The following is a 72,089-nucleotide window of genomic DNA, read 5'->3' as shown; positions in this document are numbered from 1 at the left end:
GTACGAGCTGCAGGTGGAACTCAATAGGTCAGGCAGCATCTAAGGAGGGACAAGGATAGCCGAGACCTTTCATATGTTCTGTCATCTTGATTAGTACGGGGGAATCGTGGTAGAGTTGGAGGTAAGGGAGAATCTGAGCTTTTTGTCCTGGGCCTCCTCCATGGCCAGAGTGAGTCCCACCGCAAATTGGAGGAGCAGCACATATTTTGCTTGGGTTGTTTACACCTCAGCGGTATGAACTTTGACCTCCAATTTCAGGTAGTCCTTGTTTTCTCCATCCTTCCCCTCCCCTTCCCAGCCCTCCCACAGCCTACTGTCTCCGCCTCTTCCTTTCTTCTTCCCGCCCCCCCCCCACCCCCACATCAGTCTGAAGAAGGGTCTCGACCTGAAACGTCACCTATTCCTTCGCTCCATAGACGCTGCCTCACCCACTGAATTTCTCCAGCATTTTTGTCTACTCCTGATTAGTAGGTCAGAGGTTATGGGGAGAAGGCAGGAAGGAAAGATCGTTCAGCCTTGATTGAATGGCGGAGTAGATTTGATGGGCTGAATGACCTAATTCTACTCCTATCACTTATGATCTTATGACCTTATGATCTACTTACACGAGGCATACTTTTGTTATTCACTGGCCACCTGGGTCTCTTTTCCCTTGAGATAAGAAGGCTGAGGAAACATAGAATCATAGAAGTGAACAGCACAGAAACAGGCCCTTTGAGCAAATCTTGCCCACACTGACCACACTGCTTACTACATCTACACTAAGTCAAGTCATGTCAAGAGAGTGTAATGTCATGTGTCCCAGATAGGACAATGACATTCTTGCGTTACTAAGCCCTAATATATGGCTTTAAAATTGTTTAAAAATGTCTGAAGAAGTGTCCTGTCCTGAAATGTAATTTGTCTCCCTCCCTCCACATATGCTGCCTGACCCATTGAGTTCCTCCTGCATAAGGTCATAAGTGATAGGAGCAGAATTAGGCCATTCTGCCCATCAAGTCTACACCATTCAATCGTGGCAGATCTATCTCTCCCTCTTAAACCCCATTCTCCTGCTTTCTCCCCATAACCCCTGACAACCATACTAATCAAGAATCTATCTATCTCAAAACCCTTCTCGACCCGAAACATCACCCATTCCTTCTATCCAGAGATGCTGCCTTTCCCGCTGAGTTACTCCAGCATTTTATGTGTATCTTCGGTTTAAACCAGTTCCTTCCTTCAATATTCTTTCCGCTGGGTTGTAAGCAGCCCAAGTGAAATATGAGGTGCTGTTTCTAAAATTTGCGCTGGGCCTCATTCTAACAGTGGGACTCACTATCACTCTAACAGCGGGCTTCGCTCTCACTCTAACAGTGGGCCTCACTCTAACACTGGGCCTCACTCTCACTCTAACAGTGGGCCTCACTCTAACAGTGGGCCTCACTCTCACACTAACACTGGGCCTCACTCTCACTCTAACAGTGGGCCTCACTCTAACAGTGGGCCTCACTCTCACTCTAACAGTGGGCCTCTCTCTCATTCTAACAGTAGGCCTCGCTCTCACTCTAACAGTGGGCCTCTCTCTCATTCTAACAGTGGGCCTCACTCTCACTCTAACAGTGGGCCTCACTCTAACATTGGGCTTCACTCTCCCTCTAACACTGGGCCTCACTCTCACTCTAACAGTGGGCCTCACTCTAACAGTGGGCCTCTCTCTCATTCTAACAGTAGGCCTCACTCTCACTCTAACAGTGGGCCTCACTAACAGTGGGCCTCTCTCTCATTCTAACAGTAGGCCTCACTCTAACAGTGCGCCTCACTCTCACTCTAACAGTGGGCCTCACTCTAACAGTGGGCCTCACTCTCACTGTAACAGTGGGCCTCACTCTAACACTGGGCCTCACTCTCACTCTAACACTGGGCCTCACTCTCACTCTAACACTAGGCCGCACTCTCACTCTAACAGTGGGCCTCACTCTAACACTGGGCTTCACGCTCACTCTAACACTAGGCCTCACTCTCACTCTAACACTGGGCCTCACTCTCACTCTAACACTGGGCCTCACTCTCACTCTAACAGTGGGCCTCACTCTAACAGTGGGCCTCACTCACTCTAACAGTGGGCCTCACTCTAACAGTGGGCCTCACTCACTCTAACAGTGGGCCTCACTCTAACAGTGGGCCTCACTCTCACTCTAACACTAGGCCTCACTCTCACTCTAACAGTGGGCCTCACTCTAACACTGGGCCTCACGCTCACTCTAACACTAGGCCTCACTCTCACTCTAACACTGGGCCTCACTCTCACTCTAACAGTGGGCCTCACTCTCACTCTAACACTGGGCCTCACTCTCACTCTAACAGTGGGCCTCACTCTAACACTAGGCCTCACTCTCACTCTAACAGTGGGCCTCACTCTAACAGTGGGCCTCACTCTCACTCTAACAGTGGGCCTCACTCTAACAGTGGGCCTCACTCACTCTAACAGTGGGCCTCACTCTAACAGTGGGCCTCACTCACTCTAACAGTGGGCCTCACTCTAACAGTGGGCCTCACTCTAACAGAGGGCCTCACTCTCACTCTAGCAGCACAAGATAGAATGGGAGGGGGAGTTAAAGTTTTTCGCAATTGGGAGATCACATGGGCCAAGGCGGACTGTGGAGGTGTTTCACTGTCCTTCTGATTAATTTCACTGTTTGTATGCCTCCGTGTCACCTTCCCCTCAGCTAGCAATGTACCATTCTACATTTCCTTATCAGCATCTGCTTTGATCTGTCATTTTCACACCTTACCCTTCCATACCTCTGGACTCGCTCTCCCCTGACTCTCAGTCTGAAGAAAGGTCTCGATCGAAACATCACCCATTTCTTCTCTCCAGAGATGTTGCCTGACCCGTTGAGTTACTGCAGCTTTTTTGTGTCTATTTTCGGTTTAAACCAGCATCTGCAGTTCCTTCTTACGCATAACCATCAAGGATTCTGCACTCGATGAAATTGACCAATCCACGATAAAGGGGATAATGATTAGCGCAAGATAATGTCTTCAATTGTTGTTACTGTGTTTACGTACAAAAATCCGACTGTTTTTTTAAATTCTACATTGCTAACACACATCTCAAGCTCCAATGATGTGTCCTTGGATCCAAGCTCTCATCACGAAAAAAATCCCTAATATTTTTGGCTTCAGTTTTAACAGGTGCGGTTTGCCTGACCCTGGAGCCATGTCGGCGTTTTTAAGCAGTTTCTTTAGGTCATATTGAAGTCTCCTTCTCCATCCATCCTGCCTGCTTCATGTAATGAGAGATGTCGATTTTGTGACAGGGACTCATCACGCTGCAGGTGTTGCCACCATCTGCCTTAGTGACACGACCACAAGCACAGTCCCTCAGGGCAAAAGAGGGCAGGAGAGAGCAGAGAAATTACATCTTGCACCAGGCTAAATGAGTCGCACATGTCATCCGCTGCTCTCGCTGTTCTAAGAGTCAAAAAACATCCAGACACAAGCCTCCCCTGTGACGACTTCAGCATTGTTCAGTTTAGTTTAGAGATACAGCGTGGAAACAGGCCCTTCGGCCCACCGAGTCCACGCCGACCAACGACACTAGCACTATCCTACACACTCGGGACAATTTACAATTCTTACTGAAGCCAAATTAACCTACAAACCTGCACATCTTTGGAGTGTGGGAAGAAACCGGAGCACCCAGGGGAAAACCCACATGGTGATGGGGAGAACATGCAAACTCCGTACAGACAGCACCCATAGGCAGCAACTCTACCGCTGTGCCACTGCGTCACCCTTGTTATTTTTAATGACCAAATAAAGTACATTCTTTCCGACAGTCTAAAAAATTGCCTGAATGAAAATTATATATTCTTACTAGACTAAGTGGGACCCGTTGGGTTCCATGTTCACACGGAAGGGCTGGTCCCCTGACGCAATATTCCACCTCTCCACCAATTCCAATATTGGTGGCCACTGGGGGGGAGGGGGTTCTGGAGCGCTAGTATGGGTGTAGTGGAGGGGGGCTCTGAGCGAGGTGTCCAAAGATGACGGCCGTAGGTGGCGGCGTTCTGTCGGAAATCGCAGCACAGTGGGCCAAAAGCGGTCAAGATCAGAGTTTTAGTAATATAGATACCATTACAACAAAATAGGAAAAGGAATCGTTATAAAATAATTTTTAAAAATGAATTGCAGATGCTGGTTTATACCAAAGAGTCACATAAAATGCTGGAGTAACTCCACGGGTCAGGCGGCATCTATGGAGAAAAATCTTCCCCTCTTCTCCACTAAAAGTCATTTAACCAGTCCCACAATTCACCGCATGTATCCCTCTTGGGATCACACCGTCTCTAGCCAACAATTCGCCGAGCGGGGAACCTTCTTGCCTGAGGTCATCTGCTGCTGACCCCGATTTGTCCTGTATTTTTTCTCGCATCCAGGTCCTCCCCCTACTACAATTAGCCTGAAGAAGTGGCCTGACCTGAAATATCACCTATTCATTTTCTCCAAGGAATCTTCTAGGATTCTTCTAGGGTGGCACGGCGGCACAGCGGTAGAGTCACTGCCTTACAGTGCCAGAGACCTGGGTTTGAGCCTGACTACTGGTGCTGACTGTAAGTAGTTTGTACGTTCTCCCTGTGACCACATGGGTTTTCTCCGGGCGCTCTGGTTTCCTCCCACACCCTAAAGACATACAGGTTTGTAGGCTGATTGGCTTGGTAAAGTTGTAAATTGGCCCATGTGTGTAGGATAGTGTTAGTGTACGGTGTGGTCCCATAGCACAAGCGTCCACGTCGTGAGGCTGGAAACTTGCAGTATCCTGAGCTAATTCTGCTACCACCATCATCAATTGCAACACATGATGGCTCCCACCGATTGTTGCCGGAAGCTTGTGTCGTTTTCAGGACGGACGATGACAGCGATGTCAACATTTGGAACTTGGAAGATGGACACGAAAGAAGAAGTGTACGGTGTGATCGCTGGTTGGTGCGGACTCAGTGGGCCGTGTTGGCTGTTTTCGTTCTGTTGTTTATGTTTAAACTAAACTAAAGTAATCAGGGTAAAGGTTAAGATTTCCCTCACTATTGTCAAATGTACGTTCGGGAGCTCCAAGCTGCAGGAGCTTCAACAGCCCCTATTGGGGAGCTTTAAAAACCCCGACACGGGAGCTTCGATCGCCCCGACTGCAGATGGTTCGACTGCCCTGACAGCGGGAGAATAAATAGGGAAGAAGATGAGACTTTTTTGCCCATCACAGTGAGGAATGTGGGGAATCCGCTGTGGTGAATGTATACGTTAACTTTTATGTAGTTGTGTGTCTTGTTGACTTTTTAGTATGGCTGCATGGTAAATCGAATATCACTGTACCTTCACTGGTAAACGTGACAATAAAAAACCTTTGAACCTTTGATACACCATCGTTGCTTAATTGTGAATGGACAGAATTGGCTGGCCTCCCTCTCTCCCCCCCCTCCCCCCTCTCTCCCCTCTCCTCCTTCCCTCCCCCTCTTACCTCCCCCTCCCATGCCACCCTCCCTCCCCTCCCCTCTACATGATCTCGACACAAAACATCACCCATCCCTTCTCCCGAGAGTTGCGGCCCGTTCTCCAGATGAGTTACTCCAGCATTTTGCGTCTATCTTAGAATAGGTTGTCCAACTGATATTGATTTTTCCATTCTGTATCTGCTTCCAACACTATAACAAATATTTACACTTCAAAATCACTTCAATGTCTGAAAAACTCAATGGTATAAAACTGGAAATTGCTGAGAAGATGCAATAGGTCAGGCAGCATCTGCGGAAAGAGAAACAAACTTACCATTTCAGATCCAGGATTTTTCCTAAGGACTGTTCTGATGAAGGGTTCTGACACTGAAACGCTAACTATTTCTGGTGCTTCAAACCAGCTCTGGCATTTAGTTGGATCAATGCTGAACTGAGACCATACAACTGTTAACCACACACCTTAACTTATGTTTGATTAAAAGAAAGATTAGAGCGCCTGCCTCACAGCGCGGAGGCGCCCTGACCTCGGGTGCTCTCTGTGTGGAGTTTGCATGGGTTTCCTTCGGGTGCTCCGGTTTCCTCCCACATCCCAAAGTGGTTGCGTTTTAAGTAAAAAACAATAGAAACACAGAACTGCAGAACAGCAGATGCTGGTTTATACCAAAGAGAGACAGGAAGCGCTGGAGTAACTCAATCAGGCAGCATCTCCGGAGAAAAGGGATGGGTGATGTTTCAGGTTGGGACCCTTTTAGGTAAATTAGCCTCTGTAAAGTGCCCCTTGGGAATAGATGAGAAGGTGGGATAACATAGAACCAGAATGAACAGGTAATCGATGGTCAGCATGAACTCTGTCGGCCGAATTACCTGTTTCCAAGCTGGATCTTTCAGTCAATTTCATGAAAAAAATCTATATATAAAACTGGCAATTTATCAATAGTTCTTTGAAGAAGATATTCCAAGTTCCCACCAATCTCAATTTGAAACCTGAGATGGTTGTAATGCATCCCAATCGGACTCTCTCTACGGTTCCCCTGTAGGGATTAGGAGGAGGTAATGTTAATATTCCATATTTCCAACTCCCTCAGCCGAAGAGTAAGCAAATCATGAATTATTATAAATCTGAAATATGAAAGGACACAAAGAGCTGGAGTAACTCAGCGGGTCAGGCAACATCCTTGGAGAACATGGTGGCATTTCAGGCCAATTGGTCATTCTAATAGCATTACCTGCCACACTTTGTCCAGCTTTCTTCCCCAGCTGGAGTAACGCAGCGGGTCAGGCAGCATCTCTGGAGAAAAGGAGTAGATGACGTTTCAGGTTGAGACCCTTGTTCAGTCGTGACGCGAAACATCACCTATTCCATTTCTCCAGAGATGCTGCCTGACCTGCTGATTTACTCCAGCTTTTTGCGTCTATCTTCAGTTTAAGCCAACATCTGCTGTTCCTCCCTACACAATACTCTAAATGTGACCTCATCAACATCTTATATAACTGCAACATGGCCCCCAACATCTATATGCAATACTGATGAAGTGCCAAAAGCTTTTTTGACCACCCTGTCTACCGGCGACGCCACTTTCAAGGAAAAATGATGTGGAACCTGATGTGCAGCTTTAGCCGTGGCAGCGAAATCGTCACGTAACCATGTTCTCCTGAGATGCTGCCTGACTAGCTGAGCTACTCCAGCACTTCCCAGCTCAATTATCAGCCTGACCATAAGAGTGGGACGCAGCTGGGCACTCCACGATGAGTAGTTCACTACCTCAATCATCGACAACAGCTAAAAAGCTGGCAGTCGGCGAGTTGTGGAGCACTCATCACTGCTCTTATGGAGGCTTGAGCCCATGCAGAACAAAGCTGCTGCTTGACACCCTTGCCTCTGGAGTCAATAGCCTGTCATTCCCAAGTGGTGAATGCATGCCTAGTTACGCCATTGGAAAAAAGACACCTGCCCACAGATGGACTGGAGAGGTAGCTGCACAAAGGTTTGTCCGGCAAGCTGTTTACATATCCATTGGAGTAGTCATTAGCATTAATGCCAAGTGCAATGGGTGCTATTACATGGAGTGCATGAAAAATGGAGAGCAGCCTTTGAAAAGAGTTTAGTTTAGTTTAGTTTAGTGTAATTTAGTTTAGTTTAATTCAGTTCAGTTCAGTTCAGTTTAGTTTAGTTTAGAAGAAACAGGCCCTTTGGGCATTCCATGTTATAGCACACATTGCAGTTGGAAACAATGCTAATGACTACTTTAAGTCCGCGACAACCAGCGATCACCATACACTAGCACTAACCTACACACTAGGGACAATGTACAACTGAAGCCAATTAACCTACAAACCCACACGTCTTTAGAATGTGGAAGGAAACCAGAGCACCCGGGGAAAACCCACGCGGTCACAGGGAGAACATGAAACCTTAGTACAGACGGCACCCCGTATTCATGAACAAACCCAGGTCTCTAGCGCTGTAAGGCAGATACTTACACTGTTGCGACACTATGCCGCTCATAAAATAATTTAGAACTCCCAATCAGGGAATCGAACCCCTGGTCTCCCGCGTGACAGACGGGGACACTAACCACAATACTAACGAGGATGTTAAGGTACAGAAAATGATGAAGGGAAAATAACAAGAGAGGGAGAACAAACAACCATGACGGGAATTGCCGGTCACCCTGGGGGAGTTCCGGGACCGCTGGGCTCTGCAAGGATTGTAACATAGTTGTATAGTAGTTCATTAAGGATATTTGTTTGTATTGTATTATGGTCGTGGGCTCTGGTTTGTTCTATTGTAGTGTAAATATTATTTTTTAATAATTGAATAAATGTTTTGATTTGAAAAAAAGACTGGAAGTGGAGCAGAAGTAGGCCCTTCAGCCCCTTATTCCTGCTGCTATAAAAACATGCTTGGTCTTTTACCTCAGTGCTACTTTCCTGAACGATTGGCAAATGCTCTTAAAACTTAAAGTTCTATCCCTCTGTCATGAATTTTCTGGCCTCCACAGCTAGACAATTCCAAAAAAGGACACAAAGTGCTGGAGTAACTCAGCGGGTCAGGCAGCATCTTTGGAAAACATGGGTCGGGACCCTTCTTCTTTGTGTAAACCTAGTCAACACTGGACCTACCTGGCAACGCCCCGCCTGAGGATCATTTCCAGCTGGCCCTAATTGGTCCTGGTCTTTTCTTGCCTCCAGTTCTTAACCCCTCCAACCCCCCCCCCATCCCCCGCCCCCACCCACTATTTTCAGTCTGAAGAAGGGTCCCTACTTGAAACGTTGCCCATCCTTTTCCTCCAGAGATGCTGCCCGACCCATTGAGTGAGATACATAGATACATAGACAATAGGTGCAAGAGTAGGCCATTTGGCCCCTCGAGCCAGCACCACCATTCAATGTGATCATGGCTGATCATCCACAATCAGTACCCTGTTCCTGCCTTCTCCCCATATCCCTTGATATCCCTAAGTTAGCCCTAAGAATTCTATCTAACTCTCTTTTGAATGCATCCAGTGAATCGGCCTCCACTGCCGTTTGAGGCAGAGAATTCCACAAATTCACAACTCTCTGGGTGAAAAGAGTTTTCCTCATCTCAGTTCTAAATGACCTACCCCTTATTCTTAAACAGCGTTTTGTGTCTACCTTTGGTATAAATCAGCATCTGCAGTTCTATGTTTCTACTGTTTATTGTAGTCATCCTAAGCAGGTTTACCATCGGAAAAAGCGATGAGAGGCAGTACAAAAGTAGAGAACAATAGGGCATACAAGACCGAAATAAAAATAACATATTACAGCTCTCAGAGCACACATTCAGGGCTGAACCTCTTTGAGATGTACACTGGTGTTAACAACTCCAGTTACAGCTTAGAATTCTGTGGAAGAGATTGTGTATTAAACAGTGGGGATAAAGTATTTTGCTGGGGCTCAAGGTGACGACCGGTGGAGTGCTACCCTGGTGGGAGTTAATACTCAGCAGATTTATGAATGATCACCTTTAGAGCAGCTTCCAATTGTTAACCTTGGTGTAAATACGGCAGAAACGATATTGCTGCATGTCACGGGGGCTTCTGGTGCACTTGAGACGAAGCTACCAGCAAACAGGCAGAGGAATATAAGCAGAAGTAGGCCACTCTGCCTCTTGAGCTCCTGCCATCCAAAAGGAACATGATAAATACCTTCGCTCAGCACGCCTGAACCAACCTGATCTCCCGGTTGCTGGACACTTTAATTCTCCCTCACATTCCTACACAGACCTTTCTGTCCTAGGCCTCCTCCATTGTCAGAGTGAGGCTAAATGCCAATAGGAGGAATAGCATCTCATATTTCGCTTACAGCCCAGTGGCACGAATATTGATTTCTCTTACTTCCGATAGCCCTGGCATTCCCTCTCTATCCTTCCCCCACCCAAGTCGCGCTAGCTTCTCGTTTTCACCCTACAAACAGCTAACAATGGCCAGTGTCCTTTATCATAGTTTTTTTCTGCATATCTTTTATTCATTGTTCTTTATCTCTCCACATCATCATCTATATCTCTCATTTCCCTCATCCCTAACTAGTCTGAAAAAGGGTCTCGACCCAAAAAGTCATCCATTCCTTCTCTCCAGGGATGCTGCCTGTCCCGTTGAGTTACTCCAGCTTTTTGTGTCTACCTTCATGCTAAATTTATACAATGGTTCAATGATTCGATGGTTCCTTATTGTCACGTGTGCACTGCATGGTGAAATTCTCTTTGCACAGCTCACACTTGCACGAGTCGCCATATTTGGCGCCATTTACAAAAAGAGAGAAAGTCCAGAGATGGTAAGTATGCATGGCAAATCTCATCTGTTTGGATAGCATGCAAAACAAAGCATTTCACCGTACCTTGGTACAAGTGACAATAATAAACTTAAACCTAAACCTTATTACAAGGTAGACACAAAATGCTGGAGTCACTCAGCCGGACAGGCAGCATCTCTGGAGAGAAGGAACGAGTGATGTTTCGGGTGGAGACGCTCGGCAGTTCCTTCCTACAACTTATTACAAGGTGTTTTTTTGTTTCAATGCAATTCCCTTTCAGCAATAGCAACTTGCATTTGCTTTGCAACCTGAACATCATATAAGCTTCCAAGGCATCGCATTGGATTGCTATTCGTGTTTGGCACTGGGAGGTGTGGAGAACAGGGAGATTTGTAATTATCATACATCTCTATCAACCTCAGGGCAGCCAATAAATTACTCCTTGAAGATTGCAAAGGGCCTCCTCGCGTGTGGCAGGTACCCACACCGAGCAATGTGATAATGAACTGATAATTGCCTGTAAATGCCTGCCTCAGTTCCAGCACCAAATTGTTTTTGTAGTCGTAGCTGCAAATTGTACAACACCTCTGAAAATGGAGACAAGATAGAAACATAGAAACATAGAAAACAGGTGCAGGAGTAGGCCATGGCTGATCATTCAAAAAATCAGTACCCCGTTCCGGCTTTTTCCCCTTTCCCTTGATTCTGGTAGCTAGGAGCTATATCTAACTCTCTCTTGAAAACATCCAGTGAATTGGCCTCCACTGCCTTCTGCGGCAGAGAATTCCACAGATTCTCAACCTTCTGGGTGACAAAGTTTGTCCTCATCTCACTCCACAATGGCCTACCCTTTATTCCTAATCTGTGACCCCTGGTTCTGGACTCCCCCAACATCGGGAATTTTTTTCCTGCATCTAGCCTGTCCAATCCTTTAAGAATGTTATATGTTTCTATAAGGGGACCTCTCATCCTTCTAAATTCCAGTGAATACAAGCCCAGTCGACCCATTATTTTATAAGATAAAGAGACTGCAGATGCTGGAATCTGGAACAAAAAGTAGAATGCTGGTAGATCTCACGCACGGGTCAAGCAGCATCTGTGGAGGCAAAAGGTGAAAGTCAATGTTCATATGTCGGCGTCTGAAAATCATTCCACTCACTACGGGAAAGGAAATTTAGGAAGGTCCCAGAGGGCTGTTTCTATACATTCTGTACTTAATCTGGGATTGTATTAATGCTTGCAATGATTTTACTGACCTGTGCAAATAAAGAATTTCAGTCTACCTTTCTTCATGTGATAATAAGGAACCATTGAACCATTGGCTACACGGTGGTGCAGCGGTAGAGTTGTTGACTTACAGCGCCAGAGACATGAGTTCGATCCTGACTATGGGTGCTGTCTGTACAGAGTTTGTACATTCTCCCTGTGATCACATGGGTTTTCTCTGGGTGCTCCAGTTTCCTCTCCTGCGCCAAAGATCTACAGGTTTGTAGGTTAATTGACCAGTAAAAATTGTAAATTAGGATAATGTAGAATAATGCTATTGTATGGGGTGAGCATTGGTCGTGCATACTTGGGGGGCAGAAGGGCCTGTTTCCGCACTGTATCTCTAAACTAAACTAAATGAAACACAGAGTCTTGCAGACAAACACTGTGGATGGTTGATTGTAATCACGTATGGTCTTTTCTCTAAAGATAGATACAAAGTGCTGGAGTAACTCAGTGGGTTAAGCAGCATCTGTGGGGAAAGGGTAGGTGACCTTTCGGGTTTGGCCACTTCTTCAGACTTTTGACTGCATAGCACAAACAAATGCTTATCACAGTACCTCGATACATGTGACAACAATAAACTAAACTAAGCAAACATTCAGCTAAGGCTCCAGTGCGGTTGCTGAGGGAAGTGGCAGTGCTGAGAGAAGTGGCTCGCTTTATGAGGAGATGCTAAAGTAATAGGAAGCATGCCATTAAAATGGATAAAGTGCAGAAAAGATTCATCGGATGTTGCCAGGACTCGAGGTGTTGAGTTACACCGAGAAGCTGGATATGCTATGATTTTTTTCCCTGGAGCCTAGGAGGCCAAGGGGTGATCTTATAGAAGTATACAAAACCATGAACAGCATAGATAAAGTGAATGGTCACAGTCGGTCCCAGGGTAAAAGAATCCAGATTCAGAGCGCATAGGTTTAAGATGTGAAAGAAATGATTTAAAAAGGATCTGAGGGGAAATATCTTCACGCACTGGGTGGTTCACGCATGGAACGAGTTGCCAGAGGAATGTGGAGAGGCGGGTACAGTGATAATGTTTAAAAGTCATTTAAACAGGTGAATGGATGGGAAAGGTTGTGAGGTGATATGGGCCAAACACAGACAAATGGGACTCGCTCAGTCTTAGTAAAACACAGGGGTCAAGGAAAGAGCCTTCATGTTTCTACCAATCTTTCCACCACTATGCACAAGAAGCACAAGACGCACACGAAGCACAAAACGCCATTGTATGCACATGCTGAGAAGAATGTTCAGCTCTAATCTTGTGATGTGGACTCGATAAAAAGAAGTAAACCACAAAGTGCTGGAGAAACTCAGCAGGTCAGGCAGCATCTCTGGAGGTTATGGATGGGCTATGTTTTGGATCAGGACCCTTCTTCAGCTCAATTATAACACCTTGAAGAAGACACAAGGTGCTGGAGTGACTCAGCGGGTCAGGTCGCATCTCTAGGGGACATGGGTAGGTGACCTTTCATCAGGGGTTGAAACCCTTGGGTCAGGAACCTTCTTCAGACTGATATTAGCGGGGGGAGAGGGTGTGTCGAACAAAGCTGGAAGAGAGGAGGGGCAGGGCAAAGCCTGGCAGGTAATAGGTTGATATAAACTGGTTGGCATGGGCGAGTTGGGTCCCAGATCACTGGTGCTGTAAGGCAGCAACTCTACCGCTGCACCACTGGGCCGTCCCGAAGGAAAGGACTTTCATAGTTAGTTGGGCTCAGCAGGAACAATTACCAGCAATAGATTAAATTTGGGGTTAATCAAGAGACTGCAATACTAAGCTTGTGAATCTTTCATGGGGACCATTTTGTAACAGATTATGGAAAACAAATGGCAAGTACAAACCCACTCTAATTTCAAGCTCTCGGTCCTGGGCCTCCTCCACTGACAGAGTGAGGCCACATGCTAATTGAAGGAACAGCACCTCATATTTCACTTGAGCAGCTTACAACCCAGTGAAGGTAGACAAAATTGCTGGAGAAACTCAGCGGGTGCGGCAGCATCTATGGAGCGAAGGAAATAGGCAACGTTTTGGGCCGAAACCCTTCTTCAGACTGAAGAAGGGTTTCGGCCCGAAACGTTGCCTATTTCCTTCGCTCCATAGATGCTGCCGCACCCGCTGAGTTTCTCCAGCAATTTTGTCTACCTTCGATTTTCCAGCATCTGCCGTTCCTTCTTGAACATTACAACCCAGAGATATGAACGTTGATTTATCTAATTTCAAATAATTCCTGCATTTCCCCCCCCCCCCCCCCCCCCCCCCCTCTCCCCCCGCTCCCCCAACCTAATCGTGCATGTATCCCTCTCATTATCACACCTTCCCCAGCCAACAATGGGCCATTATGGACCACCCTTGCTGAGGTCATCTGTTGCCGGCCTGATTGGTTCTGGCTTTTCTCACCTCCAGTTTCCCACCAACCCCTACCCACCTCTATCTCTCAGTCTGAAGAACAGTTCCAACCCGAAACATCATCTGTTCCTTTTCTCCAGGGATGCTGCCTGACCCGCTGAGTTGCTCCAGCATTTTGTGTCTGTCTCTTCCACATTTATTCCACATTTGACCGAGGCACTTATTATGAGAATGATTTGTTATGTAATACTCATTTCAAATGGACTGGCTGGCAAATTTGTCTTTGCATTTCAAGTTAATCCAGAAGGGAATACAGGGAAAAACACAGTGAGATAACATGGAGTTGCCCCTTGCACTTTTCTCACAGAATTAACATTACCTTGGCATAAATTCTGAGAGGCGGCAGGAAGGCAGCAGATTGATGAGAATCTAATAGAAAATGCACAAGCAGTGTGGATGAGTTTATGCTACTCGTGCTTGCCTGCTGTTACTGACTGACTGATGGACTGTCAGCCTTCTCCTGAGTTCCCTGGTGGAACCTTTGAGGAGGCTTCGGCAGCTCGTTGCCATGTGAACTGAGAGGACACACCAAATATCAGCCCAGGGACTAATCTCTGTTTTAAGCGGGTATTGATCCTGCCAGCTTTAGCTGTGCTGGTTAAATGGAGGTAATGTCTAAATCACCATTATCAACTCACTATCCACTGTCTAATCCCATAGTTAGCAGTTCTTTAGGGAGATTAAAGATAAAGCACATTTAAGAAAATCTCCATTTAAAAAGAAATGTGGAGAGAAGGAGGCAGATGTTGATTTGTAATGAAGTTAACAGGGAGGTAATTAAATTGTTAAACGAGTAACAACGTGTGTGGGTGTGTATGTGACTCTTTGTGTGTATATCTAGAGTATGCAAGCGTGTGTCTGGAGTGTGTGAGTATGTGTGTGTTCATGCATGTATTCATGTGCATGCACTTTTTGCCTGGTGTGTGAATGTGTAAGAAAGAACTGCAGATGTTGGTTTAAATCGAAGGTAGACACAAAATACTGGCGTAACTTAGCGGGTGAGGCAGCATCACTGGAGAGAAGGAATGGGTGACGTTTCAGGTTGAGACCCTTCTTCAGAGTCTGAAGAAGGGTCTCGACCCGAAACGTCGCCCATTCCTTCTCTCCAGTGATGCTGCCTCACCCGCTGAGTTACTTCAGCATTCTGTGTGTGTGTGTGTATGCGAGTGTGCATACATGTGTGCATGTAAATGTGTCTGTGTGCATGTGGTACATCTCGAGTGTGACACAAAGTGCTGGAGGAACTCAGTGGGTCAGGCAGCATCTTAGTTTAGTTTAGAGATACAGCATGGAAACTGGCCCTTCGTCCCGCCGAGCCCACGCCGACCATTGATCACCCGTTCATACTAGCTCCATGATATCCCACCTTCTCATCTACTCTGTACACACTCGCTGCAATTTACAGAGGCCAATTGACCTACAAACCCGTACGTCTTTGGGATGTGTGAGGAAACAGGAGCATCCAGAGGAAAGCAACAAACCATAGAGAAACCGTGTAAACTCCACACGGACAGCACCCAAGGTCAGGATCGAACCCGGGTCTCTGGTGCTGTGAGGCAGGAGCTGCCCTCGTGGAGAGAATGGTCACCGTGCTGCCCTCTGTGGAGAGAATGGACAGATAAAGTTTTGTGCCGGGACCCTTCTTTAGGCTGACAGGTGATGTTTCGGTTTGGGACCCTTCTTCTGACAGTTAAAATATTGAAACTGAACCGATGCTTTAGACTGAATTTCACAGCATTTGAGCATATGGTTTTGCTTAGACATTCAGCTCAAGATTTGGCTTTGACCATAACATGTCATTCCCTCTAATACAAGGTGACACAGTGGATACACAAAGAGATCTAACACCAATTCCTAAAGGTCATAATTCACAAATTACCTCTCACTCACCTCACTGATGTTCACCAGTATTAATGATATATTTTTAACTTACTCCATGGTCTCATTTGGAAATCATGACCTGTGCTAAATCCCTCTGATCATCTTTGATCGGGTACGTCAGTAGCACGAGGCATTTACAAACTAAATGTGTCCTGCAATAAAATTAAAGTGTAATAAAAAATAAACTAAAAGTGTTGTACCCTGAGATCCCTCTGTTCATCAACACTGACAATTAATATTTCACCAAACACATATTATTAACTCGCCTTTTAATGTTTTATGGGGTAAAATCAAGGGATATGGGGAGAAGGCAGGCATGGGTTACTGATTGTGGATGATCAGCCGTGATCACAATGAATGGCGGTGCAGGCTTGAAGAGCCAAATGACTTCCTCCTGCACCTATTTTCTATATTTCTATGTTTCTATGTTGGGACTAGTTTGATGAAGGAAGGCAAACAAATTGGTTAAAAAAAAACTCTGCATAAAGCCAGCTGTTAAATTCAGGTAACCTCAACAGAGGATAGTGCATGAAAGAGAGTAATTTGTGGGGGGGGGCGGGGGGTTGTGGGGTGGCGGGGGGTTATGGGGGGTGGAGGGGTTGAGGGAGAGGGGGGGCTGTGGGGGGGGGATTGTGGGGGGAGGGGGGTGTTGTGGGGAGAACGGGGTTGTGGGGAAGAAGGAGGGTTATGGGGGAGGGGGGGTTGTGGGGGAGAGGGGGGGTTGTGGGGGAGAGGGGGGCTGTGGGGGGTGGGGGGATTGTGGGGGGAGGGGGGTGTTGTGGGGAGAACGGGGTTGTGGGGAAGAAGGAGGGTTATGGGGGAGAGGGGGGTTTGTGGGGGAGAGGGGGGGTTGTGGGGGAGAGGGGGGCTGTGGGGGGTGGGGGGATTGTGGGGGGAGGGGGGTGTTGTGGGGAGAACGGGGGTGTGGGGAAGAAGGAGGGTTATGGGGGAGAGGGGGGGTTGTGGGGGAGAGGGGGGGTTGTGGGGGAGAGGGGGGGTTGTGGGGGAGAGGGGGGGTTGTGGGGGAGAGGGGGGGGTTGTGGGGGAGAGGGGAGGTTGTGGGGGAGAGGGGAGGTTGTGGGGGAGAGGAAGCATTGTGGGGGAGAGGTGGGGGTGGTTAGGAGAGGGGTGTGTGGGCAGGGGTTTGTGGGGGGAGGGGTGTGTGGCCAGGGAGTGTGGCATTGTGGGGGGGGGGGTATTGTGGGGGGGCGCGTTGTGGGGATGTGTGGGCAGGGGAGTTGTGGGGGGATGGGGGTGTGTGGGTATGGGGGTTTGGGGAGAGGGGTGTGTGGGCGGGGTGTGTGTGGGCAGGGGGAAGGTTGTGAGGGGTGTGTGGAGGGGAGGGGTGTGTGGGAGTTGCGGGTGTGTGGGGGGGTTGGCGTGTGGGGGGGATTGGTGTGGAGGCGGGGGAGGGGTGTGGGGGCAAAGGGGGTAGAGAGCTCGGAGCTCTGAGAAAAGACGGGAGAAGAGCGATGGGGAGATGTGCTATCATAGGGGAGAGGGGCAGGAGCCAGCGAGGCGGACCAGTGGGGAAGGGGTAGGGGGTGCGATGGGGACTCAAAGCGGGCTCTGGTCGCTTCTCTGGACGTTCTCTTCTGCTGGGAATCTCCACTTTCCGTTTGGCGACATCAGCACCATCTCTGACTCGGCGCTGGCTGGGCTGGGTCGGGCCGGCTCATCCAGAGCCTCCCGCAGCTGCAGTAAAGACGCAGGGGGAGAGAGAGCTCGGGGTGTGTATGGGCAGGGCGAGGGTTGTGAGGGATGTGTGGAATGGAGGGGTATGTGGGGGGGGGGGGTTTAAAGGTTTGGGGGAAGGGGTGTGTGGGCAGCGGGGGGTAGTGCTCGGAGAAAAGATGGGGGAAGAGCCTTGGGGAGAGTGCAGTATTACAGGGGAGGGGGGCAGGAGCCAGGGAGGGTGATCAGAGGGGAAGGGGTTGGGGGTGCGATGTGGACTCCCAGCAGACGCACGGCTTGTGGACTCAACCCCGCCTCTGGGGCTTTATTCTCCACGGGTTCCGGAAGGGGCATTACCTACATGGTGACTGACAGGCGAGAAGACCAATCTGCTGATCTCACGATTTTTTAAACCTTCATAACTTTTGTGATCTTCCACCAATCTTCCACCAATATAGTAGCTCAGGACTGCTCTCTAGTTGTTGATAGGATGGTTCAGTTGCCTGATAACAGCGGGACAGAAACTGTCTTTCCATAAGCTTGGGTCACCTCTACCCCATTACAGACATTGGACCTTGTTGATGGAACTGATGTTCTACAATGCTGAGAACTATGTTCTGCACTCTTTCCCTTTGCTCAACCTGTTGTACCTGACTTGACTTGATTATATTTATGTATTGTATTATTTGATATGATTGGATAGCGTGCAAAGCAAATTCAATACACATTGTATTGGATTTCAATACACTTGATAATAATAAACATAAACTAACTACCCCAATGAACAAGTTATGAAAGTCAATTTAATGAATCTGGTAATCCGTCGAGCCCTGCTTCATTTCTGTCCTGTAGGAAGTAATTGCCTTTTAATGCCCATTTAATAATGACCAAAACAACCCAGTTGTTCAGGGGCAAACAGTTCTCAGCAATTAATGTTTTGTAAAATACACTCGGACAAGCAAGAACAATTTGTGCAGTGCAGTCAGCCTGTGATTGCTGTCCCTCTCTCTCACTGTAAACTCAGACCGTGTTTAATCAGTCTCTAATCTGCCAGGCATTGCTGTAACTCCGGCAGGCTGTCCCCCAGTAATCTGGCTATTTAATCAAATCAATGACCAGGTCAGACACTGTTTTGGCAAGAAAAATACCAAAGAAAGGTTCAAATAATTTTTTAGAAACACAACACATGCATAGCAGGTTTAAGGTGAGGGGGCAAGTTTTAATAGGAGCCAGAGGGGCAACGTTTTTACACAAAGGGTGGTAAGTATATGGAATGAGCTGCCAGAACAGGCAGGTACTATCCCAACATTTAAGAATCATTTAGACACATACATGGATGGAACAGGTTTAGAGGGATATGGGCCATAACGCAGGTAGGTCGGACTAGTGTAGATGGGGAATGTTGGTCGACGTGGACAAGTTGGGCTGAAGGGCCTGTTTCCACGCTGTATGACCAATGACTATATGTGAAAAAAGGCAGCGAGCTGGTTTGATCTGCTCCCAAAGAATAGTGATTCCACGGCTCACCTGCTGAAAGCTTTGGTCCAAGAAAAAATAATTCATGCCAGTCAACAATAGTAGCGCAGGATTTCCTTGCAATCATGAGGGAATTACGGGTGGCAGGGAATTATTGTGAGATATGTTCTATCAGACTATTTACGAGACGCTGCATTTGAGCAAATAGTTCCTATTTTATTGCGCCACTTTGCTCTCTGGTTACAAATCAGTTTTAGAGGTTATATAGTCAGGGGAGCCAAGTTGTAAGTGTGCATAATTCATAATAAACAAGGTGACAAACGTCAAGGAAGATGACAAATTATGTGGCGAGGATTGAACTGCAGAGCTAAGTGCTGTTGGAGCTAATACTCCATCTCAATACTCCAACCATCTCATATGGGTCCACGCTACTTTCCCCAACGTTAATTTAGGCACAGTGGCGCAGCGGTAGAGTTGCAGCCTTACAGCGCCAGAGACCCGGGTTCGATCCTGACTGCGGGTGCCTTCTGTGTGGAGTTTGTGCGATCTCCCTGTGACAACAAGCGTTTTCTCCGGGTGCTCTGGTTTCCTCCCACACTCCAAAGACATGCAGGTTGGTGGGATGATTGGTATGGTGTAATTGTAAATTTTCCCTCGTGTGTAGGATAGTGCTATTGTGCGGGGATTGCTGGTCAGTGGACTCGGTGGGTCGAAGGGCCTGTTTCCTCACTGTATCCCTCAACTAAACTAAGTTAAGCCTCAGAATTAATACTACACATTGCCAAGAACAGTTACTCTTGCATTTACATAGCACCATTCATGATTACTGGCTATGTCTTCGACCCAATGAAGCCCTTATTTCATTGTGGGCTCAAAGGGCCGAATGGCCTACTCCTGCGCCTATTTTCTATGTATCGTGCAGTTTGAGCATTAGTGACTGGTCTCCAATTGAGGAATAATCTCTTCTGCTGCTTTCTTACTGTAGAGATAGAGCACAGAACCAGGCCCTTCGGCCCACCACGCCAACCATCGATCACCCTTTCACACTAGTTCTGTCTTCCCACTTTCTCATCCACCATACACACCAGAGGCAATTTAATCTAGAAAGGTGAATTAACCTACAAACCCACATGTCTTTGGGATGTGAGAGGAAACTGGAGGAGCCAGTGAAAACCCATGCGGTAACAGGGACAACGTGCAAACTCCACACAGACAGCATCAAAGATCAGGATCAAGCAAGTGTCTCTAGCACCTTCACCGATTTAGACTTTTGCCCCACCACATCCTGAAGTGAAATTTGCTCTTCCCACAGATGCTGCCTGATTTACTGAGTGTTTCCAGAATTAATTTCAGATTTCCATCATCAGCATCTCATATACACTTTCCCCCTTTCGTTTTAGGCCAGTATTTCACATTACCATCCAGAAAAGCAGACTCGGACTATTGACCTAAATCTCATAATGTTATAAGATTTTATTTAATTACTTGAATTTCAATTCCCCAGCTGCCTTGGTGGGATCTGAACAAAGAATGTCTCTAATTATTTTTATTTTTTTTCAAGCAATCTGGACTTTGAAGCAGTTTGAAGCCGCATTTAATTGCTCATCCCGAGATTTTAGTTTAATTTAGCTTTGAGATACAGCGTGGAAACAGGCCCTTCAGGTCACCGAGACCGCGCTGACCAGCGATCCCCTTACACTAGTTCTATCCTACACACTAGGGACAATTAACAGAAGTTAATTAACCTACAAACCTGCGCAGCATTGGAAGGTGTGCGGAAACTGGAGCACCCGGAGAAAAAACGTGGTCACAAGGAGAATGTACAAACACCGCACAGATAACACCCGAGGTCAAGATCGAACTCAGGTCTCTGGCGTTGTAAGGCAGAAAGTCCAATGCGGTGGCAATGTATTGTCATTGTGCCGTGGCAGTGGCAGTGGCAGTGGCAGTGGCAGTGAAGAAAGCGAATGGTATGTTATCTTTCATAGCAAAAGGATTTGAGTATAGGAGCAGGGAGGTTCTACTGCAGTTGTACAGGGTCTTGGTGAGACCACACCTGGAGTATTGCGTACAGTTTTGGTCTCCAAATCTGAGGAAGGACATTATTGCCATAGAGGGAGTGCAGAGAAGGTTCACCAGACTGATTCCTGGGATGTCAGGACTGTCTTATGAAGAAAGACTGGATAGACTTGGTTTATACTCTCTAGAATTTAGGAGATTGAGAGGGGATCTTATAGAAACTTACAAAATTCTTAAGGGGTTGGACAGGCTAGATGCAGGAAGATTGTTCCCGATGTTGGGGAAGTCCAGGACAAGGGGTCACAGCTTAAGGATAAGGGGGAAATCCTTTAAAACCGAGATGAGAAGAACTTCTTTCACACAGAGAGTGGTGAATCTCTGGAACTCTCTGCCACAGAGGGTAGTCGAGGCCAGTTCATTGGCTATATTTAAGAGGGAGTTAGATGTGGCCCTTGTGGCTAAGGGGATCAGAGGGTATGGAGAGAAGGCAGGTACGGGATACTGAGTTGGATGATCAGCCATGATCATATTGAATGGCGGTGCAGGCTCGTAGGGCTGAATGGCCTACTCCTGCACTTAATTTCTATGTTTCTATGTTTCTATTGTGTATTCTGTACCACTTACTGTTTATTGTGTAGTGTATGTTTGTTGGCTGTTTTTTCAATAGTATTGTACCTATTAACCCTGCGTATTCGGTTATAGCGAACAATCGGCAATGACGGACAACAACCCACCCCACCCCATGGTCCGTTGTAGCGAGGGTTTACTGTACTTCTTTCAGGATGAAGGACTTTGCATTCAAAAGGTGACTGGACAAGCACTTGAATGGTGCAAGTATGAGGCTGTAAGGGAGAGGAAGAGTTAGATTTAGCTTTTAGGGCTAAGGGAATCAAGGTATATGGAGAAAATGCCGGAACAGGGTTCTGATTTTGGACAATCAGCCATGCTCATATTGAATGGCGGTGCTGGCTCAAAGGCCAGAATGGCCTACTCCTGCACCTATTTTCTATGTTTCTAGGAACTAATTGGACTATTCATGTCTTGAGCAAGCAGAGACTTGATCAGCCAAATACCTTCCTTCCATGCTGTAACCTTGCTGTGATTCACAGACTGTGGACATCACACACTGCAGCCAGGAAAAATGCTGAAAGTAAACTCCATACCATTTGAAAGGCTTTATAAAGGATAAGTCAGGCTCGACAAACGACAACACTTTTTGTCAATAACCCTGCAAATGCTATACATGTTGAAATGAAAAATTATATGTGAATCAGCTTCTGGCACATTTTCAGGGAGTTTATTCCAGATCGTGACAACTCTTTGAATGATAAAAGTCTCTGTGCTTTCCTTCTGGAGCTCCTGCCAATGATTTTGAATCAATGACATCTAGTTATTGACCCATTCGCCAGAGGGAATAATTTTTCTCCATCTAATCTATCAAAACCTCTCATTATCTTGACAGCTTCTGCAGCATCACCCCTTAACCTTCTCCGTTCCAAGGAGAACAGTGCTAACTGTTCTAATCTCTTCCCAGAGTTGAAGTTCCTCATCCTTAATGTTTAGTTTAGTTTAGTTTGGTTTAGTTTAGTTTAAACTAGTTTAGTTTATTTTAGTTTACAGCACGGAATCAGGCCCTTCAGCCCACCGAGTCCACACCAATCAGCAATCCTCGTACACTAACACTATTCTATACACACTAGGGACACTTTACAATATTACCTAAACCAATTAACCTTCAAAACCTGTATGTCTTTGTGTGGGAGGAAACTGGAGCAACCAGAGAAAACCCATGCAGGTCACAGGGAGAACGTACAAACTCCATACAAACAGCACCCGTAGTCAAGATTGAACCCGGGTCTCTGTGGCGGTAAGGCGGCAATTCTACCTCTGTGCCAACGTGCTGCCCTGTGTCTTGCTGAATGCACTTCATACGTAAAGGCATGGTGGGATACAGCATGGAAAAAAGCCTTTCGGTCCTTCTGCACCAACTATCAACCACCCATTATTAATAGTAAAACACAAAGTGCTGGAGTAACGCAGTGGGTCAGGCAGCTTCTTGGGGGCATGGGGGTGGGTAGAATGCAGCTCTTAACTACCCCACCATGCAACCATGCACCTTGTAAGCTGCCCACTATTCTCAAAAGCATGCTACAGCTGAGGGTCAACAAATTACATTAAATTCCAGTATATTTCTTTGCTTTTATAATCTATTCCTCCAATGCGAAGCCCAAACTATCTCGTTGATGCAGCTCTATAGGACTTTGGTTAGGTCGCATTTGGAGTATTGCGCGCAGTTCTGGTCGTCCCATTACAGGAAAGATGTGGAAGCTTTGGAGAGGTACCAGAATGCTGCCTGAATTAGTAAGGTTCAGCTACAGGGGGAGGTTGGATAGACGGACTGTTTTCCCTGGAGTTTAAGAGGAGATTTGATAGAAGTATCTAAAATTATGAGACCCATAGATGAGATTGTCTATTTGCGTCTGTGTTGAACATGAAGCCAAGTTCAATTGATCTGATCTGCCTGTCTATGATCCACATGCCTCTATTCCATGCACTTCCATGTGCCTATCAAACAAGTTCTTAAATGCCATTATTGTATCTGCTTCCACTACCTGTCAGTGTGTTTCAGGCCCCCGCCACCCTCTGTGTAAAGAACTTGCCCCGCACATCTACATTAAACGTTCCCCCTCTCACCTTATAGCTGTGCCCTCTAGTGTTGGACATTTCCACCCTGGGTGAAAGATTCTGACTACCTTAGCACACAACAAAAGCCTTTCATTGTACCTCGGCACACGCAGCAATAAACTAAACTAAACTAAACTGAACTCAACTATTTGCGTCCTGCAGGGTTACAGAACAAGAGCTGGGAGGTAGCATAAGGCTGTTTTTATCCCTGGCCAGCATAGACAAGATGGGCCAAATGTCCTGCTTCCATATCATGAATGTTCTGTGATTCTAAGGCCCAGTCAAGATTTAATTGAATGGAACGAGAGGCTGGCGGTGCTGTGTGACCTACTTTCATTCCTATGTTAAACGGGATCATTATCTCAAAAATGGTTATCTGGTATTCCATGTCCTGCAAATTGACATTTGAGTTATCCAAATATAGTCTTTGCTACATTATCAATTTCCAAGTAATTTGAATAACAATCAGAGCAAAAATTGTCATTATCACCAAAAGCAAACAAGTTGATTCCAACCTTAGACCACGGCCAATTAGGTATCTCATGAGACATGTTTCCATCTCTCCTGCCGCTTGGTTTCTACTGTTAACAAGCATTACATTTCTCTAAGTGATCTTCATCTCTGCACAAATCCTCTTAGAATCATAAAGCTATACACCAGTGAATGTTTAGCCCTTGCACTGTTCCTGCCCAGTGGTGGAGCTGTTTTAATTTGTCCCATTGCCCATCATCTGCCATTTGTTTACCTCGCTGATTAATCCCAATGGTGTGTTTGCTTAAGAAGATAGACTCAAAATGCTAGAGTGACTCAGAGGGTCAGGCAGCATCTCAGGAGAAAAGGAATAGGTGAAACCCTTCATCAGAGTGAGAGGCAGGGGAGACTAGAGATATGTATCATTACAGAACAAATCGGAGCTGGCAACAATGACTCTAGAAAGGAGGAGCCCACAACGGTCCATTGTTGACTGTGCAAAAAAGTGATGATGAAGGGATGCAAACAGTGAAACTAGCACTATCAGAAGAAGGGTCTTTACCCAAAACGTCACCTGTTCCTTTACTTCAGAGACGCTGCCTGACCCGCTGAGTTACTCCATCACTTTGTGTCTCTGTTTGGTTTAAACCAGCATCTGCAGTTACTTCTCTGCACATTTTGTGTGTTTGTTTAGTTCAGTTTAGTTTACTGTCACGTGTACCCAGGTACAGCAAAAACCTTTTGTTGCGTGCTAACCAGTCAGTGGAAAGACTATACATTATTACAATCGAGCAGTCAACAATGTATAGATATGTGATAAAGGGAATAACTTTTAGTGCAAAATAAAATACAGTAAAGATAGTCGGAGGGTTCCCAATGAGGTAGGTAGTAGCTTAGGACCACTCTCTAGTTGTCGATAGGATGGTTCAGTTACCTGATAACCGAAGTTTAATATTCAATTTGCTTCCATTGCTACCAAAATAAAAGGAACAAATGTCGAAAATAGTCAGCAGGACAGGAAGTGACTGTGAAGGGAAAAACAAGGTTAACATTTCAAGTCACTAGAATTCCTGGTCGTCTCGCTGCTACCATCAAGCCAGGGGTCCAGAATCCTGAAGTCCCACAACACCGAGTTCAGGAACAGCTACTTTCCCACAGTTATCGGGTTCTTGAACAAACCTGCACAACCCTAATAGTGACACCAGGAACTGTAGAAGCTGAAATCCTGCGCAAAACGCAAAGTGCTGGAGGAACTCAACAGGACAGGCAGCGTCTGTGGAGGGAATGGCCAGGTAACGTTTCGGATCGGGACCCTTCTTCGGTCTGAGGTTGGAGGTTATAAGGTTGGAGGCTGTGGAGTTGAGATTGGCAGAGACAATGAGGTTGGTAATAAGTCTGTAGAAGGGGAAATTCCAAGAGATATCTAATTGTGAAGTGTCATCCCGACAATACTCTAAGGGAACTCACCAAGTGCTGTCCTGACAGCAGTTCATTTTCCACCGCCTGTGGACATAAAAACTCACTCTGGGCATTCCATACACTGCTACCAACAGCCTTGTTCATCTTAGTTGGGGACTTCAGCCAGGCCATCACCTGGAGTTTGCTCACAAAATATCATCACAAAATCACGAGAATCACGGAATCGCCCAGAGTAGGAGAATCGAGAACCAGAAGACATAAGTTTAAGGTGAGGGGGGAAAGATTCCATAGGAACCTGAGGGGTAACTTTTTTACACAAAGGGTGGTGGGTGTATGGAACTTGCTGCCAGCGGAGGTAGTTGAGGCAGGGACTATCGCTATACTTAAGAAATAATTAGACAGATACATGGATCAAATAAGTTTAGAGGGATATAAGCCAAATGCAGGCAGATGGGACTGGTGTGGATGGGACATGTTGGTCAGTATGGATAAGTTGGGTTGAAGGGCCTCTCTCCGTATGACTATGACCTCCCTTGTCCTATGATATGATCAGTTTAAATGGCACGCCAAACAAATGTTTTCACTGTATCTTGGGACAGGTTGCGATTATATACTAACTAGACCAAGTGGGACCTGTTGGGTCTCATTCCCCCAACGCAATATTCCACCACCCACTCATAGCCCCTAACTGCGCAGGAGCGGCTGAGGGCTTCCCCTTGAAATGCCAGAGATCCCCGTTGTGACGCAAGTCAAAGCAACCCTCCCCCAACTGCGCCTCACCATCCCTCTTCTTACCCCTATCTTCCTTCATTCCCCTCATTCCCCAGCACTCCCGCCCCCTCCTCTTCACCACCCTCTTCTTTCCCCTGTCCTCCTCCCCTCCCCCAACTCTCCCTTCCTCTCCTTTCCGCTAGCCTCAGTCACTCCCTCCCTCCCTCCATAATCCCTCTCCCCTCCCCCACATTTCCCTCTTCACCTCCTCCACTTTCTCCTCCCTCTCCCTCTCTACCCCCTCCTCTCCCTCAATCTCCCCAGTCTCCCTCCTCATCTCCCCAGGATCTCAATGTAAACCACCGTAGGCCCCGTTTTCTCCAGCAGGGCGGCGATGAAGTTGTACTTGAGGCGGGGGCTGTTGTGGGGAGGGGGTGAGCGTCCTGGAGCTAGGGGAGGGGGAGGGCTTGAGGTGGAGGCTGTCCTTTGTGATGCCTGTTAATGCGCACTGAGGACCCGTGGGGTGTCCTTTGTGACGCCTGTCAAGTAAGGATGGCAAGTGGTGGCAGGGCAAGTGGGGGCGGGGCAAGTGGGGGCGCTGTTTCATTTTTTTTAAAGTTTTAAGTTTTAAATGACAATAACTTGTAAAATATACCATCAATCTGAACGAAACATATAATTTACGTCACAGGACAATGGTGAGTAAGGTGAGCCGAAAAATGTAGTGTTATCGTGTACCGTTTTTGCACAAATATAAACCGGGCAAACAAACGGGCAAACAATCAAGATGAGAGTTATAGTATAATATAGAGATAATACTAATAACTATTAAAGGCAATATCTTACGTTTAGTTTAGTTTAGTTTAGTTTAGTTCAGTTTAGCTTAGAGATATAGCATGGAAACAGGTCCTTTGGCTCACCAAGTCTGCCCCAACCAGAGATCCCCGCACACTGACATTATCCTACACACAAGGGCCAGTACAATTTTACTAAGACAATTAACCTATAAACCTGTACATCTTTGGAGTGTGGGAGGAATCTGGAGCTCCCGGAGAAAGTCCACGCAGGTCACGGGGAGAACATACAAACTCTGTACCGACAACACCCGTAGTCAGGATCGAACCTGGGACTCTGGTGCTGTGAGGCAACAACTTTACCACAGAGCCACCGTGCTGCCCATCTCTGATGGGATCTTTCACGGTTGCCATGGGAATACGTTGCTGGGGTCATCTAGTCAATAGGTTAATGGGGGGAAGTTGGAGAGTGAATATAAACAAAGGAACTAGCATTGAATAGTGTTTATGGTAAACATAATAAAAAAGGAAGCATTTAATGGATATTTAGCTTTGCAATTGGACACATTGCCCAAATGAAATATATTTAAAAGTAAGCAAGGAATGAAATTTGAGAGGTTCTGATCATAAATTTCCCATCCGCAGACTACGTCTGGTAAACCACGAACATTATATCAGCATTTAAAAAGGGGAAAGGGATAAAAGGAATGACAGGCCCGTGCGTTTGACTGTGGTGATGGGCAAATTATTGTAATCAATTCTGAGGGATAGTGTCAGCCTTTGTTTAGAAAGGCAGATTAATCAGGGACAGCCAACGTGCATTTGTTGTGGGAAGGTCATATCTGACTAACTTGATTGAATTTTTTGGAGGATCTAACAAGAAAGATTGATGAGGCCTGTACATTTGATTTGGTCAACATGGATTTTAACGAGTCTTTTGACAAGGTCCGGCATAACAGGCTGGTCAACAAAGTAAAAGCTCTCAGGCTCCAAAGCAATGTGGCAAATTGCATCCAAAATTGGCTCAGTGATCCAAAGTAATGGGTAATGATTGATGGATGTTTATGTAACTGGAAGACTATTTTACCATTGGGGTTCCAAAGGCTTTTTGCTTCATATATGAATGGATTAAAGTTAAACACAAGTTCACCACCGATTTACCGGCACCCTTGGTTCCTGAGTCTTTCTGGATTGTCCGTTTTGCCGGCCCAACAGAAGTCACGGACTGTGAGGGGAGTCCAAATGTACTGGGACGGTCGGCCTAGACAACCAGGGGGCCGAGATATCGGCCAGCAAAGTCGGCATCAGAAGTTGGCTATGGGAACAGACCTGCCAGCTCCAGCCCAGCCAAAGTTCCAGAGCCCTGGCCGGAGGGGGCAAATTTCACCAGCTGACTGACTGCGGAAGTCCCGATGAGGTTGAGATCAGTCGCTTCACCCGGCCTAGGCACCATATTTTCCGGGGGATTTCGAGGGAGAATTTCAAATGCGCTCTTGTAATTTTGTCCGGATTAAGAACACTGGTGGTGAACCTCTAGAAGGGTGGTGATCAAAAAAAGTTTACAGTTTAGTTAATACATAAATTGGTTGTATGGCTGACAGTGAAGAGAAAGGTTGTACACTGCAGGAAGATATGGATTGTCTGTTCATTTGGGGATAAAGGAAGCAATTAGAATTTCATTCTGAGGAGTGTGAGGTTGTGCATCACAATCAATCACATTAATACTTTATTAGCCAAGTATGTTTTGCAACATACGAGGAATTTCAATGGCCAAGTCAGTCATACAAACAAAAAGCAACAAAACACACAAAATACATTTTAACATAAACATCCACCACAGTGACTGCACCACAGTGACTCCTCCACATTCCTCACTGTGATGGAAGGCAAAAAAAAGTTAAATCTCTTCCTTTCCTTGTTCTCCCGCGGTCGGGGGCCTCGAGCCCTCCGTTGACGGGATGATCTTGACTCGGGGCGATCAGCACCTGCATTGGGGGATGTCAGCTCCCCGATCGAACCCCGCAACGGGGCTGGTCGAATCTCTGCGTCGTTGGAGCTTCCCGACTAGCCTCTCCCAAGACTGTGAGCTCGCGCTGATAAATTCTGCAGGCCGCGGTTGGAGCATTCCCAGGCAAGGGACCGCGGTGGGGCTCAAGGTTAGTCTGAGGAGGCCTCCAGCTCCATTGATGGTAGGCTGCAGAGCGACAGGAGATGCGATCCAGGAAAAAAATCGCATCTTCGGCAAGGTAAGTTTCCCCCAACCCCCTCCCCCTCCCCCCACATAAAACAAACCGGAGAACATTTACACAGACTTTTAAAACGCACTAGCAAAATTAAAAAAGACGAAAAAACAGACAGACTGTTCGCTGCCAATCGTGCGGCGCCCCTGGTGGTGTGAGATTGTGAGAAGTGTGAGGTTGTACATTAGGTGCAGATGCATGTACAACATGTACAATAACTGAGAGGATATTGAGTGGCATAACAACACAAATACTTGCACTCGGGTCCGCCAAGGCCTACTGGATCTCCCGGTTGCTAACCATTTTAACTACCCTTCCCATTCCCACACTGATCTTTCTATCCTGGATCTCCTCCATTGCCAGAGAGAGGCCACACGCAAATTGGAGGAAAAGCACCTCATATTCCACTTGGTTGACTTCAACCCAACAGTATGAACATTGAGATCTCCAATTTTAGGTAATCCCCCACAAACTCCCCCCTCCCCCTCACTTTCTCCTCAACGACCCCTCTCCCTTTCTTCCCTCCCTTCCCTCCCCTGTGTCACACCTGGACTCCCAACTATTTCTCCCTTCTGGTCATTCCTGGTCAATTCTGAGATGTACAAGAGAGCTGGCAGGAAAGGAACATTTTAGCAATGAGGAAAATTTAATTGATGTAGAGCTATTTTCTTTGGACCCAAAAAGGCTGAGGGAACATATGGTCACGATGTGTAAAGGAATGGAGGGGATAGAAGAAAATTATAAGGAAGGACTTATTTTCAGAAACCGGAGCACCCAGAAGATGCCCTCGCGGTCACACGGAGAACTTGGAAACTCCACACAGACAGCACCGGAGGTCAGGATAGAACCCAGGACTCTAGCGTGCGAGACAGCAATTCTTTCACCTGTACCAGTGTGCTGCCAGAATGGATCAAGTGCAAAAGGACTCATAGAAAGAGAGAACCCTGAAATCCTTGATAATTAAGGAAGAGAAGGAATGCGTTCAGCTTATCTCGTTTACGGCCAACGGAAACATATCCTTTTCCTAACACTCGATCTGTAGTCTTGCAGGTTACGCCACATCAAGTTTTCTTGTTTTAAAATGTGAAAGGCGTCCAAAGAATTATTACACTTTTGGCTTGGGAACAGTCGTTGGAAAAATATTGGAGCTTATTATAAAGAAAACGATTCAGCAAGAGCTAAGCAATAAATCAAAGCTATGGGTTTGTGAAAAACAAATGAAGCCTAAAAATGGAGTGGGATTCTATGAAGATGTAACAAGAGTTATTGAATGATGATAATCTGGATTTGAGAAAGTATTTAATAAAATCCTTCACAAAGGCTAGGGTAAATTCAAAGCTGACTGCATTCAATGTGAAGCTGTAAAACATATCACTTGGATATTAATAGGAAGCAAAGATTAAATATTAATAATATTTCTAATTAGGCCACAGTGATGATAATAATAATTCATGACTTGTGTTCAGAATCCCAAATTTGCAATTGCACTAGATTTATACCACCATTAATGTTTATAGCACAGTTGAACACTTGCTTTGATTTTCACTATCCAAGCAGGGGGCGTCACGGTGGTGCAGCGGTAGAGTTGCTGCCTTACAGCATCAGGGACCCGGGTTTGATCCTGATTACTGGTGCTGCCTGCACGAAGTTTGTACGTTCTCTCTGTGACCGGTTGGGCTTTCTCCGGGTGCTCTGGTTTTCTCCCACACTCCAAAGACGTACAGGTTTGTAGGTTAATTGGCTTCTGTAAACTGTAAAATTGACCGCAAGTGTGTAGGATAGTGCTAGTGTAAGGGGTGATTGCTGGTTGGCGAAGGGCCTGCTTCTATGTTGTGTCTTCCAATTTTAAAAAAAGCAGATTTATTTAGCCTCCTCTTTGTCAAAACCTTTTGACTTAACACCCATCTTGGGAGATGTAGCACTTTACTGAAATATGTATAACTCACCCTGTGAGGTAGCACATTATAAAATCCTTCAGGTTAGCAATGATATTGTTGAATGGTGGAGCAGACCTGAGGGGCCAATTGGCCTACTCCTACTGTGTTTCTTTTGTTCCAACATTTTTGCCCACTGGCTCTCGATGTATGTACTGTAAGTGAGACCAGAGTCAATCGGCCAGGCAATTTACACAGTCGTGTTATCACAATTAAACCTGAGGGGTATCTCCTGAGGAGATAACAATGGTTTAACTCCCCTTCCCATTTTCATACTGACATTTATGCCCTGTCCATTGTCAAAGTGAGGCCAAACGCTTGGGAAGCTTACAACCCAGCGGTATGAATATTATCTTCTTAAAATTTAAGTAGTCCTTGCATTTGCTCTCTCTCTGTCCCTCCCCCACACTAATTTTCGCACCAGTTTCACTGTCGTCCTGTGGTGTTTCACAGTCTGTAAAACTCGTTATCACCTAGCCCACAGCCAACAGTGGACCATTGTGGGCTCCACCTTTCCTTGATCATCATTCCATTTTGCAATTCTTTCATTCATTTGTCCTAGATATCTCTGTATCACAGTCTATATTTCTCATTTCCCTTTCCCTTGACTCTTAGTCTGACGAAGGGACTCGACCCGAAACGTCACCTATTCCTTTTCTCCAGAGATGCTGCTTGACCTGCTGAGTTACTCCAGCTTTTTGTCTCTGTCTTTGGAGTAAACTGGCATCTGCAGTTCCTTCCTTCACGGATATATGCCCTTACATGAGAGTTATCAAGTAATAACTAAGAACTGCAAAGGCTGGTTTATACCAAAGGTAGATACAAAATGCTGGGGTAACTCAACACATTAGGCACAATTTACAGAAGCCAATTAACTTGCAAACCTGCACATCTTTGGAATGTGGGAGGAAACCAGAGCACCAACAGAGAACCCATGTGGTCACAGGGAGAGCGTACAAACTCCATATAGACAGTACCTGTGGTCAGGATCGAACCTGGGTCTCTGGCGCTGTAAGGCAGCAACTCTACCGCTGCACCACTGTGCCGCCTTCTTCAGACTAATTACCAATCTCATTTCCTCTGGCAATCTGACCTCCACATCCTCCAACATAGCTCCACAACCGCATAATTGCCGATTCTATCTATTATTCCTCAACACTGAGATACAATTCCGCTAACTACATTTGCACAATATTCTGACAGAGTTTTGATCTCAGTAGCCAATCTACTCCTGCTGTCATCACCAATCTATGTGTGATTCTCTTCCCATTATGAGTGGAACTTTATTGGTCCCAAGCCATTGAGCAAAAGATGATCACTTAAAAAACAGTCAGACAATTAAAATAAGCGATAGGCAGTGACATGCCCCAAGTCTTTCATTAAAACAGTGGTACAGAGCTGTAAATAATTGACGCAAACCTATGCTTAAGAGGGATACTCTAGTTTATCACAATTTCTTTGTAGAAGAAACATTCATTTTGGGTAAAATATGAAATTATAATTAAGATTAAATCTTGACTCCAGCAATTCTGGGGACATTCTAAAGTTAGCTTGTTAATGCCTCAATTTTAATTGACCTGATTTTGTGAGGATAAATCCCCTTGGGCTCTGCCCCAAAACCACAAAAAATTGCCAAGATATGGTCCAGTCCATGAAACACACCAGACTTCCAACCATCGACTCCATCTCTACTTCACTCCACCCCAGAAAAGCAGCCAAAATAATCAAATAATCAAAATTGTCTCACCCCGGGCATACCTTCTTCACCCTGCTCTTGTCCAGCAGAAGATACATAATCTTAAAACCATGTACCACCAGACACAGGTACAGCTTATTCCCCTCTGTGGTGAGGCTTTTGAAAGGTCCTTCCATAAGCTAGGGTACTGTCCAATTCACCTCTAACCCAATGTCGATATTACCCCAATGCGTCTCTGGAACTAATGCGCTACATTGCTGAGAACAATACTCTGCACTCTCTATCTTCTTATTTGCTCTATCCATTGTACTTGTGTCTGACTTGATTGTATTTATGTGTGGTGTTATAAAAACTGTCTGGATAGCATGCAAAACAAAGCTTTTACAGTACAACAGCACGTGATACTAATAAACCTAAACCTAACCCATCATAGCTGATGAAAGAAGATGGTGTGAAACCGACAGCAACTTCATCTTTTCCCATCGATATGAAAGCATCAAAGATGTGGCCTGCCTATTTTTTCCCAGCTGTGGGAAGGGAATCACTAACACTGGATTCCCTTGCAAACCCAATCTGGCAGGGGAATGTGAAATTGTGTAAATTTGGATGGCACAGTGGCGCAGCGGTAGAGTTGCTGCCAGCGCCAGAGACCCGGGTTTGATCCTGACTACGGAGTTTGCACGTTCTCCCTGTGACAGCGTGAGTTTTCTCCGTGTGCTCCAGTTTCCTCCCACATTATAAAGATGTGCAGGTATGTTCGTTAATTGGCTTCTGTAAATTGCCCCTGGTGTTTAGGATAGAACTAGCGTACGGGCGCCCGCTGGTCGGCGTGGACCCGGCGAGCCGAAGGGTCTGTTTCCACGTTGTATTACTAAGCTAAACTAAACTAACACTCAAGCCTCATTATTGGTCCAAAAGAACCATTCATCTTTTCACAGCAGCTGCACGCTTTTCTTTCCTATTGGAACATGTTAATCTGCATTCTTAGCTTTAAATTCTGGACAGATGGTGTGAATGGGGTTGATTGATGCTTAGTGCTGTCCCTTGGCTTGTCGGAACTTATTTATTGTGGAGAAACCAGACTCTGATGGCTGATTATCTGCTCTACTCCGTAGCAGAGAGATTAACCTCTGATTCCTCGCTGTTGACTCAGCAGGTCATGCACTCTTTTTTGTTAAAAATAAATAAACATACTAAAAAAGATGTTGGTCTCCAACCTTAACAAGTCCAATTAAGAAGTCAGTTTGCTTTATTTCACCCAAGAGGTAGAGGAAATCATTTCAGGTTGCTAGCTTCAAATAATAAGCATTACAATCACCTAATGACTTCAATAAAAAGCAATTTAAATCCGGAGCTGGATTTTTTGGCCACTTCTGAATCATTATTATCTTTAAAAGACAGTGCTTTCAATCAGTGAAGATATTTGTGTACCAGTGAACTCCCCATAGAACGTAGATGTCAAAATCTCAAACTCATCAGTCATCTTACTTACTTTGTTACATTATTAGTCAAGGGACGTACTTTCTTTGAGAAGAGGGAAATAGAAACAGTTGACAGCATTTGATGGAATGCACTTCTCTGCCTGAAAATAATCTACAGCATTGTTAACCTAGACAGCCAATTTGCCCAAATGTTTCTTCACATCGGGATCACTACCTGATGTGCGGTATTTATATCTAATTACATCGCAATGAAGCACATCCCATAACAAAGCTACTGTAAAACAATAACAGCCCAGACTCACTTAGTGCCTGTATCTTTGTCAGGTACATTGCCAAATAAGTTGACGTCAAATTATGGAAGGAGATATTCAAGGAGATGGCAGAGTTGTGTGTTAAAGAGAGTCTCAGAGTCATACAGTTTGGAAACAGACCCTTGGGCCCAACTTGCCCACACTGGCTAACATGCCCTATCTACTCAAGTCTCACGTGTCCGTATTCAGCCCCTATCCCTCTATACCTATCCTATGCATGTTCTGCCTAAATGCTTCTTAAATATTGCGATAGTACCTGCCTCAACTACCTCCTCCGGCAGCTCGTTCCAGATATCCACCACCCTTGTTACCCCTCAGGTTCCTATTAAATCTTCCCCCCCCTCAGATTAAAACTATGTCCTATGGTTTTCGATACCTGGGCAAAAGACTCTCTGCGCTTACCTGAACTATTCCTCTCATGATTTTGTACACCTATAGATGATCACCCCTCATCCTCCTGCACCCCATGGAATAAAGTCCTAGCCTGATCAACCTCTCCCTATAGATCCCTTGATGGAGGTCTTAAAGGAGGGAAATGAATTGGAGAATTTGAAGGACTCTGGGTTTTGGGCCCTTGATGATATGTGAAGGCAGATGCTGGAGCAATTAAAATCAATTGTGTGAAAAAATGGAAATGAGGCCTCTAATCAGTTCAGCCATAATTATACTAAATGGCGAGAGGGGATATCGCCCTCTTCTGCACCAGCTTCCAAGCGAAGCCTGATATGACAACAAGTTGCACACGCCCTCCAACCCCCCCCCCCCCCCCCCCCCCCCGAAGACCAGAGAGTGGAGGAGGAGGGAGTCGCTGGCAACGATAAATGCGAGGATTGGGCCGGTAGGAGATGAAGCAGGGTATTGACTCCAGCATCTTCAAGGTCGGCTGCAGGAGGCACCCGCGGGACACAGAGGTGGTCGGGTGACGAGAGAGACGCCGGTCGAGGACAACGGAGGAGGCCCTGCAGCAGTCTGGGACTCACCTGGATCAGGGGAGCTCCCTGGTAATTTTAAAATTTGCAAAGGTAACAGGCAGTCCGGGGAACCAGCTGTGCCTTGCTAGGACTGGTTTGTGGATCTTTTTTAAAAAACTTTTTGATCCTTTTCTGTTGCATTAGGATCTTGAAGTTTAATTCCTTTGGATTTCAGACTTTTTCTTTTTCTTTTGTAAATGGTGCCAAAATATGGCAACAGGTGCAAGAATTTCAGTGTGCAGTGCATACATGACAATAAATAACCTGTAAACCATTGAACACACACATATATTTGGACAGATGGCTGGTGTACCTTTATAAAATGGATACATTCTTCTCTCGGTATCCATGTGTCTGTGTTCATTTCAGTGATATTAGCCACTATATTTGGGATATTGACATCTTATTGTTTGTCACATGAAAAAATGGATTCCTGAAAATCCTTTCCACTTGTGAAAATGATTACCTATAAAACAAAAAAAAAGAACACAAATGTTATGGCTGTTTTATAGCCATGTGTAGTCTGAAGACAGTTTCAGAACACACTGTATGGGCAGAAGAGGCATCTAGTGTGTCTGGTTTTCAGCTTATACATACAATTATGAGAAGCATGGATGGCATAGACAGTCAGAACCTTTTTCAAAGGTTGGAGATGTCCAGCACTAAAGGACATAGCTCTAAGAGTCTAAGGTGAGAGGGAAAAAGTTGAATGGAGACGTGCGGAGGAAGTTTTTTACACAGAGAGTAGAATGTGCCTTGGACGCATTGCCAGGAGTGGTGGTGGAGGAAGATATGGTAGCAGCATTTAAGAGGCTTTTAGATAGGCACATGGAATTGCAAGGAATCGAGAGATATGGATCATGTACAGGCATTTGAGACCAGGCATCATGTTTGGCAGAAACATTCCTGTGCTGGAAACAATATTAGAATCATTACACTTTAGAGATAGAGTGTGGAAACAGGCCCCTTGGCCCCATGTCCGTGCTGACCATACACCAACACTAACCTACACACTAGGGACAACTTACAATTTTTACAGAAGCCAATGAACCTATCAACCTTTGGAATGTGAGTGGAAACTGGAGCACCCGGAGAAACCCCACGCGGTAACAGGGAGAATGTACAAACTCCGTAGAGACATCACCTGTAGCCAGGATCGAACCCGGGTCTCTGGCAGAAAATCTACCGCTGCACCACTGTGCCGCCCCAATCATAGAACATTATCATTGAATAATGTACTACATTAATCCCATCATATCTGTGCAGTACCTCACAGAGATGTTGAGCTAAACCCAGCCTTATTAATTACTAATTTATTGTATTATTGATTATTGTATATTTATCAATGTTACAGAATTAATGTGCCTGTAAAGCTGCAGTAAGTAAAAAATGTCATTGCTCTGTTCCAATTTCATATGCCTATTAAAAACTCTTAACTCGATTGACCCGTTTCCTTCCAATGTACTCCAAGCACTAATGCAATTCCTACTTGAATGTTGTTATTGGATCTGCTTTCAAGAGCTTTGGGGACATGGTGTTCCAGATCAAAAGAACTGGCCGCCTAGAAAATAAATCTCCTCTTGTTCTTTTGCTAAGCATAACAAGAAAGGAAATGGAAGAGTAAGGAATGATCTGACTGAAGTTTTTTTAGTGAGAGCACCCCGCAATAGACGCAGAGATGTTTCCTGCCAAAATCCTGAAAAGTAAAGATAAACACAAATGCTGGAGTGGCTCAGCGGGCCAGGCAGCATCTCTGGAGAGAAGGAATGGGTGACGTTTCAGGCCCTTCTTCAGACTGAAAGTGGAGAGAAGGGTGGTGAAGAGCTGGAGGCGAGAAAAGACCAGGACCAATCAAGGCTGACAACAAATGACCTCAGGCTGGGAGATGCCCTGATATGCTCGTTAAAGTGGGGTGAGTTGATAATAAGATATTCACGATACGCGCACTTGAAATTCAGGAGATGTTTTTCACTCGGTGTAGTGAGATTTGAATGTAACTCTGGGAAGCAGTTATAATTGTCAATGTAGGTGCAGTTAAAGGGAAACAAGATGAACAGATGAGGGAGAAAGAAATACAACATCTGTCGACAAGGTTGGATGAAACTCGTTGAGGTGCTACAATGATGAAGCAGTTGTGCCACAGTCCCACAGTTTTGTTTAGTTTAGTTTAATTTAGTTTAGAGATGCAGTGCAGAACTAGGCCCTTTGGCCCACTGATTCCGGTGCCAACCAGCAATCCCTATACAGATACACTATCCTACACACACTAGAAACTATTTACAATTTTACTGGCCAATTTACCTACAAACCTGTACGTCTTGAGGAGTGTAGGAGGAAACTGGAGCACCTGGAAGAAACCCATGCGGTCACAGGGAAAACGTACAAACTCCATACAGACAGCACTTGTAGTCAGGATTGAACCCATGTCTCTGGTGCAGTAAGGCAGCAACTCTACCACTGCACCACCTGGGGTGTGGTTCTAGTGGTTCATGTCCCAACCTGACTTCAGGTGCTGTCCTCAGAGGGTCCACATTTTTTCCTGTTGCCGTGTAGGTTCCCATCGGGAGCTCCAGTTTCCTCCCGTATCCAAAGATATTCTGCTGTTCATTTCTTGCTTCCCCCCCCCCCCCCCCCCCCCCCCCACCCACTATCAGTCCTGAAACAGGGTCTCGACCCAAGACGTTACCTGTTCATTTTCTCCAGAGATACTGCCTGAGCCATTGTGTTACTCCAGCACTTTGTGTCTATCAAAAATATTCTGTTTTGTAGGTTAATTGACCACCATGAATTGTCCAAAGTAAAGATGGAACAATGGAGAGTTGGAGTATGGTGATGTGCATGTAAGAAGATAGATTGCAGGGAAGTAAGAGGAGGAATGGGACTGATGAACATACTCCAGATGGATGAAAAATAGCCTTGGTATATCATAGGAAAATATGAATAAGCAACAGGTTCCTATTGAGTTTTTAAAAGTAAATCAAGTGTTTTAAAGACTCATTGGAGAACCAGGTTAGTTACAGGTACCAAATGTTTATTATTGCACCCCATGGATATAACTGCAGAGTATCCTACACAGTGGCGCATCTGTTAGAGTTGCTGCCTCATAGTGCCAGAGTCCTGTGTTCGATCCCAACCTCCACTGTTGTCTGTGTAGAATTTTCCCATTCTCCTTGTGACCGTGTGAATTTTTTCCGAGTCCTCCAGTTCCTCCCACATGTCAAAGATTAGCTTAGTTGAGTTGAGTTGAGTTTAGTTTAGTTTAGTTTATTATTGTCACTTGTGCTGAGGTACAGTGAAAAGCTTTTGGTTGTATGCTATCCAGTGAAAGAAGACGATACATGATTACAATCAAGCCATCCACAGTGTACAGATAAAGATGAAGCCGTGCAGATTTACAGGTTCATTGGCCTCTATAAATTACTCCTAGTGTGTAGGTAGTAGATGCGAAAGTGGGATAACAGAGATTAAACGTGAACGGGTGGTTGGTGGTTGGCGTAGACTCGGTGGGCTCCAGGGCCTGATTCCAACCTGTAACTTTCAATTGATCAATCAATCCTAGACAACTTGTCCACAAAATGAAGTGACATTTGAGAGACTTTGATAGAAACGCAAGGATATGTAGGGAATGGAGGGATGTGGATTATGTGCAGGTAGATAAGAGTTGGTCTTGGCATCATGTTTGGCACAGACACTGTGGGTCATAGAACTATTCCTGTACTGTTTCTATGTTCAATGTTCTATGTTCAAAGGAACATTTGCATTACCATATATGTTTGCAATTCATTCCTGGCTAACGACAGACTAATAATGCTAACAAATGAATATGCTTATAATAGGCATAAGCGACAAGCTATCTAATCATAATCATAATCATACTTTATTAGCCAAGTATGTTTTGCAACGTCTGAGGAATTTAATTTGCCATACAGTCATACCAATAAAAAGCAACAAGACACACAAAATACATTTTAACATAAGCATTCACCACAGTGACTGCTCCACATTCCTCACTGTGATGGAAGGCGAAAAAAAAGTTCAATCTCTTCCCTTCTTTGAGCCTTCCATTGATGGGGCGAATTTTGCTTCTGTAGCCAGTGGTCAGGCCCTCCGCATCAGGCCCTCCGCATCAGGCAATCGAGCTCCTGCATCGGGGGGATGTCAGCTCCCCACGCTGTCGGGGTGGGTCGAACCTCCTGCGACTTTGGAGCTTCCCGACATCAGTCTCTATCCGAAACTGCAAGCTCCTCGATGGTGAAATCTGTAGGCCATGGCTGAAGCGTTGATCCCAGGCAAGGGATCGGCTCCAATGGTAAGTCCATGTCCCCGCAGTGGGGCTCAAAGTCGATCCCAAGCAAGGCCTCCAGCTTCATGATGTTAGGCCGCAGAGCGACCGGAGATACGATCCGGAAAACAATTGCATCTCCAGCAAGGTATGAGATTGAAAAAAAGTTTCCCCCCCGACCCCTTCCCCCATCCCCCACATAAAACAAACCAGAGAATATTAACACAAACTTTTAAAACACACTAAAAACAACAAAAAAGATAAAAAGACAGACAGACCATTGGCGAGGCTGCCATCGCTGACGGCGCCACCCGGTGGAATATAAGGTGATGGTTTAGCCGTCTTTTGGACAGCTCTTGGTCATCACATGATTTTTTACCTGATGCCCGATTTAAGAATAAGTGATAGGCCAATTAGGACTGAGGTGAGGAAAAAACGTTTTCACCCAGAGAGTTGTGAATCTGTGGAATTCTCTGCCACAGAAGGCAGTGGAGGCTAATTCACTGGATGTTTTTAAGAGAGAGTTAGATTTAGCTCTAATTTAGGGCTAATGGAATCAAGGGATATGGGGGAAAAGCAGTAACGGAGTACTGATTTTGGATGATCAGCCATGATCATATTGAATGGCGGTACTGGCTCGGGGCCGATATGGCCTACTCCTGCACATATTTTCTATGTTTATATGATACTCTATCCTTTCCTCTTGGGTCATGAGTTCTGGTGTTCAGGATACCTGTGAACAGATCACTGGTCCTTCTTAGCAATCTGCACCTGCATTAACTGCATTCACTACAATTCTCCCTGTTGTAACAAAATATGAGACTATTCTCCATTTTGTAATATAATATGTGGCTATGTGTAGCTGTCTCTTCCGTGGCCTACCTTAACAAGCATAAATCAGCAGAGCATGGTTTCTGTGGTGTAAATAGATGCAATACTGTTTCAAAACAATTTGCATTTGTTATTAACCTTGATATAGACAAACAGCTTGAGGAGCTCTGTAAGAAGATCACTAAAAAAGAAAGATACAGAGAACCAAGAAATATGGAGAGCACGAGGTCAAAACAGTGGTCAAGGTTTTCAGGAGAGTCTTAAAGGAGAAGGATTTTGTTTATTTATTGTCACGTGTTCCGAGGTACAGTTAAAAAGCTTTTGTTGCGTGCCAACCAGTCAGCAAAAAGACAATACATGATTACAACTGAGCCATTCACAGTGTACAGATACATGATCATGAGGATAAAGTGAATAACTGATGATCGCTCTAGAATAATGACAAACTTGACCCGAAACACAGTCTTCATTTGTGCCTTAAAGAAAGGTTGGGGTTGAATAGGAATCAGACATGAACCTATGGAAAGGAAGAAATGATGAATGAGGGTCAGGTCATTCAGTATGCTGCAGCAGCCTGGGGCACCTGGTTCAGGCACTGCTCATAACAACTAGAGTGTCGAATGGTCATTGAAAATGGTGTCAAAGCATGGCACCTCTTGAATGCAGGACCAGTAGACTATTTCCGTACAATTCACTAATCGGGGCTGTGCTTAGGTATGACAATACTGTACTGGACTGTTTGTAAGAAAATAATTTCACTGTGTGTTAAAAGTACCATTAAACCATTGAACCATTCACAGCAATAAGGTAGCATGGTGGTTACCTTCTCGTCTTGCTAGTGTCGTTGATCGGAACTAATACAGTGAGACTCCAGTAACCCCGCCATCCCATTGTTCCAGTTAGGTCCGACTAAAGATAGTCCAAAGGTCTTCAATGAGGTAGTTAGTAGCTCAGAACTGCTCTCTAGTTGTTGGGAGGATGGTTCAGTTGCCTGATAACACCTGGGAAGAAACTGTCCCTGAATCTGGAGGTGTGCATTTACATGCTTCTATATTTCTTGCCCGATGGTAGAGGAGAGAAGAGGAAGTGACCGGAGTGAGACTGGTCCTTAATTATGCTGGTGGCCTTGCCGAGGTAGCGTGAAGTGTAGCTGGAGTCAATGAAAGGGAGGTTGGTTTTGCCTGATGGACTGGGTTGCGTTGTGTGGGAATCAGTAGTAGGTAAGGGAATGTTGCAATTTCTTTCTTGAACTGACGATTGAAGATATATGTTTATAAATGATGGGATAGAACAAATTAAATGAGAGCTCATCAGCATTAAGAGGTACATCATAACCATCAAAATGAACCTTGAGCTGAAACAATTGTTTAACCTTCCCCCAGTATCGTAGCAGTTATTAACATCAATAGTCAAACCCTGCCTCTGTGAAACATATGAGGTCTCTCATTCTTCCATGCATCAATACCTTTTATTGAATCTCGTACATATATTTCAATACTTTTGAATTTATTAAGCTTTTGATTAAGTGTCTCTGTAATAGTTAGTGCATCCTTATCCAAGATCTTGCTACTGTATTAAAGCTTAATTGCTTTCTCAGTTTACATATGTTATTACAAGTCTGTTTAAACTAATCACAATGTTTTGTTAAAAAAAATGTCCTTTAGCTTGTTTGATCAGGGTTGGCTTTGTTAGTGCCTGCACAGTTTATTGCTCTAAACGCTTTAAATGGGCACGTTAAAGTTTCTACTTGAGGCCATGGGTTTTAGGTGAGAGGGTGGTCGGTATATGGAACAAGGTGCAGGAGGAGGTGGTTGAGGCAGGTAATATCACAACATTTAAGAAGCAATTAGTCAGGTACATCGATAGGATAGGTTTAGAGGGATATGGGCCAAACACAGTTAGGTGGGACCAGTGTAGATGGGACATGATGGTTGGCGTGGGCTAGTGGGCTGAAAGGCCTGTTTCCACACTGTATGACTTCATGACTCCCCTGTATGACTATATGAATTCCCATTAACATTACAGCCTATGAAGAGAGGCACAGTGGCAGAGCGGTAGAGTTGCTGCCTAACAACGTCAGAGACCCAGGTTCGATCCTGACTATGGTTGCTGTCTGTACGGAGTTTATACATTCTCCCTGTGACTGAGTGGGTTTTCTCCAGGAGCTCCAGTTTCCTCCCACATTACAAATATGTGCAGGATTGTAGGTTAATTGGCTTTTGTCAATAGGTTTTGTCAATTGGCTTCTGTGCAGGTTTGGAGTTTAATTTATTTTTTTCTCTAGTGTGTAGGATAGAACACGTGTACAGGTGATTGGTGGTCTGCATGGACTCAGTGGGCTGAAGAACCTGTTTCCACACTGTATCTCCAAACTAAACTAAACTAATCAAATCTAAACTATAAACTTATTCAGATTTGAAGCTGCTGCAATGTACAATAGAGCAAACGTACCTCAGTTCCAACATTTTAGTTTAGTTTAGAGATTGAGCGTGAAAACAGGCTCTTCGACCCAGTGAACCTGCGCCAACTAGCGATCCCCATACACTAGCGATATCCTGCACACTTTGGATAATTTACAATTTTTAAAGAAGCCAATTAACCTACAAACCTGTGCAACTTCGGAGTGTGGGAGGAAACTGGAGCACCTGGAGAAAACCCACACTATCACGAGGAGAATGTACAAACTGCATTCAGACAGGACCCGTAGTCAGGATCAAACCCGGGTCGCTGGTGCTGTAACGCAGCAGCTCTACCGCTACGCCACCGTGCAGCCCCTCCTGTCAAGTGCCTAAATCACTTATGCTTATTTTTCTAATCTCACACAGATTTGGTTCCTGAGGGGAATGCTGTTTTCACAATCCATCGAAGATACTGTAGCATTTGCATTGGAAGCTAATTACCCTTGGCGGATCAGCAATGCAATATATCTGTGTGTTGCAGGCTTGCAATATTTTTTTAATACCCTTATTTGTATTTCCTTCTGCACATCAAAAGAATCATGAGCAGCGCAATACATTATTGGATATCCAGTACAGTGTTCAGCATTTTCAGTTGAATAATACCTTGTCCCCAAGGAGAGGAAGCTAAATAGTCCTACACACAGCATCAGCCTGATGATGGAGATCACCTTCAGTGCTCTGAAGGCCTTGTGGTGAATTCTTTTGCAACAGTTCAATCAAACACGCATTAGTTCCCCATTTGACAGCAGCATATGTCATGTTGCTCTGAGCAATAGAACATCCACAATATGAAACTAAAGTTGCTTGTGTTCAGTTTTCTAAGGACAATAGCCATTCATTAGTTCACTGTCACGTGCACTGAGGTACAATGAAAAGCTTTTGTTGCGTGCTAACCAGTCGGCAGAAAGACAATACATGATTACAATTGAGCCGTCCACAGTGTACAGATACATGATAATGGGAATAACGAGAATAACGTTTAGTGCAAGATAAAGTCCAGTAAAGTCCGATCAAAGATAGTCCGAGGGTCTCCAATGAGGTAGCGCCCTAATTAAATTCAAATTAAAAAAAGAAAAAGTTTGGAGCATTGTGTTCAGTTTTGGTCATCTTGCAATAGGAAAGATGTTGCCAAGCTGGAAAGAATGCGGAGAAGATTTAAGAGGATGTTGCCAGGACTCGACAGCCCTAGCTACAGGGAGAGGATGGGCAGGCCAGGGCTCCATTCCTTGGAGCTCAGGATGATGAGGGGTGACTTTGTAGAGGTGTATAAAATCATAAGAGGAATATATAGGGTGAATGCACTTTTACCCAGAGTAAGGGAATCAAGAACCGGAGGACATCAGTTATATTTTAATTATGCTTATCTAACTAAACCCATTTGCCTGCAATACATAATTATCCCTCTAGGTTTTTCCTTTCTAAGTACCTGTCCAAATTATTTTAAACTATTGTAATTGCCTGTACCACATCATCTGGCAATTAGTTCCATTTAGCTACAACCTTCTGTGTCCAAAAGCCAATGAAATGGAATATGTTGGAAATACTCAACAAGTCAGCCAATACTTTATTTCAGTTTAGTTTAGAGATACAGCACAGAAACAGACCCTTCAGCCCACCGAGTCCAAGCTGACGTGCGATCCCTGCACACTAACATGATCCTACATACACTAGGGACAATTTTACAAGTTTTACAAGCCAATTAACCTACAAACCTGTATGTCTTTGGAATGTGGGAGGAAACTGGAGCTCCCAGAGAAAACCCATGCAGGTTACGGGGAAAATGTACAAACTCGGTACAGACAGAGCTCGTAGTCAAGATCAAACCTGGGTCTCTGGTGCTGTAAGGCAGCAACTCTACTGCTGCGCCACCGTGCTGCCGTCACTTGCGGAGAGAAAACTAAAACAGGATTATTTCTTCCAGTCAACGATCTTTCATTAAGGCTGTCATGAAATTCTCATGAAATGTCCCTGACCTGAGACATTAACCCTGTTTCTCTCTCCACGGATGCGGCCTGACCTCCTGAATATTTCCAGCATTTTCTATTTGACTTCAGACTTCCGGCATCTGCAACATAAAGAGAACTTCAGTGAAATCGAATATCACTGTACATTATTTGGTACACGTGACAATAAAATACCTGTGAAACCTTTGAAACCTTTGAACTCAAAGGACCTAGCTTTGGAATGTCTGAGCTAAAAAGCGCATGCTTATTGGAAACAAGTCTGAAAGCACACCATAGCTGTGTTTTTAGATTTAGAAAGGGTCCAGATAGTGTAGGCCTTGACGGTCTTTTATATCCTGTACAGAAAAATAGAATCAAAAGATATGGGGAAAAATCAAAGTGCTGGAGAAACTCAGTGGGGCAGACAGCATCTGAGAAGGGAAATAGACAGATCACGTTTTGAATCTGGACTCTTCTTTGGACTGAAGCCGCCTGATCCGTTGAGTTCCTCCAGCACTTTGGGTTTTTTGGCCACACCTGCATTTTATTGTGCCTCTATGAAAGGATATGATCTGTACTTTAAATATTTCAATACAGAGGTCAATAACTTGGTGAACCAACAACTAGAGAGCAATCCTGAGCTACCATCGACCTCATTGAAGATTCTCAGACTATCTTTAATCAGACTTTACTGGACTTCAATGTGCACTAAACATTATTCCCTTTATCATGTATCTGTGCACTGTGGACGGCTCGATCGTAATCATGATTAGTCTTGCTCCTGACTAGTTAGCGCACAACAAAAGCTTGTCTCTGTACCTCTGTGCATGAGATAATATAATAAACTAAACTAGAATCAAAGCAATTGGATTGCTGTAAGAAAGTGCCACTGAGGTAAAGAACAGCCACAAATATATTACAGGCCAAAGCAGATGAAAGGAGCTGAACATCCTACCTCTGATTTTATTTATGATCTTATATTCAAAGTTCAAAGTTAATCTGTGGAACTAATGTTACAGTGAAAAAGTAGTCAAGCAGTGGAAAGACTCCATAGGGGATGGAACAAATTAATACTGACACATTGAATATAATTTAGGAAAATTCATTTTATAAAACCGTATTTAAGGATACATATGAGTAATTTTAGTCTTTAGTTGAGAGATACAGCGTGGAAACAGGCCCTTCAGCCCACTGACTCCGCGCAGACCAACGATCCCCACACACTAACACTATCCTACACAGATAAGGGGCAATTTACGATTTTACCAAGCCGATTAACCTACAAGCCTGTAGGTCTTTGGATTGTGGAAGGAAATCGGAGCAACCGGGAAAAAGCCCACAGAGGTCACGGGCAGAACATGTAAACACTGTACAGACAGGACCCGTAGTCAGGATCGAACCCGGGTCTCTGGCGCTCCAAGGCAGCAATGTTACTGCTGCGCCACCGTGCCGACCTTGATGTATATTGGGAGCAATAGTTGACTTTGAACCTATGGACCTCGAGTTCACTGCCAGGTTTATTCATCCTGGGTTGTAAATGCAACTGATTGAGATAATTACTGGGATTAATTAAGAATTTTAAGAAAGCACCATATAGGTGAAAGGAAAACTGTATACAACAATTCTCTCGATTAACAATTCCCCTGTTAGAAAGTAGTTTCTTCTTCGCAAGACTAGATACATTGCCTCTCTATATTTGGCTTTGACCTTGGCTTTTAATCTGTCAGCAGTTCTATCTGCCTATTCACTATACCTTCATTGCAAGCACAATAATCAGGTAAACTCTACCCTGCGGCACGGTGGCACAGCGGTAGAGTTGCTGCCTTACAACGCCAGGTTTTTAGGTTAGAATCTAATTTTCCTTATGGTGCAAGGTTGTGCTAGGAGATGCTAGGGACTCATAAAAACTGGAGTAACTCAGCAGGTCAGGCAGTATCTCCGGAAAAAAGGAATAGGTGACGTTTTGGGTTGAGGCCCTTCTTCAGACTGAGGGTGTGTACTAGATAAAGTTTACCACGCTGAATCAGCAGAAGCTCAATTTTAATCACCTTGTCTTGGCATAGAAACATAGAAACATAGAAAATAGGTGCAGGAGTAGGCCATTCGGCCCTTCGAGCCTGCACCGCAATTCAATATGATCATGGCTGATCATCCAACTCAGTATCCTGTACCTGCCTTCTCTCCATACCCCCTGATCCCTTTAGCCACAAGGGCCACATCTAACTCCCTCTTAAATATAGCCAATGAACTGGCCTCAACTACCTTCTGCAGGAGAGAATTCCACAGCTTCACCACTCTCTGTGTGAAAAACGTTTTCCTCATCTCGGTCCTAAAAGATTTCCCCTTTATCCTTAAACTGTGACCCCTTGTTCTGGACTTCCCCAACATCGGGAACAATCTTCCTGCATCTAGCCTGTCCAACCCCTTAAGAATTTTGTACATTTCTATAAGATCCCCCCTCAATCTTCTAAATTCTAGCGAGTACAAACCGAGTCTATCCAGTCTTTCTTCATATGAAAGTCCTGACATCCCAGGAATCAGTCTGGTGAACATTCTCTGTACTCCCTCTATGGCAAGAATGTCTTTCCTCAGATTAGGAGACCAAAACTGTAAGCAATACTCCAGGTGTGGTCTCACCAAGACCCTGTACAACTGCAGTAGAACCTCCCTGCTCCTATACTCAAATCCTTTTGCTATGAATGCTAACATACCATTCGCCTTCTTCACTGCCTGCTGCACCTGCATGCCTACTTTTAATGACTGGTGTACCATGACACCCAGGTCTCGTTGCATCTCCCCCTTTCCTAATCGGCCACCATTCAGATAATAATCTACTTTCCTGTTTTTGCCACCAAAGTGGATAACCTCACATTTATCCACATTAAACTGCATCTGCCATGCATTTGCCCACTCACCCAGCCTATCCAAATCACCTTGCAGCCTCCTAGCATCCTCCTCACAGCTAACACTGCCCCCCAGCTTCGTGTCATCCGCAAACTTGGAGATGTTGCATTCAATTCCCTCGTCCAAATCATTAATATATATCGTAAATAGCTGGGGTCCCAGAACTGAGCCTTGTGGTACCCCACTAGTCACTGCCTGCCATTGTGAAAAGGACCCGTTTACTCCTACTCTTTGCTTCCTGTCTGCCAGCCTGTTCTCTATCCACATCAATACTGAACCCCCAATACCGTGTGCTTTAAGTTTGTATACTAATCTCTTATGTGGGACCTTGTCAAAAGCCTTCTGAAAGTCCAGATATAACACATCCACTGGTTCTCCCTTATCCACTCTACTAGTTACATCCTCGAAAAATTCTATAAGATTCGTCAGACATGATTTACCCTTCATAAATCCATGCTGACTTTGTCCAATGATTTCACCACTTTCCAAATGTGCTGCTATCCCATCTTTAATAACTGATTCTAGCAGTTTCCCCACTACCGACGTTAGACTAACTGGTCTGTAATTCCCCGTTTTCTCTCTCCCTCCCTTTTTAAAAAGTGGTGTTACATTAGCTACTCTCCAATCCTCAGGAACTACTCCAGAATCTAAAGAGTTTTGAAAAATTATCACTAATGCATCCACTATTTCTGGGGCTACTTCCTTAAGTACTCTAGGATGCAGCCTATCTGGCCCTGGGGATTTATCGGCCTTTAATCCATTCAATTTACCTAACACCACTTCCCGGCTAACCTGGATTTCACTCAGTTCCTCCATCTCATTTGACCCCCGGTCCCCTGCTATTTCCGGCAGATTATTTATGTCTTCCTTAGTGAAGACAGAACCAAAGTAGTTATTCAATTGGTCTGCCATGTCCTTGTTCCCCATGATCAATTCACCCGTTTCTGACTGCAAGGGACCTACATTTGTTTTAACTAATCTTTTTCTCTTCACATATCTATAAAAGCTTTTGCAGTCAGTTTTTATGTTCCCTGCCAGTTTTCTTTCATAATCTATTTTCCCTTTCCTAATTAAGCCCTTTGTCCTCCTCTGCTGGTCTCTGAATTTCTCCCAGTCCTCTGGTAGGCTGATTTTTCTGGCTAATTTGTACGCTTCATCTTTTACTTTGATACTATCCCTGATTTCCCTTGTTATCCACGGATGCACTACCTTCCCTGATTTATTTTTTTGCCAAACTGGGATGAACAATTGTTGTAGTTCATCCATGCAGTCTTTAAATGCCTTCCATTGAATATCCACCGTCAACCCATTAAGAATCAATCGCCAGTCTATCTTGGCCAATTCACGTCTCATACCCTCAAAGTTACCTTTCTTTAAGTTCAGGACCCTTGTTTCTGAATTAACGATGTCACTCACCATCCTAATGAAGAACTCAACCATATTATGGTCACTCTTGCCCAAGGGGCCACGCACAACAAGACTACTAACTAACCCTTCCTCATTACTCAATACCCAGTCTAGAATAGCCTGCTCTCTCGTTGGTTCCTCTACATGTTGGTTTAGAAAACTATCCCGCATACATTCCAAGAAATCCTCTTCCTCAGCACCCTTGCCAATTTGATTCACCCAATATATATGTAGATTGAAGTCACCCATTATAACTGTTTTACCTTTGTTGCACGCATTTCTAATTTCCTGTTTGATGCCATCCCCAACTCCATTACTACTGTTAGGTGGCCTGTACACAACTCCCACTAGCGTTTTCTGCCCCTTAGTGTTTCGCAGCTCTACCCATATCGATTCCACATCCTCAAAGCTAATGTCCTTCCTTTCTATTGCGTTAATCTGCTCTCTAACCAGCAACGCTACCCCACCTCCTTTCCCTTTCTGTCTATCCCTCCTGATGTTGAGGTCCCAGCCTTGGTCATCCTGGAGCCATGTCTCCGTGATCCCAACTATATCATAGTTGTTAATAGCTATCTGCACATTCAACTCATCCACCTTATTACGAATGCTCCTTGCATTGAGACACAAAGCCTTCAGGCTTGTTTTTACAACACTCTTACCCCTTATACTATTATGCTGAAAAGTGGCCCTTTTTGATTTTTGCCCTGGATTTGCCGGCCTGCCACTTTTACTTTTCACCTTGCTACCTATTGCTTCTACCCTTATTTTACACCCATCTGTCTCTACGCTCACACATTTAAGAAACCCTTTCCCTTTAACTCCATCCTCCACTATCCCATTCGACACCCCACCCCCCATATTCAGTTTAATATGGTCGCATTGAATGAACTGACCAGCCGTTCTGTGGCATTTCTCCCCAACATTACACAGTTAATGTATAGTGCAGGGCAGCACAGTGGCGTAACAGTAAAGTGGCTGCCTTACAGCACCAGTGACCTGGGTTCGATCCTGACTACGGGTGCTGTCTGCACAGAGTTTATATATTCTCCCTGTGACCACGTGGGTTTTCTCCGGGACCTCGGGTTTCCTCCCACACTCCAATGACTCTCCAAGGTTTGTTGGGTAATTGGCTTCGGTAAAAATTGTAAATTGTCCCTAGCGTGTAGGAAGGTGCTAGTGTACGGGGATTGCTGGTCGACGCGGACTTGGTGGTCCGAAGTGCCTGTTTCCGCACTGTATCTCGAAACTAAACTAAACTAATATAAAAAAACACTGACAACTAATCACAGTGAAAGTGAGCAAAATGCATTGGCATTAAAAGAAAAAAAAATTTTGCCTGCTGGTTTCCCATTGCCAATTTATAGTACAATCTGATTACCTATACCTAAAGATACTTTTTTGCAAATTATTTGTAGTCAAGTTCAAAACTGAAATGTGATCCCAGCCATTTAATACTTGCTGGTAAGCTATGTTGGAAGGCATTTGCTAAATATACAAATTACTTGGATGTGAGGAGGCGTAGAATCATTTTCTCAGTGCAGTGCAGTGGGAAAACAACTTTCAATTACCGTACATACTGTTTTACATCCATTTTAAGGTGTTCAATTCAAAAATTCAATGAATTATTTTTGAAAAGATAGACACAAAGTGCTGGAGTTACTCAGTGGACCAGGCAGCATCTCTGGAGATGGGTGACGTTTCGGGTCGGGACCTGACTGGGTTGGGGTAGTGAGGTGGAGAGCTGGAGGCGAGAAAAGACCTGGACCATTCAGGGCCAGCCACAAATTACCTCAGTCAGGGCGGTGTCTGGTAGGTCCAATGTTGGCTGGGGAAGATGTGATCTCAAGAAAAACAATATGGAGAACTGTGCCTTGGAGTCATAGAGTGATACAATGTGGAAACAGGCCTATGCAATCTATTCCTCTCATTGTTTTATACACTGTGAAACTGTGGAACTGGTAAAACGACTTGGGTGGAGGAATGGGGCACGGAGGGATGGGGGATGGAATGGGAGGGGAGTGTAAGATGAAGTTACCGGTAGTTAAAAGTGAAGAATTCAATGTACTTACTGCTGGGTTGTAAGCTACCCAAGAAAAATATGAGGTGCTGTTCCTCCAATTTGCATGTGGCCTCTCTCTGGCAATGGAGGAGGCCTAGGACAGAAAGGTCAGAGTGGGAAGAGGAGATGAAATTATTGGCAACTGGGAGATATTGTACGCCTAGGCAGAGTGAGCGTAAGGAATGTTTTTCAGAGGACACAAATTTAATTACAAGATTCCATAGGGAGAGAAATTCCTGTTAGGCCACTGTACAAGATGAATGAGACATCGATGTCTCACCCCCAGGCCAATGTCATATGCATTTTGCCTCCTCCTCTAAATCATTCTTGGACAAATCCAGGAATCAATATTGGAGTTCAGAAGATTATCATATCATCAGTGATCAATAAATCTAATAAAATACCAACAAGGAGATCAGAGGTTTGTTTTGAAATTGATTAACTGTTTGGCTAGTGTCCATTTGTAAATCCATCTCTGGCATGGACCTATCCAATTAAACTTTTCTGTAAATGTGGATACAAGGAACTGCAGTTGCTGGTTTACAAAAAAAGACACAAAGTGCTGGAGTAACTCAGTGCTTCAGACACCATCTCTGAAGAATATGGATATGTCTGAAGAAAGGTCCCAACCTGAAACGTCACCTATCTATGTTCTCCAGAGATGCTGCCTGACCCGTTGAGTTACTCCTGCACTTTGTATCTCTCATTAGGTACGGCCAGAAATTTACTGGCCCCTGTACATTGACGACACTTGTGTTTATGTTACGACTGTCGAAGTGCGTTACACTTTGGAGAACGGGTACTGTGGAATTGTGGAGCACTTCAGTTAAGGTGCTAAATTAACTGTGTAATGTCAGGTAGAAATGCACACAAAACTGGTCTTCAGTTCATTCCATGCCAAGACAAGGTGATTAATACTGAGCTTCTGCTGATTCAATGCAGTAAACCACCTGTTACAACTTTGCATCATAAGGGGAAGTTTGATTCTAACCTAAAGATCGGTGGGAGCGTTTCATTGTTGTCAATATGATTAATTCCAGTGGTTCATGCGCAAAATGTACACAAAGTGCCTTTCAACATGGTATGCCCATGTTCAAACACTTGTTCGTCAGTTCTCGGGCCGAGCCGGTCGAGGGTGACGGAGGAGGCCCTGCAGCACTCGGGCTTACCTGGACCAGGGGCACTCCAGCATGTAGAAGGATTTGGGACTTTGAACTTTTTCTTTGTGTAAATGGCGCCAAAATATAGTGAATTGTGCATGTGCTAGCTATGCAAAAAGAATTTCACTGTGCAGTGCATATGTGATAATAAAGAACCATTGAACCATTGTTTGTAGAGAGACAGGAGACCGCAGGATGGGGCATTGAAATGAAGCAGGAAGGAATGCCTTTCACGTTCATTTCTCTTGATCACAGTTCAATAATCGCCCCCCCCCCCCCCCCCCCCCCCCCCCCCCCCCGCCCCTTTCTGCCAACCCCTGCCACTGTTCATGTGTATATTTGATTAGTAAATACTGCAACACACAATATAATGCTTTTCTACTGTTAAACCATTCCATACCTGGATTCAGATAAGGGGAATAATGGTCAGTCATACCACGTAAGAGCGATCCGGCTCGGGGCTGGAACGGTGCTCCGGTGGCTGGGACGGCGTTCTGGCGGCGGTGACCTGAGTCCTGGGTTCAGCCGCGGGCCAGCGGCTGCGTAAGCTGGACTGGAGGGCGGCAGCTTCGACCACCCCCGGGCCGCGGTGTTTGAGCCGACCCGTTGCGGGGTTCGGTGAGCCGCGGGACTGTTGTGCCATCGCCCGGTGGGGAATCGCCTCAGCGCAGAGGGAGAAGAGGAGGGAAGAGACAGTAACCCTAAGATTTTTTCCTCCACTGCAGTGAGGAGGTGCTTGGAGGATACACTGTGGTGGATGTTAATTTGTGTTTAGTGTTGTTTATTATTGTATGATTGTATGTATGACTGCAGGCACGAAATTTCGTTCAGACCGTAAGGTCTGAATGACAATAAAGGGATTCAATTCAATTCAATTCAATTCAACTAAGAAGAAGCGTATGCCAGTTGAGGTTTAGTTTAGATATAGAGCATGGAAACAGGCCCTTCAGCCCACCGTCCCTGCCGACCAGTGATCACCCATACATTAGTTCTATGCTGCCCACTAGGGACAATTTTCAGAAGCCAATTAATCTACAAACCTGCACGTCTTTGGAATGTAGGAGGGAAGCAGAGCACTCGGAGGAAACCTAGGGAAACGCAGGGAGAACTTACAAACTCTGTACAAATGTACAAACGACAGCAGCCGTTGTTAGGATGTTGTCTCTACCACTGCGCCACTGTGCTGCCCCAGCATGTAGACTCAGCCTGTGTCAGTGCCGTCAAATTTGAGTGTCAGTCTTCAACATGTGGCTGCTGAATATTTTTGTCCAAATCCCACTTTTGCTACTGGAAACCATAATAGTAGGCTTGCATCCAGTATTAGTGTTGCAGAGTTAGTCTCCATATTTCCTCACTATGTAGAAGGAGACCGTTTTGCCCAGTCAGCCTATGCTGGCTCACAGATCAGCCCAATTCACCAACTAATGTTCTCCAGAATCCATTTCTTCATATTTACAACAGCCACCCCACCACCTAATCTGGGGGCAACTTACTATTGCCAATTAACTTACCAACTCACACGTCTTGGCATTACAGGAGGAATCTGGAGCACCTGAAGAACATGCACACTCCACACAGACTGCACCAGATGTCAGGATGGAACCTGGACCATTGGTGCAGCAACTCTGCTGGAAGCGTGAGTATACTTTAGTTTAGTTTTGTTTATTGCCACATGTGCCGAGTTACAGTGAGAACCTTTTTTGTTGCGTGCTAACCAGTCAGCGAAAAGACAAAACAAGTTTACAATCGAGCCGTCCACGTTGTACAGATACCGGATAAAGGGACTAACATTTAGTGCAAGATAAAGTACAGAAAAGTGCAATTAAAGCTAGTCTGAGGGTCTTCAATGAGGTAGATGGTAGGTTAGGACAGCTTTCTAGTTGTTGGTAGGATGGTTCAGTCGTCAGATAACAGCTGGGAAGAAACTGTCTCTGAATCTGGAGGCATGCATTTTCACACTTCTGTATCTCTTGCCTGATGCGAGAGGGGAGAAGGGGGAGTGATCGGGGTGAGGCTCGTCCTTGGTTATGTTGGTGGCCTTGCCGAGGTGTAGATGTACTGTCCTACAGCCATACTATTTTTGGTAATCTTGCCATGGTAAACATAAGACGTTGAAGTAAACCCTCCAAAGTAGACATAAAAGATCCCAAGAAAAGCAGGTGAATTAGGCTTGGTATCCTAGATGATATTTATCCATCAACCAATATCAGTATCAGAGGTTGCTTGGACATTGGTGCATCTTGGTTTGTGGAAGCCTGTCGGGCAGACATTAACAGTGCATTTCCCCCATTGCTTTGAAAAGGCTTCAGATGGAATATTTTTTTTTGGAATACTCTGCAATTGTGAAAGAAGGGTATTCAGTATAAAAAAAAACAGTTCTTTCATAAGTTTGAGCAGAATTAGACAATTTGGCCCATCAAGCCTACTCCGCAATTCAATTATGGTTAATCTATCTTTCCCTCTCAACCCCATTCACCTGCCTTCTCCCCATAACCGCTGGCATCCAAACTAATCAAGAATATGTAAATCTACACCTTAAAAATATCCATTAATCTGGCCTCCACCGACTTCTGTGACAATGATTTCCACAGATTCAACACCCTCTGAATAAATAAATTCCTCGTTATCTCCTTTCTAAAGATACTTCCGTTTATACTGAGGCTATGGCCTCTGGTCCTAGACTCTCCCACTAGTGGAAGCATCCTCTCCACATCCATTCTATCCAGGCCTTTTGTGTTGAAACAAAGAACTGCAGATGCCGGTTAACACACAAATACAGACTGCACCCGTAATAAGGATCGAACGCGGGTGTCTGACTCTGTAAGGCAGCCACTCTACCCCTGTCCAACGTGCCACCTCTTTTGTTTCATTTCAGGTCGAGATTTTTTTAAAATTCCTATGTCAATCTAGGATTATTGGGTTCAGTTCAGGAAAATGTCACTGATCAGATCAACCATGATCCTCTTGAAGCCAGAGCAAACTTGAAGGACCATTGGCCAACGCCTGCTCCTATTTCCTTTGGTCTTGCACTCTACATTGTGGGTTATAGATCGGGAACATAATACCATAAGAAAGACGATGATTTAAACAGTGAGGTTTTTTTTTCCAAACCACGCTCTTGCCCTTCTCTCTTGGTCCTGATTTCAATGAGGAAATAATCAGGCTTTGTCAGTGTATTTAAAATTGTACCATCAAATAAATCACTGGCCCTCCGTGCAGTTATTGTGCAGGGTTTGAATTTGCACTGAAAGGATAATTAAATTTCTAGCAGTTTCATATTATTTTTCGTGCTAAAGGAAATAGATTTTAAACAGGTGATAGATAATGCCAAGACGAGCCAAGATGCAGAGGTACATTTTCCCATCAGGACCAACCAACAAGAGAGACATCAATCTCACAAATACATATTCCTCTAATTACAACTGCTACCTCACTGTCTGTTGATGTCTGTGGGCTATTTTCCAAAGACTACCAAGACGATTAACAAAATGGAGTAACAGCAGTGAATTGGAGATAAAAAGAATGAAAGGAATATCAGAAAAAGTAGGTCATTTATCTCAGCCTTGGGCTTGATGCATTGTTGAGCCAAGGCGTAGCTTGTCCCGTCTCGTCCACTTTCTCACTTGGTTCCCATCACTCTGTGTCCATCGGTGTTTGCCTATTGACTACTGGAACAATCACACACTGCCTTCTGAAAGTCACCAGTAGCTAGTGAAACATTCTTTATGAGCCCAATAATCCAAAGATAGACATAAAGTGCTGGAGTAACTCAGCAGATCAGACCAAAACGGGTGATGTTTTGGATTGTGACCTATCTTCAGTCTGAAGAAAGGCCCCGATCCGAAATGTCGCTCGTCCTTTTTCGCCAGAAAAGCCGCCTGACCCGCTGAGTTACTCCAGTACTTTGTGTCTATCTTTGGTATAAACCAGCATCTGCAGTTTCTTGTTTCTACAGCCCAAATATCCAGTCAGCTACATCTACCAAAGAACGGGAGACACCTGAACCACTTAACTTGGTCTATACTATGAAGAAATTGAGACAAAGACTTTGAGACAAACACAACTGCCCTAGCGGACCCATTGTTTCTGCCTGCTCCTGCTCCACTGAAATCATTTGCGTGTACTTCAACTCCATCCTATGCCCCCTGGTCCAATCCTTCCCGACCAATGTCTGAAAAATGAACCATTGTGGGCACCTTTCCTGAAGCATTGATGTGTTCTTTTCATACCATTCATTTGTTCTTTGTACCTTTACATATCTCTAGTTTCCCTCTCCCCTGACTCTAAGTATGAAGAAGGGTCTCGACCCGAAACATACCTATTCATTTTCTGCAGAGATGCTGCCTGACACACTGAGTTACTGCAGCATTTTGTGTCTACCTTCGGTGTAAACCAGCATTTGCAGTACCTACCTACACACGACGCCATTAAGTCATTTTGAGGGGCTTTATCATGGACATTCCCATTGCTCTGCACATTCCTTCCCCCAACTTCTCTCCAAATGAAAAGTAACTTGTATCTCTTTCCTTCCCAATTCTGATAAAGGGTCTTAGACCCAAAACATTTACTGTTTCCCTCCCCATACATCATTGTCCAAAATGGGGCTTCAACCCATAATTCTTTGGACTCAAGAGGTGAGAGTGCTACAAACTGAGTTGGTTCAACAGACTTCAGTACTAAAATTAAAATGTATTGACTTAGTAGTCGATGTATAGAGCTGCTGCCTCACAGTGTTAGAGACCAAGAGAAATATAAAGTGCTGCTCCTCCAATTGGCGTGGTAAGGAAATTATTTATTCTTGGTGCTCTATCTAGACTTTTCGTTTGAGCTCAAGTAGACCTACTCTTACTCCGGTATTCCCATATTGCAAAACTCCCTTAGACTTTAGACTTTAAAGATGCAGCGCGGAAATAGACCCTTCAGCCTACAGTGTCCTCACTGACCAGTGATCACCCATAATCCAGCCCCATCCTACGCACTAGGGACAATTTACAATTTTACAGAACCCAATCAACCCACAAACCTGTATGTCTTTTGAATGTGGGGGGAAACCGGAGCCACCCGGAGAAAACCCACGCGGTCACAGGGAGAACGTACAAACGAGAATGCACAGACAGCATCCATAGTCAGGGTTGAATCCGGGTCTCTGGCGCTGTAAGGCAGTACTGCTGCGCCACTGTGCCACCCTTTAATCTAATATTACCAATTTCTGGTATTTAGAAACTATCAGAAAAAACACTTTTGTTCATAATTATTTTGATGTCTGTGCGTGTCTACTGCATACAAATTGGCTGCCATTTTTATGGAGCATTTTCTACCCTTCAAAAGCCCTTCATAGTCTACAATACTGTTTGTGATGTCCTGTAAGAATACTGAAAAGCATTATATTAATGCAAGTTTTCATGTCTTGGACATATGAAATTTAATATGATATTCCACCCGGACCACAGGATGGTTCAAATACTTCTGTGGAAATTTGTTTTTGAATGTATTCTTGTGTTGTTTCTATTTGGAGTGAATTGTTAAGGGATTCATTTATTGAAATTTAGAATGAATTAGGGAACTCACTGACAAATTACTTTGATCCCTATCAACTGCTTGGGTCGGCAGAAGTGGATTACAAAAAAATTAACAATTACCTGTAATCAGATTACAGAATCTGTGCTCTCTTCTGGTTAATGATGAATGTAATTCAACATCACTCAGTAGTTTATATTTAGACAGATGGATGCATCTTACTGCGTATTCCATGAGTCATCACTCAAATTAATGTAATGAAAGAAAGACTTCAAAATGTGAATACGTTTGGAAATAATTTGCTCCTTTTCTTTAGTCTAGTTTATTTTAGTTTACTTAGAATTTACGTTTTAGTTTAGTTTAGAGATACAGCTCTTCGACCCACCGAGTCCGCACAGACCAGCGATCACAGACATTAACACTATCCTACACACACTGGAGACAATTTATACTTATACCTTAACCTACAAACCTGTATGCCTTTGGAGTGTGGGTGGAAATAGAAGATCGCGGGGGGAGCCCACACGGTCACGGGGAGAATGTACAAACTCCGTACAGACAGCACCTGTAGTCCGGATCGAACCCGGATGCTTGGCGCTGCAAGTACTGTAAGGCAGCAATTCTATCACTGCGCCATTGTGCCGCTCTAGGTCCAAGGTATGTGCACCAAGGTACAGCTTTTTGTTACATGCTACCCAGTCAGCAGAAAGACTACATGATTACAATCAAGTCACCCACAGTATACAGATACAGAATGAAGGGCATAACGTTTAGTGCAACATTAACCCCAGAGAAGTCCGATTAAAGATAGTATGAGGGTCTCCCATGAGGTAGATGGTAGCTCAGGACCGCTCTCTAGTTGATTATAGGATAGTTCCGTTGCCTCATAACAGCTGAGAAGAAATTGTCTCTTACATCTTTCAGAGGATTCCCTAATGTAGTCGAAAAAGGGACGCATTAATTTTTCAATGCCTTGAAGTACTTCAGAGTGAATGAAGTAAAGTTGCTTTGATGGTGTAAAAAAAGCAGCAGGCAAATTATGCAGAGCATTATCCCGCTGAAGAAGGGTCTCGACCCAAAACGTCGCCTATTCGTTCGCTCCATAGGTGCTGCCTCACCCGCTGAGTTTCTCCAGCATTTTTGTCTACCTTTGATTTTCCAGCATCTGCGGTCCCTTCTTAAACAACATTTTGATTTAGCTGGATATATAGCTGGAGGCAGCCCAGACCATCACACAAACCTTCCAATGACTCCATCCACGCTTCACGCTGCCTCGGTTAGGCTACCAACATAATAAAGGACCATCCCGGTCACTCCCTCTTCTCCCCTTTCCCATTTGGCAAGAGGTACAGAAGTATGAAAACACACACCGCAAGATTCAGGGACAATTTCTTCCCAGCTGTCATCAGGCAACTGAACTATCATATTACCAACTAGAGAGCGGTCCTGAACTACCATCTACTTTATGGGAGACCCTCAGACTCTCTTTAATCAGACCTTTCTGGACTTTATCTTGGGCTAAGTGTTATCCTCTTTATCCTGCATCTGTGAACTGTTGATGGTTCAATAGCAATCATGTATAGTCTATCCACTGACTGGGTAGCACACAACAAAAATAATTTCATTGTACCTCGGTACACATGACAATAAACTAAACTAAAGTAAACTAAGCTCAGGTATTGGATATATCTCTCTTCTGCAATATAACACAATATATTTTTTAATGTCTAGAAGGTTGGTTTAATATTTGGAGTTTTCACAGGCATGTTCTCGTTGTTACTGCCTGGGTTTTCTCTGGGTGCTCCGGTTTCCTCCCACATCCCAAAAGCATGCAGTTTTGTAGTTTCATTGGACTCTGTAAATTTGCCCCTAGCATATAGGGAGTGGATGAGAAAGTAGGGTGACATAGAACCAGTGTAAATGGGTGATTGATGGTCGGCATGGACTCGGTGGATGGAAGATTTTGTTTCGATGCTGTATCTCTAAACTAAAACTCAGAAGGATCTCCTCCCGAAACATCACCCATTCCTTCTCACCAGAGATGCTGTCAGTCCCGCTGAGTTACTCCAGCATTTGTCTATCTGCACATCCTTATGATTCAGAGGTATGAAAATTAAGCATAGAACCACAATTGGGTCTCTTGATCAGAATGGCTGCAAATTTGCACAAACAGCAAAATAACCTTTTTTTTAGTGATTTTGTCGGAGGAGAGAATCTTGGCAAGGGGAGAGCATCCATTCTCAGCATACAGATAAATCAGTAATTATCGATTAGGTTATAGGATACATGTTTTAAAAGCTTGAAATAATGAACAAGGCTTCAATTACATTGCAGCTCTCGTGTGTTAAGAATGATATAAAGTGTGTCACAGCCAATGGTGTGGTTTATTGCAGAATGGAGCCCAAAACGGATGGCAGCGCCTTTTTTTTTAGAGATGCAGCATGGAAACAGGCCCTTCGTCCCGCTGAGTCCACGCCGACCAGCGATCACCCCATACACTAGCACTATGATACGCACGAGGGACAATTTACAATTTGCAGAAGCCAATTAACCTACAAACGTGTACGTCTTTGGAGTGTGGGAGGAAACTGGAGCACCCAGAGAAAACCCACACGGTCATGGGGAGAATGTACAGACAGGATCGAACCGGGTCTCTGGATCTGTAATGCTTCAGTTCTATTGCTGCGCCACCGTGTCACCTAACCAACAACAACCAGGCCAATGGACATCTCCAGGCAACTGTTTGGCCTTTGACATATCTCCAGTATGTCAGCACCTGCTTCCCACACCCCACAGTGGCAAAATTTGCAACCTAATTAAGGAACTAGGAACAAGTGCATTGCAAATAACTTTCCAGGTTTAAAACAGCTAATCATTTCCTTTCATCTCCAGTGTAATGTATCTAGTGGGTTCCATAATCTTAAGTGAAACACACAGAGTGACTTTAGACTTTAGGCTTTAGAGATACAGCGTGGAAACAGGCTGTAAGGCCTACCGAGTCCACACCAACTAACAATCACCCCACACACTCTCACTATCGTACATACTTTGGACAATTTACAATTTTTACTGAAGCCAATTAACCTACAAACCTGTACACATTAGAGTGTGAGAAGAAACCGGAGCTCCCAGAGAATACCCATGAGGTCACATGGTTCAATGTACAAACTCCATACAGACAGCCCCCTTAGTCAGGATCGAACCCAGTTGTCTGACGCGCCAAGGCAGCAACTCTACTGCTGATCCACTGTGCCTCCCTAGTTATGGAGTAACTCAGCAGGTCAGGCAGCATCTCTGGAACAAAATGGATGGCTGACATTTTGGGTCTGCAATAGGGACATGAGGAGCTGAAACAAAGTGTTTATTCACAAGCTGTCTCTGGAAGTTTCTATAAACATTGTAACTGCCCAGAGACTAGTTAGTGGTAGCACAAACATTAACAAGGTGACAGCTTTAAGGTAACATTATTGACATCTACTACACATACAATGCATGTAAAGTCACATTGAAAGCACTCTTGCAACAAACAGTCCTAAGCCTTTCACCCAGAATTTCGGCAGCAGAGTATTGGGCGGCAGAGTGGCACCGCGGTAAAGCTGTTGCCTTACAGCCCCAGAGACCAGGGTTCGATCCTGACTCCGGGTGCTGTCTCTATGGGGTTTGCGCGTTCCCCATGTGACCGCATCGGATTTCTCCGAGTTGCTCCGGTTTCTTCCCACTTTCCAAAGACATGCAGTTTCAACTACAAGGGACTTGGAAGTTCTCAGTCCACAGCCCAACGGGGATTGGAAAGAATGAAGGAAGAAAAGAAATAGAACTATTCTTGGTGGTTGCTCTCACTCTCACATAAGACCATAACATCTGGTCTATAGTTAAACAATATTCAGGCTAGAGGTCTGTGACTAGTGGAGTTCCACAAGGAGCTGCGTTGAGACCTATGCGGTTTATGATATGTATAAATGACCTAGATGTAGATGTAAATGTAGACAGGTTGGTTAGTAAATTTGCCGATTACATCAAGATTGCTGGGGTCACGGAATGTGAGGAAGTCTTTCGAAGTATACAGTGGGAACTAGATCTGCTACAGAAATGGGCAGACAAGTGGCGGATGGAGTTCAGTCCCAGCAAGTGTGGGAAGTTGAATGTAAGAGAAAATATACAATTAATGACATAACCCTGAACAGCATTGATGAACAGAAGGATCTTAGAGTCCAACTTCATAACTCGCTGAAAGAGGCATCTAAAGTAGATAAAAGAGGCAAATGGTATGCTGGCCTTCACAGGTATATTTTTGGTAGTCTGTCATCAGTAAAACAATTAACCAGACTACCCAACCAAAACCCAAAATACAAGGTGAACGATGAACAAATGACTGAGATTAGATGCAGAAGATTAATGGGGCTAAGAATCTGAAATTAATGAGTTTTTGTACTTTAGATTAGTCTAATCTAGAGATACAACGCAGAAACAGGCCCTTCGGCTCCCCGAGTCCGCGCTGACCGGCAATCCCCATACATCAGCTCTATCCTACGCACTAGGGACAAGTAGCAGCAACTCTACCACTGCGCACGGTGTCGCCCTGCTGTACCTCTACTTAGTACTTAGAGATACAGCGGAGAAACAAGCCCTTCGGCCCACAGAATCCACACCAACCATGATTACCCATTCGCACCAGTTCTCTGTTGTTCCACTTTTGCATCCACTCACTACATACCGGGGCAATTTATAGCAGCCAATTAACCAGAACGTCTTTGAGATGTGGGTGTGCAACAGAGCACCCGAAGGAAACCCATGCGTCACAGGGTGAACGTGCAAACTCCACACAGGCAGCATCCCAAGGTCAGGATCGAACTTTGGTCTCTGGAACTGTGAGGCAGCAGCTCTACCGACTGCGCCACTGTGCCGTTCCATTTTCACCAGGCAAGGACACAATGAACTGAATGGCTTTCTCCTGTGCATGAATTTCTATCATAACATCAAACTGTGTCTGTCTTGGGTGAATGGGCCACCTTTTTAAATAGGTTGACCGTGCTGCTCCACAATCTGAAGGCACATTTATAGTATGGTCCCCTGGGATCACTTGAATCCAAGCTCCCAAGATTTATAATCACAGACTTATGGTTGACCAATTTAGTTCAGGTTGTATTAAATTACTGCTTCAGTGGCTGCAGCAGAATTGCCTTCACGGTGGGATGTACCTGGGGATCGACAAACAGTGCTTATATCAGTCCATTTCGGTCTCTTGCCTTTTCAACTCCCACAGCAAGCAGACTGTGTCCCAGTAACTTAAGAAATTATAACCCGCTTTTTAATATTAGTTGACAACCATTTATGTGTAAAATAGCAGGTGTGCAAAATCATGAGTGGAATAGATTGGGTAGATGCACAGAGTTTCTTTCACAGAGTATGGGAATTGAGAACCAGAAGACAGGTTTAAGAAACATTAGGACAGGTACACGGATAGGACAAATTTAGAGGGATCTGGGGCAAACTCAGGCAGGTGTGACTAATGTAGATAGGACATGTTGGTCAGTATGGGCAAGTTGGGCAGAAGGGCCTTTTTCCACACTGTATGACTCTATGACTTGATGACTCAATGACAGTTGCAAACTGCTGGAAATCTAATTACTGACCTCCCTGCTATCTGCATTCTCAATTATCTGTGAGAATGCTCTTGGGATTTGACTAACCAGTGGGAGTTGGGAAATCATGTCATCGGAGACACGGGGTCAAGCGTTTGTCAAATTGATGATGAATCTTGTGATGCACGCAATGTTCGAGTAGTAATGTTCAGGAAGAAGGAATGCACTTGCGGCGTTTCCTTCAAAATGACAGGAGAGAATAACTAAAATTACAGAGATATAATCAAAGACTTCAACCACAATTGTCATCGAGTCATAGAGTCATAAAGCACTGATTGTGTTGCCCCTTTTTACATGGATCAGAGTCTAACCTATTTTATTCCCTTATTTTCCAATCTAGTCTAGGTCACAAAGTTCTGGAGTAACTCAGCTGGTCCAAAGTTTCAATGGTGTTTATTTTGTCTTTATTTGTCACATATGAGTCTGCACAGTGAAATTCTTTTTGTATATTTACATACGTGTTTTGGTGCCATTTCCAAAGTCCGGTCCACTTGCACGCTTGGTCTACAGGAACGGTTCCCATTCCAGGTAAGCCCCTTCGTTAGTCACCTTCCACTGGATCGGCATGCGAACCCACATGCCGCACCTCGCCTTGACCCACAGTTAGCAAAGATGTATCCCGCTTGGGATCACACCATCTCTAGCCAACAATTGGCCTATCTGGAAACCTCCTTGCCTGAGGTCCTGTTGACAGCCCCAATTTGTCCTGGGAATTGCTCGCTTCTAGTTTCTCCACCTACTACAGTCAGTCTGAGGAAGGGCCTCGACATCACCTTTTATGGGTTTTTTCAGCCCCTTTTGTGTCCTTGTGTCCATGCACCCTCCCAAATTCTACCAAAAGGGGCAAGTTACAGTGGCCAATTAATCTTGTAACATCAAGAGTCAAGTGTTTAATTATCATATGCACCTGGAATAGAGCAATTAAATTGTTACTTGCTGCAACTTTACCAGCACATTAATGCAACAATGCAAAAATAAACAATGATTAAATGCGGGAGGGGCCTGGAGCCCACACAATCACAGGGACCACATGCAAACTCTGCACAGATAGCCATGAAATCCCACCCCCCCCGGAGGTCCCCACGAAAGTGCAGCCCCTAGGCCGGGTGATGCAGCCAATATCGACCTCAGTGGGACTTCCGCGGTTAATCAGCAGATTGAATTTGCTCTCTGCGGCTGGTGCTCTGGAACTCCGGCTCGGCCAGGGCCAGCAGGTCCGTTTCCATAGCCGATTTCCGAGGCCGAGATATCTTTGGTACCTGTCTTGGTACCTTTCTGGTGCCATTGGACTCCTCTCGGAGGGGGTGGCCACTGTTGGTTTGGCAAGCTTGGCGGAAAATCGGTGGTGGAACTGCACTAGCCTTGATTTGAGTCAAATGTCTGGAAATTAGGATTGCATCAATAGACTTCTGACTCTGGGATGTGAAAGCTACCAACTGAGCCGTACCAAACTGGGGATAGAAGAAAACAGTTTAAGTAAGACTTGGCTGTCAATTTTAGTGCCTCATAGGCGGAATGCAAGAGAAGAAAATATTAATAAATCTTTCTGAGAGAAATATATCTCAGCAATTCTTTTGGCAGTGAACATTGACAATAAGTATATTGAATACCAAGCAAAAATATGGTATTTAGTTGCACATTATCAATATCACACATTTTTTGTTGCAAAAATGTAATCATTGCCTTCTGTCGAGCATAAAATAGTTTATTGGAAAATGAAATCCTTTGCAGTATGATATTTCAGCCTTTACAATTTTTTTGTTGCATTTTTGTATTATTTCGGTTCATTTTATTTAGCTGATCTGAGCGGTATCGCAAAGATTATGTCACGAGGAATATGGTGCAATTTTGCAAAGGAATCATGCAGACATTTTTGTTCCTGTTATGACATATCAATAAATTTCCTGCAAAATGGAGTGTATGAATGTCTGGACAAATTATTGTGGGATGGTTGGCCTGGCTAATGACTCCTCGGTGATTACATTGCTATCCTCCCACTGTTTTAATTTCAATTTAGCAGATGTAATAATCTGAAAGTGAAAGGTTAATTGTTTAACAGTCTACCGCTGCTTACTCTCCACCGCCTACACTCTTCACCTCTATCTTGTAAACGGAGAGACTACACCCATCATGTAATTGAGTTAATGTTCCAAATAATTGCATTCAACATTGGGATTCATAGTAAAATGTGAAGAATTTAATGGCACATTTTCTCCATATTTTTAAGTGGAGGAAGTTAGGCACATTAACCTCTGGCCTATGTAAAGTGAGAGGGCAAAGGTTTAAGGTGAGAGGGGAAAAATTTAACAGGAACGTGAGGGGCAACTTTTTCACACAGAGGGTGGTGGGTCTCTGGAACGAGATGCTATGGAACAAGGAGATGGTTGAGGCAGGTACTATAACAACATGTTAAGGACATTTGCACAGGCACATGGATAGGAAAGGTTTAGAGGGATACGGGCCAAAATGCAGACATGTGGGTCTAGTTTAGATGGAACATCTTGGTTGTTGTGGGAAAGTTGGGCTGAAGGTCCTGTTTCTGTGTTGTGTGACTCAATGACTATCAGCGAGTTCTGGGAAGAAGATCAAATGGGAGACTTTTATAACTGGTGTTAAGAGTTACTGATTCAGTTTAGTTTAGAGATACAACGTGGAAACAAGCCCTTTGGCCCACTGAGTCCAGGCCGACCAACAATCACCCTGTACTATCCTACACACTAGGGACAATTTATAATTTACAGAAGCCAATTAACCTGCAAACCCACACATCTTTGGAATGTGGGAGGAAACCGGAGTACCCGGAGAAAACCTATGCGGTCACAGGGAGAACGTGCAACCTCCATACAGACAGCACCCGTAGTCAGGATGGAAACCGGGTCTCTGGCGCCGTAAGGCAGCAACTCTACCGCTTCGCCACCGTGCAGCCCTTTCTGTCCTTGATACGTGCCACTTCTTTGAAAGAACTCTCCATTAGTCCCACCCCCTTGCTCTTTCCCTACATTTCTCTCCCTGATTAAGTACCCAATTCTCCTTTGCAATGTATCGTTGAATCCACGTCCCCTATCCTTCCAAGTAATGTGTTCCAGATCAATACAACCGACTACATTAAAATTTCACCCTCAGGGTACCTCTGGCTCTTTTCCAAATTAATTCCGAGCACTTGTGATGGAAGTCAGAGTTATTCATAGACATTCAGGGAGATGCCATCCTTGATAGCTGGTGATCTTAAGGGCAGCTTTGTGTCAGCTAGCAAAGTCTTTCTGAGCAGTAGCTCACTCTCAGCCTTGAGCTGTCCCCTACCCACTACACAATGCCGCCTCAAAGGTGCTTAGAAATAAAATTCAACATCTGTTGATGCTGTTAATAAGGTTATAAGGAATAGGAGTAGAATTAGGCCATTCGGCCCATCAAGTCTACTCAGCCATTCAATCATGGCTGATCTATCTCTCCCTCCTAACCCCATTCTCCTGCCTTCTCCCCATAACCTCTAACACCCGTACTAATCAAGAATCGATCTATCTTTGCCTTAAAAATATCCACTGACTGGGCCTCCACAGCCATCTGTGGCAAAGAATTCCACGGATTCACCACCCTCCGACTAAAGAAATTTCACCTCATCTCCTTCCTAAAATAGCATCCCCGATTCTGAGGCAGACCTCTAGTCCTAGACTCTCCCACAAGTGGAAACATTCTCTCCACATCCACTCTATCCAAGCCCCTCACCATTCTGTATGTTTCAATGAGGTCACCCCCTCATGCTTCTAAACTCTCTAAACCTACTGGCTTCTACTAATCTGCAATAAAGAAAGAAATATACACATATTTAGTTTCAATTTTTAGTGTCTTCATCCTTGAATAATCATTCTGTTCCTCTGACCACTCACAGTAATGAATTCCACAGACTAATCTTCCGCTGGCTAAAGAAATTCTTCCCAATCTCCTTTCTAAAGGTAAATCTTATTTAGTTTAGTTTAGTTTAGTTTAGTTACAGCACGGAAACGGGCCCTTTGGCCCACCATGTCCGTGCCGACCAGCAATCTCTGTACAAGAGCACTATCCCATTACACACCAGGGACAATTTACAATCTTTTACCAAAGCCAATTTACCTACAAACCTGTACGTCTTTGGAGTGTGGGAGGAAACCGGAGCACCCGGGGAAAACTCATGCGGGTATGGGGAGAATGTACAAACTCCATACAGACACCACCCGTAGTCAGAATCGAACCCGGGTCTCTGGCGCTGTAAGGCAGCAACTCTACCACTGCAGCACTGTGCCGCTCATTTATTCACTTTAGAGATAGGTAAAAGCACACAGTCTTTTACCAGTAGTAGGAGAAATAAAAAAACAGAGGACTTAGGTTTAAGGTGAGATAGGAAATAGGAACCTGAGGGGCATCCTTTTTTTTAACACAAAGGGTGGTAGGTGTATGGAACGAGCTGCCAGAGGAGGTAGATGAGGCAGGGACTATCACAACTTTTACAAAGCATTTGGACAAGCACATGGATAGGATAGGCTCAGATACGGGTCAAATGCAGGCAGATGGGACTAGGTGTAGATGGGGCATGTTGGTCAACGTGGGCAGGTTTCCACGCTGTATGATTCTATGGATCTGTATTGTCCATTTAGCTCTTGGTCAAGCAAGTTCCAGGTTTTGGAGGCAAAGACTAGCTTCACTCTGTCTTTAATTCCAAGCTGATACATTTTAGTGGAAATTAAATAGCTCTAAAGCTGCACCGTGTGTTATGTAGTGTATATGGAAGTGGATACCCGTAATTGGTTAATCTGTAGCCTAATTATCCTTTAGCATTTACAACTGGAATGCCATTGTTAACAGATTTATCTCTGCACCACGTGATAATACAATATTAACAGATTTTCATTTTCTGATAGTTATAATTATAAACTAAGAAAAAAGCTTGTTCAATGATGACATCTTGATTAAACTTTAATCCATGCATTAATTTAGCTCTTGTGTTAAAATTAATGTTTCCATCAAATGTACGAGTTTAAATTTCTTGCTGCTTCCAAACTTAACCTCAAAAAATTAAATTCCTCTAATCCCCGGACTCTCATACTTCAAACTTACTCTTTGAATGGGAAGCCATTTGAGACACTTTGACATTTGGAGGTGTGTTATATAATAACAGCTTAATCCCCGGTTAAATCATGAAACATGCAAGATGGTGTAGCGGCACCTAGTGGTGGCTTGGGGCAACACGAACCCTCGCTATTGGCTGGCGCGGTCACGTGATCGCGGGTGTGTTTTTGCGGGTCTTTGGATCGTGAGTTAGTCAAGCTCCACCCGTGTAGAAGGAGCTTCGTGTTATTTGGCTGACCAAGAACGCGCTTGAGTTAAACGCTTTGTTTACAAAAAATATTTCATTTTTACTCAACTGACTCGTCTCGCCAAAGTGGTGACCCCGCAGGTCGATCGTCAATTCGGACCTCGATAATGAATGTCGCCGCGAACCTGGACGCCTAGCCTACCCAGTAAAATGCCGTGGGCCTGAAACTGCCCACGAGTGTGGTTCGCCCACATTGAGGCCAAATTCGAACTCCAAAATATCGTCGCTTGAACGCTGTTACGACCGGTTCCTCATGTTCAACATTTTACGGCCCATCTGGAGGGTGCCATCTTCTTTTCCAAGGTCGATCTGGTGCGCGGCTACCACCAGGTTCCCGTCCACCCCAACGACGTGCCTAAGACCGCTACCATCACCCCATTCAGCCTTTTTGAATGGCTGCACATGCCGTTTGGGTTAAAGAATGCCGCGCAGGACATGGACATGGTGGGCCGGGGGCTGGACTTCGTCTTCATATATCTGGATGATATCCTGGTCTCTAGCCGGTCCCTTCCAGCGGCCCCATGATCATGGGCTTGTCATCAACCCTGCCAAGTGCCAGTTTGGCCTGCACTCCATTTCCTTCCTGGGGCACCATGTCAACTTGCAGGGCGGGGCCCCCCTGCCCGCTAAGGTGGAGGCCATTCGCCGATACCCTCGGCCACTCACCGTCAAGGGGCTGCAAGGGTTCGTGGGCATGGTGAACTTTTATCATCACTTCGTGCCGGCAGCTGCCAGGGTCTTGCGGCCTTTGTTTCAGTGCCTCGCTGGTAAGCTGCGGGACCTCGTGTGGACTGATGAGGCCGTGGTTGCATTCGATGGTGCGAATGAGGCGTTGGCCAAGGCCACCATGCTTGTGCACCCGCGGGCTGCTGCCCTGACCGCCCTCACTGTGGACGCCTCTGATACGGCTGTCGGAGGGGTGCTCGAACAGTTCATTGACGGCCGCTGGCAGTCGCTGGCATTTTTTAGCCGTCATCTGAGTCCCTCAGAAATGAGCTACAGTGCCTTCGACCGGGAGCTCCAAGCCCTTCATTTGGCTGTCCGTCACTTCCGATACTTCTTAGAGGGCAGGCACATCACGGCCTTCACTAACGCAAACCCCTGACATTCGCCTTTACCAAGGCGTCCGACCCTGGTCCACTCGTCAGCAACGGCACCTGGCTTCTGTGCCCGCGTTCACTACTGACATTCAACATGTGGCCGATAAACTGAACCTGGTTGCGGATGTGTTGTCTTGTCCTGCGGTCCCGGCCATGGCGGCTGTTGACCTTGGGGTGGATCATGCGGAGCTCGCCGCAGCGCAACGCGAGAGTGGTGAAATGGACAGTTACTGGACGGCTGCGGTTGGCCGATGTCCTTTTCGGTCTGGCGGGGGTGTCGGTCCTCTGTAACGTGTCAACTGGGAGACCACGCCCTATTGTCCCCGTGGGGTTGGCGACGGCGGGTTTTCGACGTTATCCATGGCCCGGCACACCTTTCCATCCTGGCGACTTCTGCGCTGGTGGCGGACAAGTTTGTCTGGCAGGGCCTTCGTAAGCAGGTCGCGGCCTGGGCCAGGGCCTGTATTCCCTGCCAGCCATCGAAGGTCCAGTGTCATGTGCGGACGCCGGTGCAGGATTTTGTGGTTCCCTCTTGCCGTTTCCAGCATGTCCACGTCAGTTTGGTGGGCCCACTACCGCCGTCTCGTAGCGCCACGCACCTGCTGACCATCGTGAATCGCTTCACGAGGTGGCCAGAAGCAATTCCGCTTACTGACACCTCCGCCGCGCCTTGTGCTCGTGCTCTCGCGGCTCATTGGATTGCCCGTTTTGGCATGCCGGGAGAGATCCTCACTGACCAGGGGGCTCAATTCGCTTCAGCTTTGTGGTTGGCTTTGGCGCAGCTGTATGGGGCACAGTTGCACCACACCACTGCCTATCACCCTCAGGCCAACGGGTTAGTGGAATGTTTCCACTGCCATTTGAAGTCGGAGCTGAAGGCACGGCTCACGGGCCGGGACTGGGTTGACCAGTTGCCTTGGGTGCTGTTGGGCATTCGCAAGGCACCAAAGGGGGATAATGAATAAGTCGTCCACCGAACTTGTGTCTTGCTCCCCGCTGCGGGTACCCGGGGATTTCCTTCCCGCGGCTCGTGGGCAGCCGGAGCCCGTTTCGTCTGTTTTGGCGAGCCTCAGGAAGAAAGTGGGTGGCCTGGCTCCTGTACCAACCTCGCGGCATGGGACACATCCGCCAGTCCCACTTGTACCGCCCGTCGTGCCCCTCGTTTCCACTTGGTCCGGTCGTCCTCCCATGCTCGCCTATAAATCTCAGAAGGTGGGGTATCAATATTTAGAAGAGTGTTATAAATGTAAGATATCAACTTACTTGTATCTGCATGTCTATTCAAACAATCGTCTAATATATTTGGATCCATAAGAGGACAGGCTTGTGTATATGTTTTCACATAATCTCGGATTTGAAGGTATCTAAAAATATTGTTGCCGTTCAAGTGATATTTCTCCTGTAGTTCTTGAAAAAAAGAGTCAGTCCCCTTCTTATAGAGGTCTCCCACAATATTAATTCCCAGGTTCTTCCATTGGACAAACACCATATCTAAAGTAGACGGTTTAAACGAGGGATTGTTTGCAATAGGAAGAAGGAGAGACATGTTTCTCAATTTAAGACTGAATTTCAGCTGTTTACAGATACGGATAGTACTATGTATTATCGGATTTTGCTCATGCGTTGACTTATTCAAATGTATTGGAGATTGGAGGATCGAGCCTATACTAAAAGGCAAACAATCTTCCCTCTCCATTTTTAACCAATTTACATGTTGACGTGTATCGTCCAACCAGAAGGATATATTTTTAATATTGGTTGCCCAGTAGTAAAAAA

Source organism: Amblyraja radiata, chromosome 19, assembly GCF_010909765.2.
Source record: "Amblyraja radiata isolate CabotCenter1 chromosome 19, sAmbRad1.1.pri, whole genome shotgun sequence".
Lineage (NCBI taxonomy): Eukaryota > Metazoa > Chordata > Chondrichthyes > Rajiformes > Rajidae > Amblyraja > Amblyraja radiata.
The sequence above is the reverse complement of the archived record's forward strand: the minus strand, read 5'-3'. Positions refer to the sequence as shown.